The following is a 59385-nucleotide window of genomic DNA, read 5'->3' as shown; positions in this document are numbered from 1 at the left end:
AAGCATTGGTGGAGTCGTGGAGAATATTGAAAATAGTGAAATTCTATTGAATGAGACTCCTTACAGTTGGAGATGAATAAATTCAGGTGTTACCAGCACGAGGAAATCTGGTATGTTTAATGCTACTAGCATGGACATACAACGGATTACACTTTGTTCATATTCATTGATACTGGTATTTTAATTAGAACTTTGCTCTTTGGTTAGTTAAGCAATAACTGACAAATGACACATCGAATCTGCTTTCTCTCCCATCGATCATCACATCCAACATTTCATTTCATTCCATCAAACTGCTTACAATTTTATAATATTTCACTGTTAACAATAATAAACAAATAGTTGAAAAGTAATGAACTTTTTACCTTTTAAAAGTCAACCCAAAATCAGGGTATGTTTAATTTTATTTTTTCTCTGCAAAATATCAAGGGTGGGCTTTGGCGCAGTAGTGAGGTACTGAGGTCACATGTTCAAATCCTGAAAAGGGTCTTTTTACTTATTTACCTTTGAAACCATTATTACGTGGAAGCTTCATGCACTACACACATCTACCCTTTTTTAAAAGCTTCAGTATTTTGTAAGTACTTTAAGAGATGTTAATTTCATGCTTTGTATTCTAGTCACAAGAAAGTAGAACAACTATAATGGGTGGAGCACACCTACAAAGGAATCTAGGTCCCTGTTTGATATATCTATCATAGAATTTGTTCCCCCATGTTCTATGGTGTAAACTTATTAGGCAGTAAGTTATTTAACTGATATGACTCAAACCCATTAGCCACTCCTTAGAGATTGAGAGCTCGTCTGTGTTTTATTGCCAAACTTCGTCACCTTACCACAAAAAGTGTATTGAAAATCACGTTTTTGCCTCAAAAAGATGCATTCCTATGTTTGACCGCAAATACAAACAGACCTTATTGAGTGGCAGAGAGCCTCATTCATGAGAATTTTATGGCGTAAGTACTGCATTGAATTTTTCCACCTTTGTTCAATGTGGAACGTATCGGTAACTTAGATTTTCAACTAGCGATACAGATATTAATGATCTTATTTTCTGGTCTATGGTAAGCATTAACAAATTAAATGCTTAGCTGAGGTTAAAAATCCTAATCTGGTAACATTTCATTACGTGATTATTATTGTTTAGCTGTAAAAGAAAACAGCTCATTCTGATTTTGGCACTCTCCTTGAAATAGAAGACTATACGAAAGCTAACAACCCAATGCTATCAAACACAGCTTCCAAAATCATCTCTCGTTTGCAAGCTGGTGAAGAAAAGACTACACAAGCCCTCAAACTCTGATGGAGATGTAAGGATATTCATGTCTGTACTACACGGACTGTGGGAATAGTTTCTTTATAAAGTTCTCTTTTACCATAGTTAAATGGTTTTCATATACATTTCAAGTGGGGTGGGATTTGGGTAACTTGATACTTTAAGTTGTCTCGTTCCATTCAACCAAAATTAATATAGTTGTAATACCAACTTCAAAAAATGGTAGTGTTAATTAGCGATTCCTTTAACATGTACAGGAACAGTTTTCTAAAGAACAACTAGCTGAATATCATAAATATGGGAATAAATCAAATGATGATAAACCATAACACAGCTTTTCTGTGAGCAAACATACTAGTATATTTGTTGTTGCAGTTGATCACACTTGATTTGAATTTATTACAGGAATCACGATTTATCTGCGCTGACACCCTTGGGTTAGACCTAAGGTTTGTTCAGGAACTCGAGTCCAAATTATGCTGAAATTTTCAATTAAGAATGGGGTACATGATTTTATTTTTTTTATAATACAAAGGATAATTTCTTTATATTTCACAACTTGTAACATGTTTTTTCATGGCAAGCACAGTACCTCTAATCTCTAAACACCAATAATGTTTAGCCAGATAAACTGCTGCTCGTAGATTTGCAGCTTGGTGCTTTTAATTTTTCTATTGGTATGTATGATGTAAGGAGTGAATCCTCTCATGTTAATTTTCACATGTGAAAATTGTTTTTATTTGTCTGCTTAAAATATACAAAACTTTTAATATGGTCCCACCCATTTAATTTTTATGAAGAACGATAGATGCAAAACTTTCACATGATCTGGTCATGTGAAAATTCAACAGCAGAGGATCCATTCCCACATGAACATGATTTATGAAGGATTGATAAGATGATCCAAAGAGAAACTGCCTTCTGCATTACAAAAAAAAAAAAAAAACAAGGTGGTCTAATTACAAAACCTGCTGAAAGTTCCACTTCTAGAGTGATTTGTGACATGTCCGATGCACTGGGAAGAATACGCTCATAAGGCAATTTTGCCTATCATAGTCAAAATTTTACCATGTATACGGCATAAAGTGATACTTCTAATTGAATCATACTATATATTTGATACTGCCAACAAGATGGCTTATAACTCCCAAAGTAAGTCTCTAGGCACTCTGAAATCAGAAAAGAGCTGCAGTGCCATAGTTGACACGATTCATGAACATGTGCCCAATTTCTCCCTTGGTAAAAATACAATTTCCATGTTTTAAGTATATTCATCTTAGAATTATACTATTGCATAGAAGCATCTAGAAACAGTATTATCTAGTTACATAAACTACTTAGAACCACTGCAAGATGAGATTTACGAACTTCATAAATCTTATTGAACTATATAGCATAAACTAAACTCAATACAGTGTACCTAGCTCCTTGTGTAAGTTTCATAAACCAATTGTGCTGCAAGCATATCTACAACAGCAGAACCAACAGACTTGAACACAGTTATCTGCTCAGAACTGATTCTCCCAACTTTTTCACCTCTCACAAGCTCCACCAAACTCCCTCCAATCTCATCTTTCTTGATGACCCCTCTCTCAAAAGCCCCCACCAGCTCCCCTGCTTCAACAAGCGCAGTCTCATTGTCCACAAAAACCTTTCCCCTCCTTATGGCCTCATCATCACACTCCATCATTGAATTCTTGAAGGAACCCACCAAATCCAAATGAGCCCCACCCTTCAACCTCTCCCCCTTCACAAGGGGTGTCTCGGAATTCGTGGCGCAACTCACAATGTCCCCAAATCCGACAACCTCGTCCAAACACCCACAACCCTCAAACCTCACTCCACCAAATTCCCCACTTTGGCTAAGTTTGTTGGCCAAAGTTGTCGCCTTTTCCACTGTTCTGTTCCAGATGATGACCTTTCTCAAACTGGGTATGGCTGAAAGATGGGCTTTGATCAGGTGCGGTGCCAAGGAACCAGCACCAACCATAACAAGAACCTCGCTGTCATGTCTCGCTAAGTATTTAGAAGCCAAGCCTGAGACGCACGAGGTTCTGTAAAGGGTGAGTTCGGTGGAGTCCATGGAAGCTAGGGTTTGACCGGTGGTTGAACTGAAGAGGACATAGCTTCCCTGCACGCCGGGTAAGTTGAGAGAAGAGTTTTGAGGGAAATGGGTGACGAGTTTGACGCCGATGTAAGGGAGAGAAGAGGAAGAGGACCAAGAGGGCATGAGGAGGAGGGAGGAGGAAGGAGAGAGAGAGTGGTGTTGGCGAATTGGGGTTTGGAGAATGGTTGAGGCTTTGGGGAGAGTAGATTGGAAGTGGTTCATCAGAGTGTGATGGGTGAGGATGGTGCATAAGGTCTCTGTGGATATGAAGACTGGAGAAGAAGAAGATGCAATGGTGCTAATGGTTTCGTCTTTGTTGGCGGTGGTAGTAGCCATTGATGTTGCTGTTGCGATAGAATTGTGAAGGGTGAGTTCGAGGTTAGGGAGAAGGCGCAAGGGTTGGTGTGACCGATTTTGGAGGTTTTGTTCAGCTCAGTAGCATTTCCAATTTGGCAATTTCCATGGAACTTAAAGGTTAATTTTTTATTTTTTTTAAATAGACTTAAAAAGGTCAACTTAAAAAATGGAAATTGAGAAAAAAAATGAATAAAGGTTAAATATTTAAATATGTTTGTAGTGCTTCCAAATTAAGTAATATTTATTTTTAGTCTCTGAATTAAAAATAAATTATTTTCGTTTCTTTAATTAGGTATCTTATAATCTAAAAGTCAATGACCATCTATTATAATAAGATACTGAGATATATCTTAAGGAACTGACATTTTTTCAATATATGTTTTTTCGTATACACAAATTAAGAATCGATCCAATTAAAAAGAAAGCCTCCTTAAAAGTAATTTGTTAGATTATGTAATTTACACCTATTTTGGTACCACTATTATTATATAATTTGAATTTGAACATAATTTAACTTCACAACAATCAATCAAGATTATTTCCACTTAACACTACTTTGGTCTACCATAAAAAAATTACTTTTGCTTTGCTATATCAAGTGGCTAAAAAAAAATTGCTATACCAATAGTATGTGAATTTTTTACATCAAACATGAAATAATTGCATTTATATTGTTCAATACCATTTTTTTTAACAAAATCAAATTGTCTACAAGTCTGTCTAATCCTTCCTGGCTTAGACCAAGTTACTCCTATGTTATTTAGATTTAGTCTAAATTAGACATATACGATTTCATATTACTTTGGAAATAAGGTTGTATTCGAATTTGAAATATAAGCTCAGTGTAAAGTTAGGGTAAAGCAAATTACAAACATAATCCGTCCAAGTGTGCACCGAGAACACCCCTTATTTCTAAATAATACTGCCGTTATGTTATTTTTTTTCCTTTAACGAGTATCTGGTGAAAGAAAGGCTTTGGAAGAAATAGAAAAGAAGTAAAGTGTTTTGCCGAGAAAAAGTGAAATGGAGAATGGAATTAAAGCACTTTATTTTCCAATTCTTTGATGTTCTTTTTCTTTCCGACAAATTTGACGTTCTTTTGTTACTGTGCTTAAACTCATTTTATACCTTTTTTTTTATGATTATCAACAATCATCTACACTGAAGTTCTCAGGTACGCAATGAATTGGAGTTTCTATGTGAATGGCGTGAATTTACAGATTATCCTAACAATTACAATCTAGTTGATTAGTCCAAAGTATTGTTCAAAATAATAGCATTCTTTGTTTTGTAAATTATTTATAATCTCACTTGTAAGTAAATGATATAGGCAGCTTTCGGCCAAATAAAATAAATGAGATCAAAACATTAACACATTCAGCTCTGAAGATTTCAGCAAAAAATTGTTTTCTTCTTCGTTATCTCATTCTTCTGGAGATTTAAGACCCTAGCAACTGTGATAGATTATTAGTACAGGATTCCACTACCCATGACTCCTGCCTTTAATCATTGGAATTTTTCCTTTGATTTTTATTTCTTAATTCCAATGCATTAGACTAACTATTTTTTAACAGTCAAAATGCATCACGTTTCTCAGTATCATACATTTAAGATCTCATTTATTTCAGTGTAAGATCGAAAAACTTATGTTGATGAGACAAACATGATTTGGTATTCCTTAAACAGAGTAAGAAAATTAAAGACAGATATAAGCAAGTGCCTTGAATGTTCCACTATTACTAGTACACAACAAATGCTCCGAAATTCTGCAATTTGATGTGATAAGAGTGAATCTACATTGAATTTCAAAGAAGAAACAAAAAAAAGAAGGAGCATGCATACACAAAAATAGCTATAGAGCAAAGTAATCAAAGGGAAGGAGAGACAAAAGAAAAAAAGTATTAATGTAGGCACAAATTATTGTTAGTATTAGTAGTAATTAAATGCCTACTAAGGCATCAATCTAAGAGGAAATGCTCCAACTGGTGCTGGAAAGGCTCCAGTGATCAGAAATCATACCTGCAGCTGAATTTGAAATAGCACCACCAGCAATTCCACATTTTGCTACCATCCTTACACTTTCTATCAACTCCTTGGTGCGAGCCTCTTGTGCCAAAATGTCCAGCAACTGTTCTGGGCTGATCACAAGCTTCACTTTCCAAAACCTACTGCTACCACCACCACCAATATTGTTGCTGCTATTAACAACACCACTGCTCCTGCTAGAGAAGGCATCAATATTATTGGAGGACCTCTTGAGCAACCCCATTCCCTGGTGGTGGTGGTGATAGTCCAAGGACATTCTATACAAGGCAGGGTTTGAGATTGTAGGAACACTGTGAGATCTAACATGCCCTTGTCTCACAACAACGTTAATATTTTCACCACCACATGGTAGAGTACTGTCTGTGTTCTTGCTGTTGTTGTTGTTGTTGTTGTTGTTGCTGAGTGGTAGCAGATAGTAGGATTGGCCTGGCTCCAACTCATCGAATTGGCTGAGTGGTTTCCAAAAGAGGTCGTGGCTTCTGAACATGGCGTGCCCCGGGAACTCGTTGGTGATGAAACTCACAGTCACTGGAGCACTGAATTCCATGATGCCACCATTTGATGTTATCACTTTGATTGCTGCTGCATCAGGATCTGACATGGCCCCAAAGAAGCAGTTTCCCATGCTGGACCTCAACTCAAATCTATGTAATAATAATTAAAGTAGTACTGGATTGGTGATCTTCTAACCTGTTTTTATGCCTAGTATAGTAGTATGCTTGGAGGGAATTATAGAGCGGGAAACTTGTGGAGGAGAAAAGTAGAGCTTGTTCTATGGTCGGTTGGATTCTCTTGTGAGCTTTCACAAAAGCTAGGCATGAAGAAAATTAAAGGAAAAAAGGGCAGCAGCCTATGCTCCCATTATTATGCAATTTGGATAGGGTTGTGCATAGAGCCTAATTATCATGAAAAAAAAAAAAGTTAGCAGAAGTTTTTAGATGTGCACATTCCTCATACTCATACAGATAAAACTTATAGGTAGTTTCTTAAATATTTTGATATTATACTCCACTTAGAATTAGAGTTTTAAATCTGTAATCAATAATGATCTTGAATACAAGTTTTTATCATGTAAATTATTAAAGTAAAATTTCAATTCTACTTAAAGAACCATAGCAAAATACTTAATGAAATGTATCAAAATCTTGTCCATTCAAATTACAGAGTAGAAAAAAATGATAGTTGATTTAAGAAATTCAATGGTAAGAATCAAATGCTGAAATAAATAAATATAATTGATATGTCCTATTTATTTAGATATGTTCTCTCGAACACTTTTTTATATAAAGAAAGTTTAATTTAATTGGTTAAACAGTGTATGTGAATTGTTACATACCTCCCGATACCTATGTTTAATTTCTACGCATAAGAGAACATTTTCCTTTGACAGAACTATTGTTGCCATTTACTGCATTGTATTATACAGTTTGTGTATATTAGACTTAGACACAGTGATTGCTGGAGCTTCTATTGTTGTACATTTTTACCAGTGTCCCAATACCCCGGCTGTGTAAACGCGGAAATAGGAATATTGGTTTATACCATTTCTACACGGTTTACTTAGTCAAGTTGGTCTAGGTAAATTATATATGGGCCACCTTATGTTACTTTCACAAAGTCTTTTATTAATTAGACACAAAAGAGGAAGAATGATGTTGCAAATCAACTTTTGGTCCCACTAAGCTCGGCCCAAGAGAAAGAAAGTAAAAGTGCTAGTTACTTGGTTTCATTGGCCTTTTTCGTTTTTCTTTTTTCTTTTTGGACATTTGTCGTGTGATATTGAAGGTGTCAAGACAGAGACACAGCTATAAATCCGTTGAGTTGCCTAGATTAGGGAATAAAATTACTAACTCCAACAAAATGTCACCAGAAATTTTATGTACTTTGTCTCGCCCCCCCCCCCCCCCTTTGATCAAGTAGTGCTTTAGATTTTGCTTCAATGTTCAACCTCATATGACATCCATTGTAGTTCAATTTAAAAGTTGCAATGGGGCGTTGGCAAATCTTTGAATTGCATGCCAATTTCTTATTTTACTTGGGAAAAGTTGTGCAGAATGGACTCAAAAGTTGAAAATCAGAAGCATTTCATGTGGGAATGAAATCTCTCTAGATATTCATTGGTGATTAAGTAATATATAAATGAAATTTCCATTGTTGACCTTCTAACAAAGACTTCGTATATATTAGAATGACATTTTTTTTTACACATAAGTTGAATTTCTTAAGGATACTATTAGAAGTTAAATTCCTAGTTATGTACATTGAAAAGACTTTGATATTTATACCTCGGGATTGTATAAGAATGACAAAAATGTTGCTTGAATAAACTCTTAAATAAATACTTACAGAAAAATATAAATTAGAAGATAAAATGAGTTAAGTTTTTGTTATAAGTTAAACTTATGTACTCCAACTTTAATAGCAAATCTTTCATTCACTACAAAAAATGCTTCATCTAACATCAATAATCACACAGTCAATGTAAATTTGTACCTAGTTTCAAGGTAGATACTACAAAAGTTAAAGTAAAATATGTATGGTTGACGCTAAGTTGTGTCCGTTAAAAAATCAATACTACTTTAAATTTAACTTTTAAAAATGTAATTGACGTTACTTATAGTGTCTATGTGGCACTTCTGACTAACATAATTTGTGTTAACTATGGCCAACATTACATATGTCATCACTCAACTCAAATCCTAGATCCCAACTTGAATCTCAACTCGTGTTAATTATTTTCAAATTGTCCCTTTTAAAAGTACAAGACATGCGAGTAATTAAACAACATAATTGTGGTCGAAGAAAATGAAAAAGGAGGAGAAGAATAACCAACCTCTAAGGCAATTCTAATTTTGTTATTATCAGTCAAAATAAATCTTTATAAATACTTGCTAAAAATAACAAGTACAAGAGTTATTTTAATCTCTGTATGTTAATATATTGTGATGGAGAAAACACTTTTCAATGTCTGTCTATCATGATTTTAGATGGTTGTTTAAAATACCTATTAAACTCTTTACACAATCAATAGGGAAAGCCTTGTGATCAATAGTTTATTAAGCAAATAAAAATCATATTATGTGGTTTTGAGCTAAACAAGAACGGGAATCTTTTCAATTGGTGGATTTAAATAAAGCATGCATTAACCCAGACAGATCCAACTAATCAAACCCTTGTCTTCGATTCATTAATTAATGAAGGAGAGTCAACTAGTTCAACGGACGATACGACGATTCATGCATGCATGTGATCTTCTTTTGAATAGTAATATTTGCTGATGAAGGTGCCGGTATTGACCAACTATATATCATACAACTGGCACCTAATTTAACTATGAATCTTCGGAGGAACTGATTCTGCACGCGACTTTGATTGTATGAAAGATAAAAGCTACCACGATAATGTAAAATTAATTAAATTATAAAATGAGTTTGAGATTTTAAATTACATAAAAGGGAGTTTGGATTCCACTTGAAAACCAGTGTGTGTTTTTTTTATTTATTTAAGAAACTTGAAAATGATTGAACCGAGTGGGACTAATATTCAGAGGAAATACTAAGGAGACCATGCACTAGTCTCTATCCTTAAGAAAAGTTGAAGAAATATTTTTTAAGTTAGACAAGAAAAAATGAATAAAATGACACTTTATATATAGGGAATGAAATATTATTTAAATATTTATCTTGAGTAATAGAAGACTTGAAGTCTTTTTTTTTTCTCCTTTATTTTTTCAAACTTTCGTTCATTTTCTCTTTTGTTCTAACACTATATGATCTTAACAAGCTTATGATCTATCTGTTACGGTCATAGACGAAATTAGGAAAGTAATGATTTTTCTATATATGAAAAATGTAAGCTATTAAAGTCTTCGGAACAACAACCATATTTATATTTATCTTAGTTATCTCCGGACAAAATATTTTTTCCTGACAATCTCCTCTCCAAAAAATTAAAATTAATAATGTACATTCAGTGGTTCAAATAAATCAAGATAACAAAATAATAAATAATCAATATAATTCTTACATGAGTAGACATAAATCTAGTAGTAACGATGTAGGAGTAATCAATATTTAAATGATGACATTGATTAATAACACTGTGAGATTAATTAATTTACTTTTAGAATCGATCGGTCAACTTTTTTTATATGGAGAGACAGCTGTTAGAGAAGATCCAAATCATTTAAAATACACAACTTTGTCATGACTAAAATTCATGAGTTTGGTAAAAAAAAAAAAAAAAGAGTTATATCCTTATTTTGATAATTAAAAAAAAAATAGATTTCTCTTTCGTGATATCGTGATGAACTATTTTTATTTTTAGACATTTTTTTCTACATTTTTTTATTGTCTGGTAATATTTTAAAATTTACGTTATTAATTTATTTTGTAAAAAGAAGTATTGCTTTATTTATAAACCTGTACAATGTAGAATTTTACCCCCTTTTTTTTTATCAGCAAATCAAATTTAATTAATTAATAGAAGGTACAATACAAGGGTACCAAAAAACTTATACAATGTAACTGGTAAGCCATATTGAGAAGCCCCACAACAAACCTGTGTTGCATACATTTACCAATATCCAGAAAAAGACTGACGCTCGTTTTTTCAGTTTCAGCATATATACCAACAATTGCACCCAAACAATATCTTTTAAAACCTTTACAGCATTGCAAGTTGCAAGCAAATCATAGAACGAAAAAGAGCAATGTTTAGTTCTGTTTGATAACCAAACCCATGAGGCCATGATTTAAACTTGACCAATTCCAGTACTGTATAGCATTTACATTTTACACCATTAAAAATAATATTGTTCCGGTGGATCCACAAAGACCAGACACAGTAAACCAAACACATCTAAACGCTTCATTTTACCACTGGTCCTTACATCCCTAATTCTTTTACCGCTGTATTTTCACCCCTTAATTACAACCAAAACCAATAGCTTTAGATCGATTAAGCAGTATATGCACCCATAATGCAAAGTTGTTTTTTTACGTTATTATCTGATTACAAATTATTGATTTCAAACTATTATATATAATAGATTTATTAATTTTTACTACAATCATATTAAAAGTTATACTTATCTATTTATTTCTCTTAAAACATTTTTAAATTTTTGTTTATATTATGAAATAAACTCCTTTCTAAATTATTATTTTAAATTAAAAATATTATTTTCTATTAAATCTCATTACTTATATTTATGTAGTTATTTATTTAAATTTATTTTATATATTTCACTTATAATTTTAACTTTTTTTAAAAATTTACAAAAAATACTCACGCTCAGCAGAATGATATCTTCAGAAGGAGGATACAGTTTAAAGACGTTTCTAATATTAAAATTGATTAATAAAGTGAGACTATATATATATAATAACAAAATAAGTGGTAGCTAGGGAGAAAGGAAAGCTGAGATGGATGAAATGCACCAGTACAACTTGGAACAACCATGCAAGCACTTTTCTAGAGTTCTTATTTTGTTTTTGAGTTCCATGATGTTGTAAAATGAACTTAGCAGTTAGCAAATGACACAGGCATCATTAGGATTCTCTTCCACACTAGTGCAACAATAATGATGTTGCCTCATCTGATACTGATTATGTATGTGGTAGGCTTCGTAGATATTCACACTATCAGCCAAGTTATTCTGATTTTGATTCTCTGCTGCCTCCACTTCATTATTCTTTCCCTCATTCTCTTCCTTGGCTGGTCCAACAGAGACTATGCGAGTGTCACACAGCTTCCTCAGCTTCTCCACTGCAACCACAGGGTCGATATCTCCAATTAAGGTCAATTTCTGGTCTTTCATATCCATTGAGACTGATTCAACCCCTGCAATAATCCCCCCACAAATCATTCATTCTTGAATACTATATAAAACAAAATTTCTTGGTTCTAAGAAAGCAAAAAGAGATTGAACTCGAAATTCATACCTGAAAGATTGGATACTACCTTCATGGCTTTTTTCTTAATTTTGCCATCGTGTAGTTCCACATGTAGCACAACTTTCTGTCATAGAGTAAAAAATCTTGTAAGAATTAAAATGACAAAACCAATCTTCACTATAATATTGATGAAGATAAAGATTATAGTTGATTATGAGTGATGCATGGAATTAGAAACAACAAAACTAACGAGTGAGAAGTGGTCATGAGTCATGCAGCAAATATTCTCACATTCATTGACACGAAGGTTGCTAGGAAAGCCAAACAAGAGTCCAAGTGAAGGAGCTCACTGTTTTGAACTAGTTTACTGAATGAAGCTCTGTTTGATGATATTTAAAGAAAATAAAATAAATCAACACAGATAGGCAAGACACACAGAGAAAGAAAGTCAACTAAGTCTAGGATGATCCTCACTGATACTCCCCAACTCCCGATGAATTAGGTTAATTTTAAATTGAATTATAATAAAAATAGGTAAAGAATAAAATATTAATTTACTTACATTTCGTTGAAAACACATTTAAAAAAAAATTAACCTATCTATATTTTATCTATAAAAAGAAATGAAAATGAGGGAGACATGGTTAATTTCATAGGCTACAAAAGTTTGGTGTTTGATATGAATTGATCTAATACGCACATTATTCAATAAGTTTTAAGTTTCCATTAAATAACTTTTTCTCAAAATAACTACTGGATTAAAGGTTGTTTTCACATTGATAACATCTACAAAAGTTAATATTAATTCAAAATAATTTAATACAATATTCATATACATTAAAATGATTATAATACATACTTTTCATACAAATGTGATTATTATTATTAAAAAATTTAACACTACTAAAACTAAGATAACATATAGTTGTAATTGAATGGTTTGAATAAATAAAATTCATATTTTATATAAAATTATTAATAGTGTAATAATTGATATAAATACGAGTCTAATTTAATCTCTTTTTTAGTTAAGAATAATTTTATGTAAAAATTTATCGTTAGATTAAACGTTTCTTGTTACATGTATCATATTTACATGATTTTATATTAACTAAAAATTATTTGATATATATTTTATTCTTATATATTAAATTGGTGTAATATTTTTTTAAAATATATACAAATATCAACATTTTATTCTTTTTTATTGTTGTTTAATTTTATAAAAGTTAACACAAATAATGAATATAAATATATAGTTATTATTTAATTATTGGATCAATAAAAATTATATTATATATAAATTTATTGAATAATATAACAGTTTGTATAAGTTGTATAATTTGACCTCTCTCAATCAGAGTAATTAACATAGATAAGAGGACTGGCTAGAAAAGTTAATCTCAATCATACATTTAAATTGTATTGTGGAAATTTATTCTTCTCACCCTCTTCTTACCTCTTACTTAATATGTTTCTTATATTATAAGTTAACAACAAAATAAGAGGTAGAAAGAAAAGGTGAGACTGAAATGCACCAGGCCACCACCACAACACCAACAACCAAGTACTTTTCGATTCTCTTCCAGACTTGGGTAATAATAATGTGGTTGTCTCATCTCATAGACCTCCACAATATCAGCCAAGTTCTGATTTTGATCGTTATTCTTGTTCTCATCTTTGTTCTTTTCCTTGGTGGTCCAATAGAGAGTATGTCAGTGTGACATAGCTCTCTCAGCACCCTTCAAATAATTCTAACTTGGATACTGTATCAAAACAAAGTGTAGATTTGGTGATATAAAAAAATAAAAAATTGTGGGTTCGAATCTTTCAAAAAAAAAATTAACCATTGACAAATAACATTTGTTGATAAAAAATGTAATGCAATGTAAATTTTTGTTTTCCTTTTCCTTTTCTTGATTTCGTGATTTTTTTAAAAGTAAAGAAACAACAAGAGAAAGCGAAAAGAGATTGAAAATGAAATTCATACCTGAAAAACTGGAGACTGCCTTTATGGCTTTTTTCTTAATTTTGTCATCTTTTAGTTCCACCTTTATAGCACAACTTTCTGCCATAAAGCCAAAAATCAGAGAACTGTTAGGACCCCTATAATATGAATAAGTACCCCTTCTAAGGATGAAAATAACAAAGCCAAATTTCACTATAAAACTAAGTGATTCATTTATCGGGTAATGACACAAATAAAAACTTGGAGGGGTTACAAATTCTTACATTCATTGACGTGGCAATTAAGGTTGCTAATGAAAGCCAAACAGAGCAGGGGTGATTGTGAAGCAGCTATAGAGAGAGAGAAATAATTGAGTGTAGGATGGTTCTCAATATCACTCCCTCTGTCTACTTTATTAACAAATCTTTGAGAAAAATTTGGTTGGTGATTTTTAGTAGGTGTTTTTTTTTGTATTGTTCCTTTTTTTTTAAGACTTTTTCTATTTGTTATGTATTAATTATTTTTTGATTTAAATGTAATTTTAATTTTTTATTTTTTAAAAATTTATAATTTTAGTCTTTTTATTTTAAAATAGAAATGTTTAGTCCTTCATTTATGTAAAATATGTGATTTTAGTCACTAGGTCAAATTGAAAGTATTGATGATTAAAAGATTAATATTGATTATGACATAGATTAAATAAATAATTTCATGTCACGTCACTAAATTTGGATTATATCACGTTAATTTCACACCAATTAATGCTTTTCGAAATTAATGGAAATATCAAAATTGTAGATTTCACAAAATTGGAGGATTAAAAAAAATAAGGAGTTCAAAATTACATTTAAGTCTTATTTTTTAATAATATTTTCTCTTTAAATATTAATTTTATTTGGAGAAAAAAATTAAGAAAAGAGAAAAATAAAAGATGATTTTGAAAGAATAATATAAATTATTGATAATTTATTGTGATTAACTAAATTAATTTTTTAAATAGTGTGAAATCTTTTTATATAGAGAGACAAAGATAGTACTTAATTATGGTCCTACTTTTTATATAAAAAAACCATCTCAATAATTTTTTATTATAAAAAAATAAAGGGAGGCCTTTTCCTTGAATCCATCATTTCTCTCACATGAAAGTCAATTAAGGGATGTATTAGATTAGGATTTAAAAAAAATTCTTGTGGTAATTAGGATTTTTAAATGATATAAATAAGTTTTGTGGTATTTAATTATGACTTTTAGAATTTTTCAAGAAATGCAACAAAAGCTGGTGATATTCAATTTTGATTTTTTATAACTTAAAAAAATATTTTTGTATTAAATATTAGGCATGAAAACAATTACCTTTAGCCTTTGTATCGTTATAAATAGGAGTGTTTAAAAATAATTACCTTTAGCCTTTGTATCGTTATAAATAGGAGTGTTTAAAATTCAACTAAACTATTTTAAATTATCAAACCAATTTTTTTTAAATATTGAACAAATAATAATAGGAATTTTTTTTTAAAAAGAATTATATCTTTTTATTTGGGTTTGATTTAATTTTCAGTATTTTATTGTTAAAATTAAATCAAATTGGACATTTTAATATATTTATATTATTTTTCTTATTATACTACCATATATAATCTAGCTCTTCTCCACACTGCCGTCCAGACTGATGGTTTTGTTATGCGTGTAGTTGAAATTATTTTTTCGAATGCATTTTAAATCATATTCAAAACAACATTGATTTTTTAAAAAAAAATAAAAAAAAAAAAAAATATATATATATATATATATATATATATATATATATATATATATATACACGTTTGGTTTCACAAATTAATAGATTCTAATTTTAAAATTGATTGTGAAATTAAAATAATTTAAGATAATTTTGATGTTGGGTCAAAATTTTATTTTGAATTTACTATTAAGTTGTTTTTGAAATAAGAAAATCCAAACATTGCGTGTGGGTATTCAATTGGAAATAGTATCAATGGTATCATCATCATGTGTTGTTATTTATTATTCTATCACTTATGATTATGTAAATTAATTTTTAAGGTTTGATTAAAATTCAATTGGAAGAACTCCTAAATATTTAACAAGTTTATATAGATGAGTTGATATCGACAGTAACTCATTATTTTAATGAGTAATTTTTTCGAAAGAAACAAAAATTATTTAAATAATTATTTTAAACTTTACTTATCAGATTTTATATCTTACTTATTAGATTTTATTGTCTTTAACAACGAAATATGATGAATTTGTCATAATACATGTGACTCGTGCATAACATCATAAAAAATAGATACAAGTTTTTAGCTAATACTTAGTATCAATAATAAGTTTTAAAAAGTATTTAAAAAATAAATTTTAGATATTTAATTTGTACCCTTTCAAGACAAGGAACCAAGACATATATGTTTGGAATAGATTTTATTTTGAGAAAATTGAAAAAATACTATCTTGTTAAAAAGTTTTATACATTTACCCTTTCTTAAAGGCATTTTTTATAGGCCATTTTACAAGGTTAAAACTATTATATATTTGAACCCTGAAAGTATGGGTAAAAATGGTATCTTAATCCAAAATAAAACGGAATGATTGTTACACAAAATCATGTGGTGTTATCGTCACTCCTATTAAGCTTGGGAGCAAACATCCAACAAGAATGTATCATGTGTCCTACTAAATTATAAATTACAACGTGACCAGGAAATCAAAGGCATGACTGTAATCAGTACATGATATTTAATATTAAATAGAGTTTAATCAACAATCTCGTTCTATAATTACTTAAATCGATTAATCACCCAAGTTAATTCACATGCATTTTTAATAACACTAAAAACTAGGTACATAGAATACCAATATTTTTGTTCATTTGAATGTGTCCATCCTGTGAGATGACTATTGGAGGAAATCTTAAGCAATTTCTCTGTCAAGATATTGATGTGTTATTATTAATTTATTGGCAAGTGTATTAATTCGTCTAAATAGTATTTTAAAATAATAAGATCGAGTATTAAGTCCACAAAAACTTTGACTGTACTCAAAGTTTGTATACGTCTAATTTTAAACAATTAATGAATTAAATTCAATATTGGTCGAATAATAATACAAAATGTAAAATTCAACATAAATAAAGATAATTAAGTAGAGCATATTAAAGAGATAGAACATAAACACTCAGGGGTGAGTTATAGGTTGAAGTAGAATTATAGAGTGTGTTGGGACTTAACCTACCGAACTTACTCTTGATGCAACATTAAAGATTTTTTACTATTTAATGTTATTTCGATTATTACCTTCATTCACTAACCTACCCTAACCATGATCCTTTATGCCAAAGAGCCTAAATTACCTAATTTCACTTTTAATCCCTTAAGAGCTACATCAAATAATTTGTTTTAAGAATAAAAATGCATAAATAAGGCTAAATAATACCATTCTATCCTTAGACATGAATTACCTAAATACTCTTTTCAAGTTCTTAGAAGATAAACATTTTCCAATGCATAAATCATAAAACACTACATGAGCATAAGTGATCAAACCATAAACATGATATTAAACACAAAAAAGATACAATAATATCAAAAGAACATTAAATAGATAGTTAGAATTATTATATCAAGAATATTTGGTTGTTGAGCTCCCACCAATGAGTGATTTAGCCTCTCATTGTCATGAGAGACTTACTAATAAAAAAAAAAAAACAAGATGTGTGGAAGAGAATGAAGGAAAAGGGTCCCCAAGTGAATGAGTTCTTCTTCTTCTTTTGTGCCCTAGCTCCTTATTTGGTCCCAAAAAAAGTGCCTTTTAGTTTCTTCCATTTTTTTCCTTTAAAATGTTGCACAATCATGTTTTTCGACATTGACTATGCGTTAAGCCGTCAGATGCGAGCTAAGTCGTTAGATTCTAGCTAAGCCACTAGATGCAGGCTAAGCCTCAAGATGCGGGCTAAGCCGCCAGATGTGCGCTAAACCGTCAATGACGCACTAAGCCTAACCTCCAAGTTGGCTCCTCGTGCTAACCAGTTGTTGATGTACTGAGCGCGTTGCTCCAGTTCTTCAACCCTCTTTCAAGCCTTTTGTTATGTAATTTTATAAAAAAAATACTACAAAAAACACTGTGAATTAACGAACTTTAGCATCTACTGAATAAAATTTTAGAAGAAACTAAATTCCTAATGTTTTAACACAAAAAAGTAATAAAAGAGAAAAAAAAATTAGATAATTGCTATATAATTTAAATATTCAAATTATGTATGCATAACAATTATTAGCTATTAGGATATATCTCTCATCCAACTCCCTATATCTTTTCTTCCTTTACCAATAACCTCACAAACCTGACGAGAACTGAAAGAGACCAAACCTCAACTCTTGTGAGTTTGGGCTTGATCAAAAGTATCTTAAGGAATAAAATCAAATCTAGAATCAAACTTACCAATAAGGAAATGAGAATATAAAAGATGATATTTTTTATCATTCTAGAAAATATTTGTCCTCATGAATAATATCTTCGTCCAATTGAAGCATGTTCTAAGAATGATGAGCTACTTGCTATTTCTTTCATTCAAACACATGTCTAAACTTTCAACCAAACTTTGAGTCATGCTCTAAGGTTAGTTACTTGAACCATTTTGGCCAAGTAATAGTGCTAGAATGACCTAAATAATTAATCATGTAGACTCAACTCAACGGAGTGAATAAAACAAAAGTGAGTCATCCCTTTATATAGCCTTTTTTTCAAGTGAAGTGTTATACAGGGAATGAAAGACTATAAACACTAAAAATAATAATGCCCAGTAAGAGAAACGAACAAGTAGTAGCAGTAAACAAAAAATAGGAAACACATGCAGAAAGAAGATTGCAATTCTCAAGGTCACAAAGGCTTTTAAGCTAATGTACTTTGGCTTAAAAGCCTTTTACATTTGTCCAATTGTGTTATTGGTTCGCATACGTATAAATTAGTTGAATCATGTAAAACTCACTTAATGCCTTGGACCTTGATGAAATGATTTATTAGATTGAGTTTGATAACACTATATTGGACCAACTGACGAAACCCAGATTCGTAATCAGATGAGGAAGAAGAAACCTTCAAAATTGGCACATACCGGCCCTACCAACAAGAGGAAGAGATGAAGTGCATATATTTTGAGAGAAACTGCGACATTACATATGCATATAGGTTGAAATCATTTTGACTAGGGGTGGAGGGAGGGTTGATCAGGTAGGACAATTTTTTTTCAAATTTATATGTGTTATTACAAAAACGGTTTTGTTGCCTTTTTAAAATATATCAAAAAAATTACTTTATTCATTACTTTTTCTTGAAAGAAGACTGAGGCGTATCCGAGACCATTTGTTTAGCTCCGAAGAGAATCGCAACCAGAGTCTACACATGCACTTTAGACAAAAGTAACTTTTCTTAATTTATTAATGCGTTCGCAAAAAATGTATCTTCTATGCTTTTTAATTTGGACAAATCACACTGAGAATAATGCTTGATGTTTAATGAAATTTTACCCGATATTCTTTGACATATCGATCTCCCTCAATTTATATAGCCGTGTAAGAGATTACACAATTAATGAATCTACTATGCTCAGACTGCTAGATATTTAATGTAGTTAGGTTACATCCAATATATCTCTAGATGAGATACGTTCCACCACACCACAAGAAATGAGAAATTTCCTTAACATGTTCTAAATGCTTTTTGTCGTTTGACACCTGTCAATGGCATACCCATAGTTGGTGATGAGCAATTTAATTTCTACATAGACAGGAATATCACTTGATAAAGTGCATTTAGCACAACACAGGGAATTGCAATAACAACATATGAAGAGAGACAAAAGAGCACAGTTAGTTGGCTAGACAACTGAGAAAGAAACAAAATGGAAAAAGGAAAGAATGGCAAAGGGGAAATTGGGTCCTCACAACGTGAGATGGACATGGGCCCATCACATTTTTGAGTGGGCCCATCACAAAATATCTTGCATGATAGATATCATGTGGCCTAGCTTTGGGTGTCAATGAAGACCTTACAACGACGAAGGCCTTGTGGGCCAAAGACTTTGTGGCCTAACCCACCCTTTCGTCGCCACGTTACAAACCCACTTAATTGCCACTTTCCCTGTCGTTTTTTGTACAACAAATCAAAGGACTAACCGACTCTGCGTGCTTTAGCCTCCTTCTTGGAGCATTTATCAACTGCCCCCTGGACCATGGAACTCCAATGTTACTTTCCTAAACTCCTCCAACCAAAACAATACAATAAAGAAAAAAAAATACATACACAAATGTTTTTATTTAAATTGAACTCTTATTTTAATACCCATTTATTTTTATAGAAATAATAGATACTTTTCACGCAAAAAATCTTGCTTAAATATGATTTATATAAGATTAATATGAATGATAATTTTTTTTTCTGAACATTTAATGTAAATCACATATCTTAGACACAATTTAAAACTATTAGTTAAATTAAAAAAATGTCTATATTTAAATCGTACACCTATTTTAATACTCTGAACGCGATGATATATTTTTTTTTCTTCTTATTTTAATTTCTCAATTAATTTTGTTTGTTTTAATTAAACATATCGCAAAGCCGACAAACAGGAAATAAAATTGTTTATTTTGGTCAAATTAAAATTTATGTGCGATAGTACTTTCTTCGGATATTTTGCCTTTGCACCTAACAATGGGTGTGATTAGGCAACATTATAAATATCGTGAAGAAGATTTCGTTTCACAATCTGATATTTTTCTTTTATAACTGTTCTTATATTTTTTGCCTTTTCAAAATCAATAGTGTGTGTTCTAATGATCACGTAGTCGATTTTAAAATCAGGGTCTTGTCGAGAACTAAATACAAAATAGAATAATTATTTGTTTTGTATTTATGCTGCTTTTAAAGTCATGTGGTGCATGATGCTGATTAACTTCCATCGAATGAACAGTGCTCTCTGATAATTCTTCCTTACCCCCGAGCACACACAACATGAACACTGTGTCACACAGGAAATGAGACATGACACATCTTGTAAAGAAAAAGAAATTATCATTATCCCAAGTGTGCTTTTGGATTAGGAGATATTTTGCTCAATAAACACTGTCACAATCTTCCACATGAATCAATGTTCTCTAATTCTATCATAAATGACCTAACTCTAATTTGTCTTTAATTAGGCTTGCCGAGTTACAAAGAAATCCAAATATTAGACGACACTTGGGCTTCATTAAAAATTACGTAAATAGGAAATAATAGAAATATTTATCTCAAAGATTAAACTTCACTTGATAAGGACGCAAGTGTAGAACTAGAAGTGAGCCATAGTCATAGAAATCAAATGCATTATTAGAACACTTTAAAAATATCCAAATTATATCCTAAGGCCTCTTTCAATTTCATTCTACAGAAATTGGAAAAACACATAACAAAAGAATCCGAAGCTTAATTACAACGCGAACCTTAAAAACGCGAAATTCAGAAAAAGGGCTTTTGGAATTTTAATTTGTAAGATGATGAGGTGGCAAAAGGGGATTGGTGGTTGCAAAGTACGAAGTGAAAAGCAGAATGTATTGGGTAACAACCTCTTATAAATACTTTGTGGTTCAGTATCAGTTCTAACTAACAGCCGCATCTCTCTCTTTCTAAACATAACACCAACCTTAAAGCTTGAAACTTTCACTAAGCAGAGAAGCATGGTGTCAAAAAATCCGAACCCCTCTGAGGCTTTTTACTTGGACCCCTCCGGCATGTCGCTCCCCGGAATCCTTCCCTTCGCCGCCGCAGCCACCGCCACCGCAGATTCCTTTGAGGACCCTGCTAAGAAGACTCGCAAGCCTTACACTATTACCAAGTCTAGGGAGAGTTGGACCGAACCTGAGCACGACAAGTTCCTCGAAGCTCTTCAGTTGTATGTGAATATTACTACCTTTTTAATTTGTTTTGTACTAGAATGTAGTGTGTGGATTTTTAAGCTCAATTGAGACATGGGTTTTAGTTGTAAACCGTATTGAAGGTTTTAAATTGCGGATGCTGTTTTTGTGGCGTTTATTGATATTATGAGAAATTGTAGATAAATGTGGTTGTCACAATTGCGGTCTTGGACACCCTAATAAACTTAACATTGTGGCTGAGATTGCGGTCGTAGACCGTTTTTTTTAAAACCTTGGCCGTATGTTCATGTGTGTGTGTTGTGTTTTGTGGTGGTTTCAGGTTGCAGCTTATGAAGGATTGTTATAATAGTTATATGTCAAGGTCTAAGATTTAGGTATTTTACTATTTTAGATGGGTTTAGTGTTGTGGGCAGGGTAGGAGAAGTAGTAGTATTTGGAAATGAATTGACTTGGAATAATTTTCAATTTGTTGAGTCACGAGTAACACATTACACTATGGTTGTATTGCTGGATTGGATTCTACTTTTTCTATGACTGGTTTGACTATTCTGTATTGCATTGCATGAGACTCATTGTAGGGGAGAGAATCAGAAGGAGATTGGGCAGTTTTTTATTCTTTTTGAAGTATTTTCGTTAGATGCTGAAAGTGACAGGTTGATTTCTTCATGGTACCAACGCATCACTTTATACATAAGCCTTGTCTGTATACGAGTCACTTTGATAGAGATGGATTTTGATATGTTAATTAGCAAGGATCTTGTGCATTGCACGGGTAATTTTCTAGTTTAGCTAAAATATTGAAGGTAAAATCAAAGTCAGAAAAGATGTAAAATTATAAAATAATAATATGCAGGATTAATTAAAGTAGGATTTATAACGTATAGATTCAAAGAGAAAATTTAAAATTATGAAGATAATATGCATAATTTCTTCTAAAGGTTTTGAACTTAAAATTCAAAAAAAGAAGTTAAGAACAAAATCTTTAAGGGAGAATAGACAAAAAAAAAAAAAAGAATCCTGGGGAATATGGAATGTCACTTGTCCAGGGGAGAGAATGGAAATAATGCTCAGTAGCTTTATACTAAAGTTGCACTTATTTCTTAGTTCAACTGGTAAACTCTGTTCCATTTACATTGTAATTCTCTGAACACTTACATTACTAACAGGGTTTAGTGGGTTTAATTAGTAGAAAATAGCTTCCCTTCTGACCACCAGTACCTTCCCTACCACCCAAATACAGACACCGGGACAATTGGACTAATCAATCACCTTGGGATTGTAATAGCAATAGCATGGTAGATATATGATTTATTCATGATATATTGCAGAATGACCAGAGCTCAAGTTACTGTAAATGCCTCTTACAGTAATAATTTATTGATATTACTACATAAATTTACATCATTAGAAACAAAAGATAGATGTTAAATCTTGGGAGAGGTTAAGAAATCCTCCTAAATAGAAAATAATGAGAAGAAAACAGTGAGCAGTAGCTGGGAATATGCAACAGAGCTGTGGCTGATCTCTTTGTGTTTCGATAATAAATAATAAGTTTCCCTTGAAACATCATAAGAAAGGAACCAAAGAGAAGCCATAAAGGCATAAACACAAACCTATCAAACAACAAATTTAAAGGGAAAGTGACACCCTTGAAAATACTGTCATTCCTCTCCAACCAAGTATACCTGAAATGTACTAAGTCGTTTAAATTGTAAATTTTGATAATAACTTAAGAATATATAATTTCCTATTCCTTAACAAAATTTACTATGTTGAATTTAAGCTATTTGTTTGTTTTTCCCTTTTATGGCCTTGGTGCCATCCTTTTGCATTATCTCATATTGTTTTTTTTTTTTGTTCCTTCATTCTGTATCAGATTTGACCGTGACTGGAAAAAGATTGAAGCATTTGTTGGATCAAAGACAGTCATCCAGGTAATTTCAAATGCAACCTGTGACTGGATATTTACATTATCTGTTGTTTCTGGGTTGTAAGCCATAAATGTTCTGGATTGAATTAGGCATGTTATAGTTTTTGAAGTGTGTTTGATTATGTTACATTAAGGATTTTGGCCCTTGCCAAATAAAGAATTGGTTATTGGACATGAAATGCCAAAAAAAAAAAGAAGATTTTATCCTTTCTCTCCTTGCCTTTATTACTTTAGGAGTGGTTTGTTGAACCAATGGTCCATAAAACTTTCCTTTTCTTTGGTGAGAAAAAAATATGTAACTTAATAATCATACCACCCAGCTGTTCATTGGAAGGAAGTTCCAATTTCGAATAATTCAAGCTATTATTTATGAGTTCCATGTGCATGCTATATAAGGATCAGCTGAGACTTTTTAGTATGTGCATGCTATATAAAGAAATCACTTGTGCGGAAACTTTTAAGCATGTGCAAGCTATTATTTATGAGTTCCATGTGCTTGTTATATAAAGAAATCACTTGTGCTGAAAATTTCTGTTGAGTTTTCTGCTTTCTAAAATGTGGACAAAGCACATGCTCATCATGCTTCTTCACTTGTGCTGAAAATTTCTGTTGAGTTTTCTGCTTTCTAAAATGTGGACAAAGCACATGCTCATCATGCTTCCTGTTGAAATTCAATTTAGTTGAGAAGAATGGAGATGACATGGATTAAAATTTGTGAACACTTGGTCATAAAAACTTTTATATCATGTCAAGGAACCAACTGCCCTATAAGTTTAATTTGTTAGGTGTAGGTTTGAGAATGGTTTTATTGTCTTAACAAGAATAATGCAATTTCTCTACTGGGATACCATCATTAGACTAACTTGAAAGGCAGAAAACCTTTTATGTTGTTAACAGGAAGGGGAAAAAAGTCAAGGGAAATATGTAAGAATATCTCTTGAATATTCATTGGTTGAGTGTTTGCAGCTTAAATGGATTAAAGATCTGAGTATATATGGAAGCTATATGAATTGTTGAGATTTCTACTATTTTTCCAATAGCTTCAGTGCTTAATGGATATCTCAAATACCTATAAGAAGGACTGAAAAATTACTACTGATTTTGTAGATACGTAGCCATGCTCAGAAATACTTTCTAAAAGTTCAGAAGAGTGGGACAAATGAACATCTTCCTCCACCCAGACCAAAAAGAAAAGCTGCTCATCCATATCCTCAGAAAGCTTCAAAAACTGGTTATAGTCTTCACTATATTTTTTTTTTTTGCTACACAATTTAGTGCATTTGTCTCTAATAATTGTTGGTGAGATTTGGCAGCTCCAGTACTCTCACAAGTATCAGGATCCTTTCAATCTTCATCAGCTTTGCTTGAACCTGGATACATATTAAAGCATGACTCTTCAGCAATGCCTAAAACTCCCATTATTAACACTGCAGTGTCTTCCTGGTCAAACAACTCTCTGCAGAAAACCACCAGCGTATTGCATGGTACTAAAGGCTGAAACTTCTGTGCTTCAAATTTAGATTATTTAATTGTGGAAATAGTTGTGGATGTTATTTGCATAATTTTCTGAAGATACTAATTAATTTATTGTGTATACCATATCTTGTGTTTTAGGGCAAAAACAAAAAGTGAATAATTGTTGCAGTAGCAGTAGAAGTCCTAGAGCGCAGTTGGTTGGTGAATCTAATGGTCAAAGGAATAACAGCCATCCATTGAGAGGCAAGGGTTTAATGATTTTATTTATAATTTTAATGTTGTCTTCTTCAATTATTGCATCACATTCAATGTGTGCATGGCAAGGTTATGGAGTGTTGTATAAACATAATCTGTGTGCATAGCATATGTTGTATATTTCAGTGTGTAAATTGTTGCTTTGTTTCAGTTTAAATGCGAAAAAAAAAACTGTGTGGGGTCCAGAGTAATTTGGACTCTGTTTCCCATCAGCTTGGGACATGAATCTATAATTTAGTCGTACTCTTCAAATAGTGCTAAATGATTTTCTGATTCTAATATTTACTAATGTACAACCTTTTGATTTATTATATTTGATGTTTATCTTCAATTTAATGCTTATCTTCCTGTTTTTTATTGCAGTTCTTCCGGATTTTGCCGAAGTATACAGCTTCATTGGCAGTGTATTTGATCCAAATGTAACTGGACATGTACAGAAACTAAAAAGGATGGACCCTATAGATGTTGAGACGGTACGTACATGTTAGTATGTTTTCTTTTTTTGTCAATGACTCTTTCCTATTCTTCCTTTTGACAGTCTAGTCGTTTTTTCATTTTCTTCTAGCTATTAATTGCTACTCCTTAAGTGGAATTAAGACATCAAGGCTTTATTTCTGGCACTGAAGCCTTTGTGTTAATTTGTGTCAACTAGTGCATCAATATAAGTGAACTTGAGCATAAGAGTTCTAATACATTTATTCTCTCTCTGACCTTGGCTATATTCAGGTGCTATTGTTGATGAGAAACCTGTCTATCAATTTAGCAAGCCCAGATTTTGAGGACCATGTAAGTATTCTTGTCAACGATCTTTGTATTACTATTATTATGAACATATATAATTATGAATGCACCTTATTTACTACTTGAGCTTTGCCCCTCTTTTTAAGGCAACATCAAAGTTTGAGTATTTTTTTTCAATACCTTGTCTGAGGATTCTTAGCTTGAGATGGTTCCTATATGTTCCCCATCTAATCAAAACTGTCCATCTCACATCATGCTCCTATAATGAATGCATGGATTGGAATATTCACCTCAGTAGAAACTTGAATGACTCAAGCTGACATCAAGTTGGATTATTAAGAACGAAAAATGAACTTTATTTATGTATGCATGTTGTGTAATTCATGCAGAGAAGGCTGCTTGCATCATATGAGGTGGAACCTGAGGTCGATAAATATAAATGCAGATTGAACCATGCTTGATGTGCAGTTGAAGTGTGCTACTTAGATAGGCGGAGGCCGAAAATGGCTTTGTTTTTCGGCTACTGAATGCAGTCTGGAAAAATTTTGCATGATGATAAAATGCCTTGGCATGGCAACTGGCTGAAGTAAAAATGCTGCTGCTCATCATCTTGGCTAAGCAACACTTTTAATTCTCTTAATTCAATTTGGTTATGTATATAGTAAAAGAAATTAATGTGGAAATGTATAGGGTACATAGTTTTGCATAGGTATGCACAGTACTAGATATCTGTGCTCTAGATTTAGCCAAACGTCTAATATCTGGAAAGCGAGGCAGCTCCCTATTAAACACTTTCTAACATTGTACAGCATAAAAATTTTGAGCGCTTTGTTTACTAAGAGACTCAACTGAGATTTGTTCAGCTCATATGCCTAGCATTATTGCGTTGGAGAGTTATGTTTTAACTTCTGATGCACCAAAGCAGTGTCACACAGGGATTTGACCATCTGTATAAAGACACTTGACTTCCTGGTTGAGTTCCTTGTGATTCCTTTTAAGGTGCAGGTCAATTTGGTGAAAGAATTAACTAGACACTCAACTGAATATTAAAAATGATCAGAGCTTCACTTCGTCACGCAAAGGAATACACAATAATAAAAGGAATGGTGGCGTAAAAGTGCTAGCTAGTAAAAGCTGAGACAACCAAATTGATATTCACATGAAGAAACGCTGTTAGTTACTCTTACAAGCATCGCGCTAACGTTCGAAGAGATCATGTATTGTACCTGTTATAGCCTGCTGTTTACAAATGCATTATGAAATTTTCATTTTCCATGTACATCGTCTACTAACTATATTTGATTCTGACTGTAACTAGGAGAGGTCTATTTACACAGCTTCACAACTATTTCACTACAAAGTATGAAAAATCTGGGTAGCCAATTGTCATCTATTTTCCATCGTTCATACTACTACTATTCCATCTCTGCCTCAGCTAGTCCTGGTTGTGGTCAAAAGTCTGCTACCAGAAACCTTGCACATAAGGGTGCCAGTGACTTACTCGCAATTTCTCTTCAATGAAATTATCAACTAGAGCTGGATTGATGCTGCTATCACCCTGAAAATCTAACAATGGATAGAATATTATCAGTAACTATTACACCATTTAAATTCCAGTTCTATATTGACTTGTATGTGCAAGTGATTTCTTACCGGGACTTGGTTTTACAAAATCCCCATAGTTCCTTGGTTCCTGATATGCAAAGAGACGAGTCTGCATTGGATTTAGCTTGTGTGCAAGAAGCCATCTGGAGTGCAGGCAGATGCGGTGTTACTCCACTTTGTAATGAGCAGAGATTAAGTTTGCCTGGATTTATAATCTGCTGGAGCATTGATTGACTAACTTCATGATCAAACCTTTTCAGCTCGTCATGATAAAGAGGGAAAGGTTGAGAAAATGTGTTGGATGGGAAAGGGTGGGAAAAAAAAGAATATATGGCTGAATCGATGGAGTTTCTTTGAAATTTATTATGGTCTTGTGGATCCCTCTCTGGATTCAACTGATTGGAGCAGAACTTTAGGGGAGTTTGCTGTGCATGCATAGAGTGGGAAAAGCGCCCCAATCCAGCTCCGTGGTGCACTATTAGATTATCCACATGTGGTGTAGAAATTTCATCATTGAGTATAAATTCCACTAGCTTCTCAACCATTTCACGAGGTGAGCTTGGGCTAAACACATCAGCTTCAATTAGATTGCTTTCAGCGCTGCTAGACACGGAACTATCAAACATGACCAAATTTTCCGCATCAGGCATCAAGAATAGTTCGTCAAGTGTAATTAAACTGTCCTCGTCAGGCAAACAAAGTTCAAAGCTCGAATTTGATTCTCCATCAAAGCTGCAGCTGAAAGATTTTGATTCCAACTCCCGGTGAATTTGGAAATCAGCAGGGCAGGGTGGATTTTGCTTCATCCTAACTGAAATGCCTTTACAATATACAGTAGATGATTCACAGTCATCAATCATTGAAACAAACTGTTTTGCCTTTTCCACACTAGTAGGAGAGATATATGCCTCTGAGGGATCACTTGTTGAAATTCTTCCTGGAGAATCATAGACACTAACAGGTGTATTGCTTAATTGCAACTCCATGAAACCTTGTTCATGTGCCACTTCACAATGATTCTTCTTGTGATTTCCACAATTCTCTTTGCTTAAGAAGCTTGGTGGCATGCTTTTCTTTAGGGATTCCATAACATGGGCAAACCTGCTATAAAGAATGCACCGATGTTAAGAAAGTTGAACAAAGAAGCCTTGTCAAACCTGCTATAAACTGGGTGGACAAACCAGGTTGGGGAGTTGACCAAAGTGAGAAATGATATCTGGATTTGATCAGAGTACATGGTCTCAATCAAGTATGGCCTAGTGAGAGTCAATTGACCCTGATGGAACTTGTTCCACCAATAAGCTCCTTGCCCATCAATTAGACCATTGTTACCTAATGATCAAATTCAAACGGGTCAAATTAAAAGAAAAAAATGACTTGGCCACATTTAAATGAACTTAACAACCTTTTATAATGGTCTATTACTCAGGCTAATTAAATAGTTACCGGTAATTACACATCTGTCCGGTGAGTTCCAAAATCTGTCAAAACTGCACTATGCTTTCGGCAATTTATAGCATAGTACACCCCATTGGCTATCTTCACATTTACTGATACCAGTATCAGAACTAAGGAGATCACACCAATGACCTGCACACAACAATTAGTCAATCGTCACCAAAAGACATGTTTTCTTGTTTAATAACCAGTTGCAAGCGGTATTAATATTTGTCAGTTTTTTTTTTTATACTAATTTTACCTTCTTCTTTTTGTCTGTGGGTTCAATGGTTTACTTAAACCGGTCAAATGGTCGATTTAATGGATCCTTTAGGTTTCAGGTATCATAATTATGCGAATTTTAAATATCAAGTTAATAATATATTCTAATATTAAAGCTAATATTCATAAATATATTTATAAATTAACATTAATACAGAGACGTTATAAATTTAAACTAATTTATATTTATGTTCTTGAATTTTGTTAAAAATCAAACAAGTCTTTTTTAATAACAAATTTCTTTTTAAATAATTAGTTGCAAAACGGTTTTTTAACTAATTTTACTTAATTTTTTTTTGGAATAAATAGCCAAATTCACCTCGTAAAGTATGAACAATTAGTGTTGTTGTTTAAACTTGTGAGATAATTTTTTTAGGACCAATATAATATTGAATTACAAAGTTTAAGTATCATTTTATCAATTAAATTATCTTTAAAACTAATTTATCATTTTTTTTACATTTAGGAACAAAAAATTTGAATTTATCTTTGAGAAACTAATTTATCCGCGCTTCACACTTTAAATTTAATTTTTTTTAGCACTTGTTATGTATGTGGGTTCGATGGTTTATTTAAACTGCTCACCTGGTCGATTCAATGGATCCTTTAGGTTCCATGTATCATAATTATGTGAATTTTTAATATTAAGTTAATAATATATTCTAATGATATTAAATATAATTAATATTCATAAATTAATATTAATACGGAGACATTATAAATTTAAACTAATTTATATTAATACGGAGACATTATAAATTTAAACTAATTTATATTAATGATATCCAATAAATACATTTAATATTATATTTTTTTATAAGCAAAACCAAGCTTATTTATCAATCCAATTGCGCACAATAACTAATACTAAATTTTATTAATATTATATTAACATGTAATAAATATATAATAAATTTTTATTTATTAATATTATCAGTATTCAATGTTATCCAATTTACTACCTACCCTACATTCTGCTACCTTCACATTTATAGTCATCTCAATATCAAAACTAATGAAATGATACCAATGACCTGAACAAAACAATATATTTTAGTAGTTTAAAAAGCATAAAGTTAAGTACAAAGACATGAAACACTAAAAAAATTATAATAATAAAAATATTTTTACATTTACAAATAAAAATTCGATTTTTATTAGGTTTAAATATATTTTAAATACTTATAAATATGTTTTTTTTTTTTTGCGTTGGATTTTCTAATGAATTTTCATGTCTTTTAGTTATCATGAATATTATTAACAATTTTTTTATCTTAAATCTTAAAGTTTTTTTTTTTTATCTATAATCACTTTGTTGTGATATCTATTTAACTATGTCATGCATGGAAATCATTTTGAAGCATCATGTAACGCACGTAGAATAATTAAATGCATGCATGTCACTTTTTTTTTTTGTTGATTTGCACGTTACATTATTATTACTAACTAATACTAAAAAAAATTAAGAAAAAATTAAAATTTAGGATGACTGAAAAAATAAAAATAAATTATATTTACAAATATTAAAAGCATGTTTCCTATTTTTAGTGTTTCTTGTACAAATAAAACATATTAAAAATAAGTAACAATTGTGTAATTAAAAAGTATAAATAGAAAATAAAAACACAAAATAAATGTCTCGTTCAACACTCTATTCTATTCTATTGTTCCGCTGCAAGTATCATCATCATCATTTTTAGCGCTAGTAAAAGAAAGCGACAAAGAAAAGGGATAAAACTACAAACGCGGGAAACCTACGTCTAGCATGTCTGCAACAAGACAACCATGCAAACCAACAAAAAGAGAACGAAACGAACTCAAGTCTCCAATTTTCTTTAATTCCAAAAATCAAACGAACTCAAGACAACCAGAGTTAGGCCCAAACGTTGCCGCACAAAAATCATCCTCACTCATAGTGTGAACTAAACGAACTCAAGTCTTCAATTTTCTTTAATTCCAAAAATCTCTGATATTCTTTAATTCCAATTTTCTTGGTCACTTACACTACGATATCTTTTCAAAAAATTATCTATATTATAACTACTCAAAATTAAACACCCTTAAGTGATGTGTTACTGAAAAATAGATACATCTTATTTTTATAAGTAGTATTACTTAATTCTTTTAAGTCATTTTCAATTATACCGTCCTATATCTATATAGCCTTTAGATCCCTATCATTCTTGTGTGATTTGGTCCGGATGTTACATGTTTATGAGTTTTCACCTGGTTTGTCCTCAAATTATACTGTACTAGGAGAGAAATTTGTTCTAATATCATTTGTAATGTCTTCGATTTTTTACTTTTCGGTGGATTTTGTCCGTAGAGTCTTATACTTGTACAACTTTTGAACCCTTTTCATTCTAGTGTGATTCGATCAGGGTGTTACATACCCACTAACGTCCACCTGGTTCATCCTTGAACCACATCGTACTGAACGAAAGGTCTATTATGATATTATTTGTAACATTCATGATTATCGACTTCTCGGCGGCTCTCACGCTACACTTCACACGGTGACACACTTCATCCAACATCCTTGTTGGTTAGAACCCTCCACTGGTAGTTCTTTCCGAGATCTCAAAAATTTGTTTTGTTTGCTTCTAGGATTATTTTCCTTAAGGTCATTCATCTTATAACTACTCAAAGTGAAATACACTTAATTATGAATTTTTTAAGTGATAGGTTACCAAAAAATAGATGCATATTGTTTTTATAGATAATATCATTTAATTTTTTTAAGTCATTCTTAATTATACAATCTCATACCTACACAATTTTTGGATCCATCTCATTCTGATTTGATTTGATTGAAGTATTACACTCTTAAACTCCATTCTTGATAAGGGTCACAGCATGGAGAGAGTTTGAGATGCCAAGAATATCATTCATATTCATCTTTAAGCCTTCATGAATATCTACCAACTCAGCTTTTCTTTTCCACTCCCAGGAATATTTTGGAGCTTTGGTAGACAAGACAATCAATTACTTCCTTTCGTTCATTTACTCAAAAGAACCGCATGCATGGAAACAATTTTGCTGCTACTATATATATAAATATATTTTTAGAAAATAAATAGGAAATTATAGAAAATAAAGGGAGATTATATTACCATTACATAACTTTTCCATAAGATATAATATCTGCTTAAGAAATAATATCCCTTAAACAAAAATAACGTCCTTAATGAATATACTCAACTCTTCATATTATTTCTAACATAAGTAATAATCTTCAAAATTGAAATACACTCATGTTGTTAGAAGACATTTTTAAGGGAACAAGTCTTCAACTGAACATTTTCAATGGGAAGTTTGTCATTTGGAAAAGGACAACCCAATTTCCCTTTCTCTGGCAGCAATTGACAAGAGTTAGGACTGACATTGCTCGTAACTCCAGCAACATCAGTGCAATTCCATTGAAGCTTCTTACGTTGTTCACTCACTTGGATACTCACATTAGAAATGCATATTCCTGTGAAAGGGGCATTAGAAATTCCTTCAAGTTTTGCAGAATATGTGACGTTCGTTGCAACAACATCTCTGTAATTTATTCCAGTAATATTAGGAAGTGCTTTGGGATCAAAGCCAGCATCAGGGTGTGATCCATAAGAACCAGTCATCCAAAATACATATTTCATGGTGCTGAGAGACATTCCTTTGACAAATATGTCTTTCACATATCACATATGCACCTCTACCAACTGCTGTTTTGATTCTAACAGTTGATTGAGTGCTGATGGCAATAATATCTTCAACTCTAACATCTTGGATTCCACCAGACATTTCACTCCCTAAAGCAATCACGGCACTATCAGGGGATATACAAGTGAGCCTTCTAATGACTAAGTGTTGAGTTGGCTTTCCAAATTTAATTCCGTACTCATCCCAACCACTTTTTACTGCCACACAATCATCACCAGAAACAATGTAGCAGTCTTCAATCCTAGTGTTTGTACATGAATCTATGAACAAGAAAAAAAGTGGGAATAATTAGACAGTGGTTGTCAAATATATTGTTAGTCCTAGTAATTGAAAACTTTTTAACATGAATGGCATCATTTTCACTACTTAAATTGGAAATCTGCAATCAAACTGGAAACCATAACAAAAAAAGGAGAAAGCTTACAATTTTTTTTACATAAGTTTGCTATCAAGTGCCAATAACAGCAAGTATACAATAGAAAAGAACAAATACTTTACCTGGGTCAATTCCATCTGTGTTGGGAGAGTCCACTGGTGCAAGAATGGTAAGCCCTTTTATTGTTATGTTACTGAAGATATAAAGCTTCATCAGAATAATGAAACATATATACTATGTACATCACGAAAAAAGAATGCATCAAGGTTAAGAAATTTAACAATGAAGCTTAACCAACCTGCTATAAATTGGATGGACAAACCAGGATGGGGAGTTGACCAAAGTGAGATTTGATATTTGGATTTGATCAGAGAACATGATCTCAATCATGTATGGCCTGGTGAGATTCGATTGTTTCTTGTCGAACTTGTCCCACCAATAAGATTCAATTTTTTTATTCAAAATTTAATCTTACTATTTAAATTTATTTTAGTGATCCTACCCTTTAAATGAATATTTTGTGGTTTAAAATTATCAGTTTTAAGTGATCATAAGGTACAGTTTCTTAATATTGTTAGTACAATTTAGATGTCAAATCAAATTGAATAAGATGAAATTGAATTCCAAAATATTAAAGAATGAAATCAAAGTTAAAAAATAAATTAGAAGATGAATAAACTATTTAACTTCAAATTATATTTGAAGGATAGACTAAACAAACCGATCAGCACGAACTAAATGCATTTGTGGTGAACATTGGCATTGGGTGTGCTTTCATGGCTGAGATTATGGCAACAATTATCGCTATTGGAGAAGCTATCTCTGAAAATTTGTCTTAGGTTTGGCTTGAAATAGATTCTAGGCTCCTTATTCATGCACACTTTGAGCTTTATGGAGTGCCTTGGTATATTTATAATCGTTGGTTGAGTTTTATGAAGTCTACTCATATTTTCAACTTTTAAATTTCTCACATTTATACCAATGGTAATACTTGTGCGGACAAATTTGTTTCTTTTACTGCACAAATTTAGGTTATACTTTGGTGGGACTCTCCACCTTCTTTCCTTTCCAAGGAACTCCTTAGGTACATAAATGGATTATAATCGTGTAGATTCAAATAACTTTGTTTCCTTGAGTATGATTTGGTCCTCTAAAGTGTTTTGGTATTTTTTTTTCATCAATGTTATTTCAGGGTGTGTGATTTAGGTGTTGTTGGGGTTGTGTTGAGATGCTAACATAGTTGAGATGTCAACCCTACGGTTTAGCCTTTGCACAACGCTTCCATTTTGCCAAAAAAAAAAATGTAGTAGGTCAAATCCAAAGAACATGGCACGTGTTCAGCATGTGAGTGTCGCACATGTTAAGGAGAAGGGGCCTAGTGGTCGAAGTTGAACTAATCCATGTGAGAGAAGCACTAATTAATAAGAAAGAAAAAAAGGGAGCCATCACCATGGAAGTAGTAGTAGTTGCTAGTAAGGCACGACACCCTGTTATTTTGTTGTTATCTTTTCAAATTGCAATGAGGAAGAGAACAATATGATTTGTAATTACCATGATAACGTTTTAATTGTATTTGTTAGACCCAAAAATATTTTTTTTGTTACATGCATTTTGACTATTTACCTGTTACATAATTAAAAGTAAAATTATTCAAATTGAAATTAAATACTGTAATTAATAATTTATTGTCAAACATCATAATTAGAATTAAGAACCTTGCATTCACAGACCTCTCAATTGATTCTTGTTTGAATAGCCAAAAATGGCGTTGTTAGAACTTGTGAATGTAATTGATTCACTGGGTTACGATCTCCGCAATCCCGCGAGGGTCCCTCTCCCTCTCATTCTGCAATCCTACTTCATTGTACTTCGCTCCAACTTCTACCCGTTGTCATTCTCCAAATTACCCAAATGCCACAATCTTCATTTAAAAATTTATATAAAATTAAGCTATTTTTTTGTTTTTTTAAGGTAACATCATGTCAAGAATACCAAGCCAAGGAATCCTCAAGAAGTCCTAATAAGTCATTTTGGCATCAACTAGGTTGACCAAAGAGGCACACCCTTATTTATTGAATATGATTTGACCTAAGGTTACAGACTCAAATTACAGACTCAAATGTCTTACTTTTGACAGTCACTCACTATACTTGATTGGTCTACTTGAATGTATAATCCACAATTCCTAAGTGTTGAGCCTAAAAAACATGAGTATTTGTTATGCTTAGTTGATTGTTCTGATCAAACCCTTTATAGCCCCTCAACTATTAAACATGAAAACCACAAATGTTTTATAGTTAAAAAAATCCTCAATGGATGAGTTATTGTTATGCTTAGCCAATCTACTTGACTAGATGATTCACAATTTTGCAAGTGATGAGTTTTAAAGAGGAGTATTGTATAGTGGAACAATCTTCAATTGATCTTAATAAATTTTTTCATGTGATAAAAGATGATCAAGAGAGATTAATCTTATTTATAAAATTTGATTGAGGTCAAAATCAAAGGATCAATTGTCTTACTTTAAACAACCTATTTACTATGCTCTCCCGTTTATTATTGTATCATTTTGGATTTAATATAATTTACATTTTTTTCAAAAAAAGATGGATGGTCCATGACCCCTCAAACACTAGACTTGAATGACATGAATCTTATTTTTATTGGTCAAACATTTAGTTGAAATCATACTTAAATTTTTAATTAAAATATTTCTAAAAGTTATTCTTATTCTTGTTGAACCATAATATTTCTACAATAAATCTTACCTTTTATTTATATTTTTTGAATAAAATATATCATAAATAAAATCTTAAAATGGCTTTAAATGTAATTAAAGACAAGTGTTGGGTGTGAGATGTAAGAAGTTTCCCACAGCTGTAGATGTTCCACGAGGTTATTTGTATTGAAGTGAACCGACCACCAGCACCCCCTCATTGTTGCACAATACACAAAGTTGTGGTCTAAATGCAACCTTACCCCTCTCTTTGAATTAGCTTCACTTCACAGTCGCACCAACCTCTCTCCCTTACTCGCACGCGAACGATCACATACAACACAAACAGTACTCTGCCTCTTGGTGCAAATCGAACCTAGAAACCTCAATCCCTTACCCTTCCATGGCGGCAGGACTCTCCACCGCCGCAAACTTAAAGCCCTACAATCTCCTCCAACCCCCAATCCCTATATCTAAACCAACCCCACCACTCTTCTTCAACCCCTTAAGATGTTTCCGTCGCAGTACAATCCTTCGAGTTCGACCCAGAAGAAGAAGAATGAGTGGCTTCACCGTTTGCGTCCTCACGGAGGATCCCAAACAGATAAAAAAGGATGAACAAGAAGAACAAGTGAATCCTCAAGTTGTGTCGGCACGAGTGGCAGAGAAATTGGCGAGAAAGAAGTCCCAGAGGTTCACCTATCTCGTTGCGGCTGTCATGTCTAGCTTTGGCATCACCTCTATGGCAGTCTTCGCAGTTTATTATAGATTCTCTTGGCAAATGGAGGTATATTAATTATAATTAATTCACACTTATTATAGTCTAAGTTTGCGCTATTTTTTGCATCTGAATATTGGGTTTGTGTTGGCATAGGGTGGAGATGTTCCTTGGTCTGAAATGCTAGGCACATTTTCCCTCTCCGTCGGTGCTGCTGTAAGTCCTATATCTTTATTATGAAATTGGGTTTATTATTCAATTCTGGGTGTTGAATTCAATTGGGCATGTCTAATTTTCAGGTGGCTATGGAACTTTGGGCAAGATGGGCTCATAGAGCTCTTTGGCATGCTTCCTTGTGGCACATGCACGAGGTCTGCATCCAATTTTTCATATTTTTTTTGTGATTTGATTCGATCAATTATTTTAGACAATTCACCAAGAAAATTGAATAATTAAGAGTTATTTTTATTATTTATCTTATTCAATAATAATAATAAAAAAAAAAACATGAGCTTGAGTTGTTGCTTTGCAGTCACACCATCGACCAAGAGAGGGACCGTTCGAGCTTAACGACGTTTTTGCGATAATTAACGCTGTCCCTGCGATCGTTCTTCTCTCATACGGTTTTTTCCACAAGGGTCTGGTCCCTGGCCTCTGTTTTGGTGCAGTGAGTCAGTGTATCTTTGATAATCTAATTTTTAATTAATCCCTTAATTAGGATCCATTAATTAATTGTAGTGATTTGACGGTAATACCCTCCAAAAACTGTGAATAATGGCATCCTCATAATCTTTGAGCAGGGCCTTGGAATCACGGTGTTTGGGATGGCCTACATGTTTGTCCACGATGGATTGGTTCATAAGAGATTCCCTGTGGGTCCCATTGCCAACGTGCCCTACTTTAGAAGAGTTGCTGCTGCTCACCAAGTAATTATATTTTTCATTTTCATATGTTTAGCAAAGCAAATTAGAGAAGGAAGGTGTTATGCTTTTGTGTGTTTGTTTCTGTTTCTTGTGGAATAGGATCTGAATTATGATCTCATGACCTTGAATTTTTGTGGTCTGTATTCAGCTCCACCATTCGGACAAATTCAACGGGGTGCCATATGGCTTGTTTTTGGGACCAAAGGTCAGCCACGTTCCTATTTCAGTTATCTAGTATTTTATTTAAATAGGTTTCATAGACCCCACAGAAGAAGACTTCTAGATCTTTTAATTTTGTATTTTATTTTCAGTTTCATTGTTTTTTATGGTTTCATTAAATTTTTTAATAAATCTCTATTACTAAAAAGGTTTTAAATTAACTTTATTCATTATAAGAACTTTGCTTGAAAACTTTCACAAACTATGGCGCGATTTGTTTGGCAAATAACACAATTAATGAGATCAATATACTTTATCTGACTTTTTTTTCAAAAAAAAAAAAACATTACGCAGTCAGAGACTAGGTAGTTTTAGATCTGACCCAATGATAAGGTACGTAAAGTTCTTATTTCATATCCCTAAAATAATATTTTTTATCTATTAATAGTATTTTTAAAAATTAAAAATTTAATAATTACTTTATAAGTAATATTAACTTATTACGAGGAACTAAATGTTTTTTTTTAAAATCTCGTATGCTTTTATGAGATTGGAAGTTCACATGTTCTTGTATTAATTTTTTTTTAAAAAAAAAACTGAAAGTATACTGCAAATTTTTGGTACAAACACTGCAAATTTAAATTCCATTTAATTTCGTGAGATTGGAAGTTTACATCTTTTTTTCCCCATAGGTATTTACTTCACTATAAGTTAATTTGCATATTTCTTCCAGTGCTAATACCCTTTGTGTGATAAAATATGTTACAGGAAGTTGAAGAAGTGGGAGGGCTGGAAGAGCTAGAGAAAGAGATAAGTAGGAGAATGAGGTCCGGTTCATGACCATGCCACTGGTATTAGCTAGACTTGTTTGAAAGAATTGAGGGTAGAGAAAGGGAAACAATTCAATTAATGAATGAAATGATTTGAATCTTTTTTTTTTCTTTCATACAGCTATTCATATTATAATAGCAGAGCATATAACAGAAAAATAGGGTTAAACGTTTATAGATGTATAAACAGATCAAACATGTGTCAATGGAAATGTTCTAATTGCAGCATAATACAGCTGGATATTTAAAGCCATTTAAAAGCCTATTTGTAATTGCAAATCTGTGATTCTTTCCTTAATTAGAATATAACAGCTGCAGCATAGGAATTTAAGGTAGTTTTGCTAATTTCCAGGGCTGAAAATCAGCTTGTATTTATTTGTAATAAGCAATATTCATAGGGGAATACACAGAGGGGAAAAACAGTTTTTACCCTACACTTTTTATTAGTTTGACATGGTATCAAAGCTGGGTCATGATCCCAGTCTAGCCTAGCCTATATGTCTTTGTCCTTTTGCAATTCTTATCCTAGTTTGGTGTCCTAGTTCAGATCAAGTTCTTTCTTGGTTGTTCTTCAGCTCATTCCTAGTTTGAAATTGGTTCTACATGACCAATTTTTTTTATTAGCCTCATGTCTTCTTAAAAGTATGACGTCTTTATGGTCCACCTTAATGGCAAGAATTACTCATCCTGAGCATTTCAACTCAAGATATTTGTCACCGGTAAGGATCTGTGGGGTCATATTGATGGAAGCAACCCCACTCCTAACGAAGCCACCCACAAGGAAGAGCATGTCAAGTGGGGTCATATTGTTCTTGCTCTTGCTACCTCTCAATCTTGGCCACTATACCAATTAGATGTCAAAAATGCATTCCTCCATGGTGACCTCAAGGAGGAATTTTACATTAAACTTCCCATTGGTATGATAACTCCCTTATCTAATGATGTTTGCAAACTCAAACGCTCTTTATATGGCTTGAAGCAAACACCTAGAGTATGATTTGAGAAGTTTCGATCCACTCTTTTTGGTTTTTCATTCACTCAAAGCTAGTATGACCATTCTCTTTTTCTACAAAGAACTTCTAAAGGCATAATGATTCTTTTTGTTTATGTGGACGACATTGTTGCATTTCCAATTATGGACAACTCACGTACTGCCTGGGATTAGAAGTTTGTTAACAACCAGTAGACCATTTCTTAAATCAGCACAAGTATATTCAAGATTTGGTCCAATTAGTCGATCTCACCAATTCAAGCACTCTTGATACCCCTTGGAAGTTAATGTTAAATACAGTCATGATGAAGGTTCCCTTCTTGAAGACCTGATTTTATATTGCAGGTTGGTTGGTAGTCTTATCTACCTAACCATAACTCGCTCGGACATATTGTTTGTTGTCCACATAGTGAATAGGTTCATGCAATCCCCTCGGCATCTCCACCTTTCAGTAGTCCATCGCATCATCCAATATCTTCTTGACATTTCCAATTGTGGCTTATTTTTTCCTACTGGTTCTTCACTCCAACTTTGAGCCTATAGTGACGCTGACTGAACTGGATGCCGGGACACAAGAAAATCCACTATTGGTTGGTGTATGTTTCTAGGAGATTCTTTGATTTCTTGGAAATCCAAGAAACAAGACTCTGTCTCTAAGTCATCCACTAAATTGGAGTATTGTGCCATGTTTGTTGCCTGCTCTGAGATAATTTGGTTGTGTGGCATTCTTGCAGAACTTGGTTTTACGCAAACTCAACCAACTCCATTACATGTTGGCAACACAATTTATCATGAACACACAAAGCACGTAGAAGTTGATTGTCACTCTATCCATGAGACCTATGACTGCAGAGTTATCACTCTACCTCATGTCTCCACTTCTATCCAACTTGTTGACATCTTCACCAAATTATTAACTCGTCAATGCCACCATTTTTTAGTTGGCAAATTGATACTTTTAGATTCAGCAAGATCAATTTGAGTGGGGATGTCAATCAAAATAGAAATGTTCTAATTGCAGTATAATACAACGGGATATTTAAAGCCATTTAAAAGCCTATTTGTAATTGCAATTATGTGATTATTTCCTTAATTAGAATATATCAGCTGCAGTATAGGGATTTACGGTAGTTTTGCTAGGTTAAAAATCAGCTTGTATTTATTTGTAATAAGCAATATTTATTGGGGAATACACAGGAAAATAAATAATTTTTATCCTACACTTTTCTTAGTTTGACAGCATGGTCCGTGCCTTCAGTTATTCATTTATTCGATCTCTTTTATTTTATAAAGAGAAAATGAACATGGTCTGTCGTCTGCGCCTTCATTTTTTATTTAATTTTTTACTCATCACTTGTATTTCAAAAAAAAAAGAGAAGAAGAAAAACATATATCTTGCCCCACCCCCAAATTGTGCCACTGTTGCGTGATAACTTCCACGGGGTATGAAGCTACGTATTGCAAATTTGCAATCTAACCAGTAACCAATTATGGAGGAATCATAGAATAGCGCCACCATTTACATGCTCTTTGGACTTCATCTTGAGCAGAGTTTGTGACTATATAAGTAATTTTCTTTGAGAGGAAATAAGACATTCTTTTTTCTTCTTGAAGTCCGCGAGTGTTAGTTTTAGTTTGACAACGAATATAGAAATTTGGCTAAATTTCCTTCTCATAACAAAAATATTACACTTTATTTTGTTGAGATATTGTTTAAAATATATGCATTTTTTATTTTTTATTTTGAATTTTTTTTATATATGATCGAAAGTTAATTGAAAGCTTAAAAATTAGCTAAAAGCTAATAAATTAATTTCTTATATTTAGAGTGTTTGATAAAATTAATTGTTGAAAATGATTATAAATGTAAAATAATATAAAATGACATATTTATATAATTTTTATTTTATAAATAAAAAATTACATTTTTAGATGTTATAATTCTAGGTCTTTCCATTAATTTGAAATTCTTATCATTTTTTGTTATAAAATTCTTATGTTTTTTTATTTAAATGATCAAATATATTTGTTAAAATTTTAAAATAAATAGTGTAAATTAAAACAAATAGTGTGATGTAAAAGGAAGAGTCTTATTAAAGTATTAAGGGTAAAAATGGAAATAATATATATATATATATATATATATATATATATATATATATATATATATATATATATATATATATATATATATATATATATATATATATATATATATATATATATATATATATATGTGGAAAGTAACAATTTTTAAGTTGAGAATAGAGAAATTTCTCATGGCATTATCTATTTTAAAGTATTAAGACTTGAGGACTGAGGAGGTAGCTTTGTTGCCCACTCCTTTTACACTCGCGTGCTTTTTTCATGTTTAATAATTTGAAAAGAAAAAAATTGAAATAAAATTAAGCTTGCAATTATAAAATTTAAAATATCATTAAAATTAAGTTCTAAGTACTCATTTATGATATAATTATAATTATAATGCACAAAGACTTGTTTTTTTTATTAATTCATGATTAAAAAAAGTACCCTAACCTAAAATCTAGTGCAGACAATAAACTCCATGAAGACCATGACAACCCTAGTGGTTTTTATCCTCTAAATTAACAAACACGTATAACAAATTAAATATCAGTGTAGTGTAGCCTGTCAATTCAGTCCAGGGTAAAGGCCAACTTCATGGTTTCGTAGGGATTATACTTTCCATATTGATCGTGCTTTTTGCTTGCACATACCATATTAGTTTGTCTGTTATCTTTCGGTTTGGTTCTATCATAATCTTTGATTCGTGTTAGTCTTATATGCTCGTTTCTGGCTTTACCAATTAGTTTAGCTCAAATCGCAACCTTAGTGGTTCGTGCACTTTTCCTATGTGGGGTTTAGTGATGTTTCCATTTTAGTTTAAGTTTATATGTGTGTCAAATTTGCGAAGCATGTCAAAAGGCTCTGTCCATCGATTTATTTAAAGAAACAACAATTGAGCCTAAGGGCATGTAATTTAAGTCTTCTTGGTGCAAAAGTGCAAATAATATCTAATATGGATAAATCTCATGATTTGTTTTCTTTAACATCAAAATCCATTTCGATCTCATAATTCTTATATTTTGGACTTACTATATTTATTTTCCGCCTTTATTAGACTCTTACTCAAATCTCTCCTAACTACACACGTACCCCTACACCCTAACGGTGTTTAATTATTTCAGTTAAGCCCAAACTGTGACCATATTTCTGTAGTGCATGCAAGACCTTACGTCCAGGTTTTTTTGCTCCCAGCTAGTTTGAAGGAATTTGTATAGCATTGATGTAAAGGGCAACGATCACCAATTGACGCAAAAGATGCACGATCCTCCGGCTAGGATGAGTCCCACAGTATACCATGATGGGCCACGTGTCCGTTGGAAGCCGAACAAACACGAGCTATCACCGTAGGAAAAGAAAAGTCAAATTTTTTCTAGAGTACCCTTTTCTCATCATCCGACACGTGTCCCACCACCATTCGTTCATGTTTCCATTCCCCTCTCATCGTCTCGTCTCATGTTTTTGTTATCTCTCCCCATTCGGTTTTCACCTTTTCTTTTCCCACACAACTACGTTTTCATTCTAGATCCAACCACTTCCATTGCCACCAATTCCTGCTTCTTGTTTATTTTGCTCCCATACCAACACTGTGTGTTAGATACTCAGATCTCCTCCCCCCTCTTTTCTCTATGCCATTCCCCCAGGTTTGATTCATTTAAAGTTTGCATTTTTTGTTGTTGTTGTTGATGGGTTCCTTTTCTTTTAATTTTCCCTTAATGGGTATTTGGATCTGGTTTTTAATTACGCGTTGGTGCGATTGATTTTCAAGGAATTTGATGTTTTTAATTCTGGGTCGAGCAGATCTTATGGTTTTGGAATGTGGGGTTGCTTGGTTTTTACTTCAATTGATATGTGTTTGGTGTTCCTAACATTTTGGGTGGATCTGGTCAGTGTTATAATTATATTTTTTTTCGTTTTTTGTTCTCTCTGATTGCAAATAGAATTTGAGCGGGTAAGAAAACGTGGTCTTCTGCTCTATTCCTTAAAAATCATTAAATCAACTCACCGAAGATGAATAATTTGCTTGAAATTTGGTGGTTATTCTGTTCAGACGATGATTCATCGTGTTTATACATTATAAAAGTCGTTGAAGGACTTTAATTTCAAGCTACTTTTGTTATGCACTTTTGACTTGGTTATTAGGTGGGTGGGTATTGGTGGATGAATGGATTAATTTAGGATGAATCGGTTAATACTTAGTACTGGTTATTACTGTCTCAGTTGTCAACGTGGTTAAAGCAGTCTTGATGCGATGTGGACATCAGTCATGTGGTTTTCATATGGATCAAGTCTTAATTTGACTCGTTAAGTTGTTATCATGATCATATGGCTTTTTGTGTTTCCCAGCCAATAACGGAAAAGTGTGTCGTTGTTTCTGAATAATTTATTAGTTACTAGGTCTGATACAAACGGAAAAGTGTGTCGTTGTTTCTGAATAATTTATTAGTTACTAGGTCTGATACAAATTACAGTGTTCAAAACAAATATGTTTAATGTGTCTTTCTGCATTAAACTTTCACCCCTCCCTGCATTTTTGAGTCCTCAACCTGTCCTTAACAAATTTTGGCTAGACACTTGATTTGAGAACAGCTTGATGTACTGTTTCTGCATTTAATTAACATTTTTCAATCATGCTAGTGTTTTCTTTTCTTTCTATCTTTTCTAATCAATGAATATTTTATGCATTATTATTTAAAATGATAGAAATGCACCACTTCTATTGTTTTTTAATCAAACCTGTTTAATGTTCCAAAAAATTGGAAATTAGTTGTTACAATTTTGATATAAACATTTGAATCTCTCTATATCTTCTGCTCATGCTATTATGTTTGTGTATTTATCTTTATGTGAATGAATATGTCTCCTCATCTTCGTGATGATTTAGCTGTGTTTTTGTTTATATTGCAGCTAGGAAGGGTGTACTGGAATCAGAGTGTAGCTGTGGGGTACGGATTTATTACTAGTTTTGTAGAGAATGGGCAAGTGCAAGGGTTGTGGGAAGTTAGGAAGAATGGGAACAACAAATGGGTCTATGAGTGCTTATGAATTTTCGTTGATGTTGTCTCCTGTTGTTTCTTTTTGGGATTGTATATTCCGTAAAATGAGGTACTCCTACAGACCTGAGTGGGTGTAGTGGTTAGAATGCGACTTTAGTACTAGTCTTGATACTTCAACTAAATAGAGTATATTAGCATAACAATTTAGGGAAATGGGAGAAATTATAAACAAAAAAATATATACAGCTTTAAAGAAATTCTCTTGAAGGGATAGGAGTTCACAAAAGTTAATTTTTAAAGTATTTATATAGATAGTGAGTTCTATGGATAACATGGCGTGTAATAAAGGGCAACATGTGAGAAAGGCAAAGAAGAAGCAGGTGAAAGACAAGTTGGATAGACTGAAACAGGCTGAAAAGAAAAAGAGGCGCTTGGAAAAAGCTCTAGCTACTTCTGCTGCCATCATTTCCGAACTGGAGAAAAAGAAGCAGAAAAAGAAAGAAGAGCAACAAAGACTCAATGAAGAGGGTGCCGCAATTGCTGAAGCAGTGGCTCTGCATGTTCTACTTGGCGAAGACTCAGATGATTCTTGTAATGTTGTTCTAAATGACAGTGGATGCAAGACCTGGAATTATAATCACAAGCTTGGTCTCTTCATGGGTGAACGAACAGCTTGTTTTCCTCATCTAGATGGTGGCACGTGGTCTGTCTCTGCGGAAAGTGGCAAATGGTCCTTCACATCTGGCCCTCTTGAGAAGAATGTCTATGAACCCCTATATGAAGAAGCACGATGGGGTCCTACTGGATTCTCTGTTGATCTTATAGCAGCACAAGCAGCTAGATCACTCCATATTGCAAAAGATGCAGATGAAGCAAGGATTATCTTCTAATGGAATGCTGAATGAAGTCTTGTTTGTGTCTTTTCTGGTCACTGATGAAGTTTTAATCTTCTGTTATCTTACTGGAGGTTGTCTTCTGTATATTATTATATAATATGTGCTTGTCAGCTACGTTCTGCTTCAGTTGTGACTGAAGAACTTGTTGCTGTGTCACCATATTTTCTTCTGATTTTCATTAACTGCATGCAATACTGCTAATTTTCTATGGAGTGACTTTTCATACTCTGAGTGTAATGGAGATTTATACTTTTTTTGTGTTGGTTACAAATAATATAAATGCTCGAGTGGAACTCAATGACTCATAATTTATATATACTTGCATTAATTGTGGCCTCTTGGATTACGTCTCACAATTAGTTCTCTTTCCATCTTGTACAGTATAGTTCTTTTGGTAGGATTAGTAGTTTAAAAAATGAATAAGCAACAGCTCTATGTGTTGAATTCTCACTTTAGTTGTATTTATGCATATTAAGGCAACGCAGTTGGGCTATTTAACAATTAAGAAAGTGTTTGGATTAAAGTTCCCAAATCTAAGTTTGGGTCAAATTGTTCCCAAATCTTTTGATTCTAAAAAACTAAAACTAAGTTTGCATGTAAAATTTTAATCTCGTTTTTTAGGGATAACTAAATGTGTTTTTAAATTGATTTTATTCTTAAATATATTTTTGGATCTTTTAAAATAACAAACATATTTTATTTTATTAACTGAATTAGATTATCTTAGACATTCAATACATATTCAATTTCACTTTTGATGTTTTGCATTTAATAACTAGACTACAAAGCAAAGATAGTTACTGGTGAACAATGTCAACGAGGTGCGACCACTTTCAATTTTAATAAAATATAAATACCAGTATGCCAATCACTAATGAGAAGCTTTATTGATAATAATGTTCATGAGCAAAAAGGAAACATGGTGCAACACTACAGCATCTTATCTTAGGAAGGCACAATTAAGAATGTACTATAGTGCCAAGTTGGAGAACCAATATCAAGAATCATGATGATAGATGGTAGTGTTATTTAGCATATGCCTTACAGTTGACAAGACTAATTTCTTTTTTGAGGATGGAGTTCGTGGCTATTGGCTTCACGCCATTGACTTTTGAAGTTTTAGTGCTTGGCAAAAGAACCCCATATCTCATGGCTTACATCATAACATGCATCATATATACACTCTTGGTCTTGGATCCTGTTTGCTGCAGTTTGTCCATATTCTTTTCTCATTTAACTTAGATTTTTGTTCTAATAAATAATGTTTTAATTTTACATCAGTGTTTTCTTTGTGCATTATGGATATTTTTAATAAATAAAATTTATAAATTAAAATAAAGTGATCATTAGATATTTTATTACTCTCGTATATGAATTTGATAGCAAATATTTTTCATTCCTAATTTTTAATGTTAAAAATATTTGCTTTTACATTTTTTCTTCTATTCTCATATCATTATCATGAGAATAAAGATTATCCTTTTTATTTGTAAGAAAAAAGACCAAAAAAATAAGAGGTTTGAAATTATGGGATCATAAAAAAAATATAAGGACCAAGTAAAAATCGATAAGTTTATAAGAATTAAAATGTGTTTAAATATTTAATTAAAAGTATGGATATTTTAAAAAATTATTTGGAGTTTTCATATTCGTATCAATGAATTATAATATGATAAAAAAAATTTATAAATTTGGACTTTTAAAAATAGAGCAAATTATACTCAACTCTCTAAGTTTTTGACTTATTATACTCTGTACCCTCCGTTAAAATGCATTTTTTTTTGGCAACCTAAACTATCACCATTAATTGACGGTGTTAATATTTAGTGCAAAGTGAATAAACCTTCCACTTAACTTGACGGTATCCCCCTCCACCACCACCCTCCGCCGTCAAATACGACACATCGATCGCTAGTTGTGCCGCTCGTGTTTTCCTGCTCCTCACTCCGTCGGAGACTTGCACGGTTAAACTGTGCATTTTGTGGCGCTGCCTCCGCAAATTTCGTTTTAGTGCGGCAAGAATGTGATTTCCTATGAGATGATCTACTAAGGTCTCTTTTCTTATATGTAATTTATTTTATCAATTTATACTCTTTTCATCTAAATTGCAGAATGGAAAGCAGGGAAGGCAAATCAATTTCTGATTTGGAGGAAGAATTTTTTCACAAATTCAGAGATTTCATGACAGGGTAATTTCTAATCTTACTACTTTTTAGCTTTTTGTATTTTTCTATCTTCCAAAAATCATTGGTATACATGTGGTACTGTGGTAGTTAAATTTGTTTAACTTATGTTTGCTTTACTGACGCTGACCTGTCAAAATTGAAAATTTTCATCTGAGATTGTTCTTGTTAGGTTGAGAACTACTTCATATGGAGTAATATTTTCGTTTTGATGAATACTACCTTACCAGAATCATAGTTTTATGTGGATCTGGAAGGAGCTTCAAATCTATGTCTAGATGTGTAATGAAATAATTGAAACAACAATTTTATGACGGTACAAACATTGTAAACATCAGTAGAAGTTCTCAGAGGATTTTGTTGTACTTTTTTTAGTAAGACAAATGATCACGAGGGTTTGATTTTAAGACATCCTATATACCATGTAAACCCTAAGCGGTAGTTCACTCCTAATTGCTTCAAGATAATTGATTCTGCATATGAAATAACTATAGATGATCCTCACTCTTAGGAGTTGGAGGTGATGATTACTGATTGAATGGAATGGCATGGTAGGAAAAAATATTTAAAAAGTTAAATAGTTAGGAAATGGATAGAATGCATTATGAAAATTTCTTGGTATATTCTTAGGACTTAAGAGACAGGGCTAGACACACACACTCACACTCATACATACATACAAGGAGTCAAGGACACAATTATATTCTGTACTCTTTTTATCACATAATATATATGTATAAATTTATATTTCTCAACAGCTACCCTATGACAGGATTACAAAGATTGATGAGTTGGGAATTGCTGGAAGCAAGCTGCTGTCTGGCTTTCAACAAGCACTTGGTAGTGTTTAAGAATTTTGTTTAACACATGTTAGCTTAAAATAATGATATTGCTAACTAATCACCGATGTTATAACTTTTTACTTTTATTGTGCAGAGTTTATTAGGAGGCCTCCTATAGACATGAATTCTAAATTAGTTCACAAGATAATTGTAGCTAATGAAACTGAGAGAGTTAAGGCCTATATTAATTCTGGATGTAGGAAGCTAAATGAAAGTATCCAGAGTGTAACAAACTGTAAGTACCATTTATTTTTTTGGTGGTTAAAAGTTTAAGGAGAGGGTAGGTTGTCTCATTCCAATGTTAGGGCATGCCTCAAGATCCAACCAGGGCTTAGTGACACATAAGTACAGATTTTTTTAACCCTTTTTTTATTGTGTATGATGTATTAAGGATGATGTTGTTCAGTCCATTTTGATATTTTAAAAGTAAGCCTATGAGCTTCTGCAAGACTGTTAGCAATGAATCTTCTTTATTCAACAGGAATATGATGGAGTGATTTCGTTTTTGTGCAATGTTAAGTTAATATTGAATTCTGCAATGCTATTTTTATTTCATAATTTTTCACAAAACTATGCTCTTGCAGTTTTACTAAAGTTACTCGCTTTTATTCATGAATTTTGTTCTCATTAAATTACTGTGCTTGATTTTCATTCTTGTGATAAATAGGAATTAGCAAAGCATTTTCTTCATGGTCAGTTTAGTTGGGTTGACATTTCTTGCTGTTAGGATCTAATTGTAAGGTATGGGACTTAAGTCCCCCATTGGAAGTATGGGATTCTAGCCTAGGGTTTACAAGGTTTTCAACTCTCCAACTACAGCAGCTAGCTTGTGGTGTGGTTCTCCCAAGATTCTTATCAATTGATATTAGAGCCTTTCACCGTGTCTCTTGGTTGCATTGTATTTTTGCCTAGGATTAGCAAATGACTAATGCACAGCCAGCTTGTGTGGGTGTTGAGGCTGTAGGTTTGGTGGGATGTTGGGATCCAATTACAAGGTATGAGACTTGAGTCTCACATTGGAAGTATGGGATTCTAGTGTGGGGTTTATAAGGCCTTCGGTTCTCCAGCTAAATTATCTAGCTTTTGTGATGTGGTTCTTCCAAGGTTCTTATCAATTGCTTGCCATCTTGTTTCTTTTCATCTATCATTCCTCCTTTTTTCATTCATTTTCTGCTTCCCTCTAATTCTTCTATGCCTTTTTTTTTATTCAAAAGTGAGTTTGCCATGACATGTCTTACTGTTGACAAATTTTGATTAATGTCACAAATAAATCATATTTGATGTCTTTTGTTCCATAAAATATCTGTGCTTGAAACAACATTATACAATTTTTTGTTATCAATTCTCAATTTAAATTCTACTCATTTAATTTTATTGCTATTTTTCTGACGACTATGTAACTGTTTCGATATGGCAAAATCTGCATATGGAAGTGCGCTCATGCACACATGGACTCTGTAACCATATAAGCAAAGGTATGGCCTCTTTTTTTTTTTTGATTGATCCCTGACTGCTGTGCTATGATAAGCCTATATATATCATATCGTAGAGTTGAATATACATTTCTCTTTTCAATATTGAAAGAGAAACTTGTTACTTATTTGACCACTTGGACCGTTGCCTTTATTCATAATTGTCTTCAGCGCTGACTATTTCAGTATGTCTAACATTTGACATTTGTGCTTGGAATAAACAGAGTGGCCACTTAATGAAGATGTATTCCAATTTGGAGGAATCTTCTTTGCATTTGTCAATATTGGTTTCTAATCTGCATTACTTAAGCAGTAACGGACTTCCTTCCGGCGCTCCTTTGTGAAAATGTTTTAGTAGTTGATACTAAAGTTGTGTTTAACGAAGTGGCTATCATTAATGTAAAGTCAATGTTGACTTTGTGTGTGAATATATTTTCTTGGGATGTAAATCTAATGTCATAATTGCCATGGTGATCTTGTCTTCTTTGTTTAAGTATATACTTTTTAACCTTTTTTTAATTTTTTTTTCTTATTTTTACTATCTTAAGAGAAGTTTTGAAAACAAGTATTTATTTCCAAAAATTAATCTTTCCTAAACATGCACTTAGTTTCACAATTAACTTGTCTTGCAGCTAAGGAAATACTTAATGAACTTGAAGGTCTATTGGGGGATGTAACAAATGCTATTCAGACTACAGATGGAAATTTATTAGCACTCTCTGATCTGGATTTTGATGTTGAATTGAATGAGCCGGTAACCTATAATGATTTGGTAATATTATTAATTTTTTTGGAAGAATTTCTAATGCAATTGCTATCCTTTCCCTACATATATTCCTTTGATTGAGTTTCTTCCCCTGCTTCCCCCCTTCCCCCAAGAAAAAGAAACCCCAATCACTCTCACGTTATGATCTTTGTTATATCCTCATATAACTTGTTATATCATATCCTTTATGATTTTGTCCTCGTATATCTCTGGACCCTGCTATTTAATACATCTTATTGGAATTGAAATGCTGATTGGGAGTTAAGTCAAGCTTGTTATAATTATCTTTACAAATAATACCTGTTACATAGAGCTTGTTATCCCCTCCTCTAGCCTGGACCCTTAACTCCCGCAAAGAAAGTGAACAGCTACACATAATAATTGTGGGATGAGACTCATGTAATGCAAGGTCATTAACCTCTTTCTCTTCTTGGTTGGGAAGTTGTACATCTCCACTAAATTCAAGAATCATTTACATCATATAAATGTAATAATTGAATTCTTGCTCACTAGAACAGTAATGACACCTTTACTCAGGAGGAAAAGGATGCTTTGTCTCGTTCTCAAAGTCCTGATGTCACAACTACCAAAAAAAAGAAAAGTATCGATGTTCCACATTTAGCTATGGTAATGGCTTTCATATACAGCATGGTCAAGCAAGACTATTTGATGCAGGTAATTAATGAATGATTTCTTTGTGACATTACAATCAGTAAAATGAAGAATCCTTAAAATCTTTGCCTTTTGTTGCAGGAAAAGATTGTTTCTGCTTTGGATGTCAAGATGCCATCAGAAGAACTAGAAAGCTACTGCCAAATGTGGTCTTTACGCCCCTTCATAAATGATGAGATCGTGCATCAAGCTTGGGAACATATTCACTGAACCGTATTTTGTTATTATAAAGAATCAGTTACCATTAGGCTGGATAAAATTATAATGCTATAGAAGCACCATTGCTTTCCTAGAATTTCACTTTATTTTGACATTGGTCCTCCTCCCCCTTCCCCATTTTTGCTAACAAAAAATAAATAATTTGATTTGATGTTAATTTAACGTTCAGCCTTTTACAACTCTCTCAAAACTTCAATTTTCATAATGTTTATTGTGTTGTAAATAAGAAGATTATGAGTTCAACTCCTATTAATCAAAATTATAATTTAACCTTTTTAATTCATACGTTTTTTTTTTCCTAATTTTGTCATTGTTTTAAACTTTTCAAAAAAAATTTATTAGTTATTTTATCATTTAATCTCATTCTTTGAAATATCTGAGTTTAAAAAGGAGCCTGAACAGTAAATAGTTCTTCTGTTCAAAATACCAATAATGTAGAGTGACGATGGTTTAGGATAATTAATTGTCATGATTATTATAATTCTTTTCATTCTTAATCTCTTGGGAATATTCTCATCTTTTTAGAATTTCGTTTTAGGAGGGACTACTTGGTTCTTGTTCTATTTAAGTGAACATTCATTCCAATAATTCAATAATAACCTCAATATATTTTCTTATTGAAAGGGAGCACAACTTGGGGATATAATAAGCTAATGAATGAATAGTCTATAATGAACTAAAGATGCGAAGTGTCAAAGTTATTTGTTGCAGTTAGCTAAAAGAGCCAATGGATTAACGATTACTCTATTCGTGTTTAATTAATTAAGACAGCGTACATGCATGCATGATATTGTTAATTAGGTGTTTAATTACCCGGAAGTTTTGGCACACAAAGCCTTGCACAGAATTCATGACAGAAGTGGTTGCAGTTTTTGGACAAGGGGTCATAGGAATATCCAGGCCATTCTCTACTAAGTTGAGTTAAGATTTCTATTACCTGGAAAAAGTTGAAGTTAGTTTCCCCTAGAACAAGGGATTTACGATATTTATACATCGTGTTCTTTCCCGCAGGGCATCTAAAAACTCCAGTATCTCCTCCCTCACAGAATCCAAATGACCATTCATCATCTCCATAAACCTGCTGTCAAAGAATGAACCACAAATACTTTTCATGCATGCACTTAAAAAATTAATGCAGGCCCACCTAACCTGTTACATAAACCATTTTATGTATATCTTATTCATATTTATAGCACGGTTAATAATACTATACTACTTGGTTTATACACTCACATTTTTAAAAAAAATTACCGATCAATCCGATCAATAAGAAACAAACTCATCTCATCCCTATACTTCCTATATAACAACTTTAATCACCATCATACAGATTCTTGCACATGTCCCGCAGTCTAATAAACTGAAATACAATATTTTCTAACTTTTTTCTTTACTAATAAAACACATACACAATTATAAAATAAAGAATATTTATATCAAATATATAGGCATAATTTATTAACATAATCATTCATTTGAAGTCAAACACAATAAATAAAGTATTAAACTAAATGATTATTTTTATATATTTATTATTTTGAATATATATGAAAACATTAATAAATGTCAATGCGGTGTGCAACATTTTCATTTTATTTATTAGTCAAAAACTTATGAAATGGAGAGAATCCATTCCAAAGACCTCCCTGGACAACAAGGGCCAAAAGAAACAGTGCTAAAACTCAAGAATCCCACAAAACCAGAAAAACGAATTCTAATAACAATCATCATAATAATACCTTGACGAGTGCTAAAGAAGCAATCCAGGGTCAAAATTGTGAAAAAAAATAAGAGAAGGAAATTGAAGAAAGGAGAAATGACCTGAACCGTGCTGTGGAATATACCACCGAGACCAATAGTACCATATAATAAGCATCTTTTTATTGTTTATTTACTATAAAATTATAAAGTAATTAAATAATATTTTAGTAAAAAAAATAAATGTAAGAGACTGTTTTTATAAAACTCTCTTCAAGTATCTCTTACATGAATTTTTTTTATCAAAATATTATTAATTACTTTATAATTTTATAGTCAATAAACAATAAATATTATAAATTAATAAGATATATTTTCTCTGGCTTGCTTGCGTAGATTATAGAAGATGTCTAGTGCATATTAGAATGAGATTATAAGTATTATTGAGCGCGTGAATCAATTAACATAAAATGATTCTAACTTAATTAAAAGCCTTATTCGATTCTTGCTAAATATGCATGTATCTAATCATCCGAGATTCTCACGGTCATGCTTAGTATCGGTTAATAATGAAAAGTTTATATATAAAGCCGTGAGACTGAACAAAATAATATAGTAGTAGCGAGCACAGTGAAGCACATCACCACAGAAAATGTGGATAGCAGCTTCACGGCAATGGTATTATGAAGTATCATGTAACATGTAATGCATTTGGAATGGTATTATGAAGTATTCTGCTTTTAGTACTTTCATTCATGGTACATTTTTCTAATCAGGGGATTGAGCAAGCTCTGTTTGGGTGGTTTCTATTTGATTGAAAAGGTCGACTAGTGAGCTCATCATGATGTCTTCAATACACAATTTCTTCATTTGAACTTGAATTTGTACAGTGCCCAATGAGATGAATATGAGGGGGAAACAAGTTGATAAACTACCAGTAGCATCAATCTCAACTTCATTTCATAAAAATATGCACATATTCATCAAATTCATTTCAATTTTATTTTGTAATTGTTATTTCTCATGATTTATAACAAGTAACAAGTTGAAAAAATGCAAGAGATACAACCCATTAATTAAATGTGAACCAAGGTCCAATCCTCAATCGAACTTGAGCTTTTGAAAAGAACAAACTTGGCTTTATTGATTATCCTCCAGAGAATTAACAAGCGCATTTTAACAAAAAAATGAAAATATCTGTTAGTAAGAGCTCATCTAAAGCATCAAGTTCATACACAATGAACAACTGTTCAGCAAGACCTGTGTGTTGAAAAATCATATGGCAGAGAAGGCCATATAATTTCAACCAAATCTTCTACAACATCCATTTTGTCTCACGAAAGTTCTAAAGAAAATCATTACATATCTTTATTCAATGTTACATTCTACCAGAACACTAAGGAATGGAATTGAAATTAGATCTTTGAACTGAAATTCCAATTACATCATACAAACGGAGGACAAACCTATATAGCTCATGACAAATTTGACTGATTTAGCTCTAGAATAATAAGTACAGAATTGCTGTATAAAATAAATGAATAAATTATACTACAAAAATTGTAAGCCTCTCCAATATCAGACAAGAAGATATTCAAACATTTGTAAGAAGCTACCAATGAACTAGTACTATAAGGAGCCTTCCGTAGGTAAATCTTGCGAGTTATGGTTTTCATGCAATTTTCTTCAAAAGAAAACTTGATAGGAAAAAAAAAGCATGAAAGCTTTGGTACTGCTTTAATACCTCTTGCTTATATTTGCGGTATACACCTATCTCTATCTGCCTTCATTGTTCATTAACTGGGAAAACACTTGGCTAGTACTTACATCTGAAGAACAGTTATAATAATCCCTCTCTGTCCTTCTGTTGGTAGAAGGATTTCCAGGAATAACAGCATTTGTCACACTCACAGATTCCCTAGCACTGCTATTGGCATGTGGCTCACTTTCTTGGAGCTGAAGTGCATATTCCAAATTCCACAACACATCACCCATGGCTGGCCTGTCAACACCGTATTCGGCCAAACATTTCTCTGCAGTTTCACAAAATTTCTTTAAGGAGCTTTGTTGAATCTGTCCAACAAGATGAGGGTCAACAATTTGCTCCAGCATACCCTTTTGCAGCCATTCAAGTGCCCATTCTGCCAAATTCACCTGTTCTCTTGCAAGTTGTGGATCAACAGCAGGTCTTCCACAAAGAACCTCAAAAAGCACAACCCCAAATGAGTAAACATCTGACTTATCTGTAAGCTGCTGCCTCCGGTAATACTCGGGATCAAGATAACCAAAGCTACCTTTCACATTAGTACTCACATGTGTTTCATTGATGCATGGCCCTGACCTTGAAAGACCAAAGTCAGCAACCTTGGCCACATAGTTTTCATCAAGCAATATGTTGGTTGACTTAATGTCACGGTGGATGATTCCTTGAGCAAAACCGGTGTGAAGATAGTGAAGGCCTCTAGCCGCACCAATGCATATTTCAAGACGCTGCTTCCAAGAGAGAGGTGTTTGTAGTGATGAACCATATAAATGCTTCTTCAGTGGACCCTTTTCAACATACTCATAGACAAGTATCATTTCTGAATTCTCTTCACAGAAACCAACTAGTGAAACGAGGTGGCGATGGCGAATTTTGGACAGAACTGTTATCTCAGTCTGGAACTCAGGAAGGCCTTGTCTGGACCCTGGCATGCCTCTCTTGACAGCAACCTTCACATTGTCTCTCAGTTCTCCCTTGTAGACCATACCAAATCCACCAGACCCTATAATCAGATTTCTATCAAAGTTGTTTGTTGCTGATTGTATTTCAGCAAAAGGGATCTTCATGCCAAGAAGTCCATGAGAACCAGGCTCAGAGCTTCTACTAAGGGAGCTCCCTCCAAACATACTCAAAGGTGTCCATCCAACACTTTCTACTGTCCTTTGTTTCGGTTTCTTGTTCCTGCATTTGGTACCAAGTAGAAAAGCAGTTACAACTAAAAACAAGACAACAATTCCTCCAGCAATTGAACCCACCAACACCCACAGATTCTTCCTCCTATGCACAACATTAGTACCGACATCATTGACCATCTTCATTATCTCTGCACCATTCAATATGGCATTCATCCTTATGGAACTGCTCAGCTCAGAAGGACCAACACTCACTTGAACAAAACCTGTGTCATCTGAATTTGTAACAAAATCCACATAGACAGGTGATGCAAGTGTGTGGATTGCAAGGGCTGACAAATCAAGATCCTTGTATGCAATGTACCCATTGATGTACACATCAAAGTAGAGCAAGTTGAGAGCAGGACTAACAATATCACAAAAATGCAACCTAACCAAGTGTGGAACACCACCAGGAGACACAGGGAAGTTCCAGGTTATGTTGAACCTTGAAGCCAAACTTGAGTTTTCCCTATTCATCTGCTGAGCTGTCATGTAAACATTTTCAGGTGCAATCTCTCTAGTTGCACCTCCCTTCTGGTAATTTGGTGTGTGAGTGCTCACTGCAGGCTTTGCAGCACCCTTAAACACCAGATAATCCTCATCAGGAATCCAAGTCCTCCAAAGGGTGTCATTGAAGGGAGTTATTTTCAAACCCCCAACATTGATCCTATGAACAGTTTCCAAAACCTGAGATGAAAGGCTTCTGTACTCCTCCACCCCAGAAGGACCAACCAACCTGGCTCCAAAATCTATAACAAAATCCACAGGGGCAGTAAACACCTCCAAGGCATTGACAAAGGCAAAACCTGAGTCACCAACAGGCCTAAACAAAATCTCAAGCACGTTTGACACAATCTTCAAAATAAACTCTTTGAGCAACACATCATTAGGTGGTTGGAAATTGCTCAACACCGAAACCCCGTTAACAGAGACGTTAAATTTTGCTGATTTAAGATCAAAACTTTGAGCCTTGAAGGGGGAGAAATGAAAACGTACCAAGTGGGTGCCGTTTTTCTTCATGTTGAACCTGTACCTCCCAGTGCTTCTGAAAAGTCTGGCTGTGTGGTATAAAGTAGGCAAATTTTGAGGTGGCTTTTGGTATGTGAGTGAAATGGAATCACCTGAAGATAGAAAAGTGGAGCCTGAGTCAGTGGAATCTCCCACGAAGACACGGTTGAAGAGGGAAGCATTGCTGTGTGATCCACAACTAAGAAGAAAGTTATCTGTGGTAGAGAATGAAACTGAGAAAGGTATGAAAAGAAGAAGGATAAAGGGTATCAGGTTTTGGGTGTTCATTGAAGAGAGAGAGGTTTGGTTCCTTGAAGAGTGTGACGTGAGTATCAGGCTCTGAGGAAAACTCATGCCATGAGTACAAGTTAGAGGATACAAAAGGGGAGTGTGAACAGAACTGCAACAAGAGGACAATAGAGACTGAGAGACAGTGACTTAAGTCCCATTGAAGATTTGAGAAGGAAGATGTAATATAGTACATGAATTTGGTCGATCAAGTCAAAGGATTGCACCTACTTTCGCATTTGCTTTTGATGGTTATTTGTTTATAAAATCCAAATATTTTTGGACGTTTCACACAAATCTGCATTAGTTTTCTCTGTTCAACTTCATATAACGGTAGAAAACAAGGACTAGATTTTAACGAATTAAAATGCTAGTCGCATGCAAATCTAAATCCGGATACAGGTTTTTTATAATGCACATGCTAATGCTAGTTGGTAGTTTATTAATTAGATAGATTTGAACTCATAATATTTTTTCTTTTTTTTTTAATTATTAAGTTAATGTTATAATTCATAATATTATAATATAGGTTATTTCATCTTAATTTTTCATCTTGAATTCGAATTTTAATACCTAATTACTTTAAATAGTAAAAGAATTTTGCCATTCATTAAATAGTTTGGTTAAGATGTGAAGGATAAAATCACTTTGTATAAAAAAATTCTTACATTAACATTAGGTGAAAAACTTTGGTGAGATAAACAAGGGACTATTGGATCAAAAAATTAATAAATATTTGTAGTAACTTAATAACATGGGGGAGATATTTTTTAAATAAAAAAAAACTGCATGCAAAGATCATTTCTCTATAAGTTACATGCTAAAAAATCTAAGAAAAAAAGACAAAAATATATGTAACACTGTCTTAAATCGTTTTTCTAGCATGCATCTTAGACTTATATCAAACTCAATTTCTGATAAATAAATATTTAACATATTTATTAATATTATGTTTAAGAAATAATTATTTAATGATTCAAATTTGTCAAGGACCCCGGATAGAATTTGGTTTCCTTTCCTCAAATGGGTCTTTCTCCGAGTATCCTCTTAATTCGTTATGAAATTTTGTACTAAAACACTGCATAAATAATTTTTTGTGAACATCTAGGATTCACATACCGCGAAAAGATTACATGTCACACTCACACATTTGACAAGTTTCCTCAGGAGAGGTAAGATTGTGTATGTACCTTTCCGATTCAAATCTCCAATTGGCAACCACATAAAGTTTACACGCGTCTCTAGAGCCTTATCGTATGATATGATATAGTGGGATACAATTAAATTGTTAATGTCTTCCAGTTCAAAAAGGCATATGCATGGTGCATGCCAGCTTTACAAGGTAGTGCCCGATTAATTTATTCTTTGCACCGCTCTAATATGATGCTCAGCACTTTCTGGAATTTATAATCTTCATGTCACACATCACATGCCATGGGTCAATACCACTAGATTTTTTTCCTTACACTTGTATTAGTATATTTTTTTTTAGCAATTGAGGTCACACATGGCATTTGCTTAGTGCCTCAAAGCCTCTATCTCTAAGGTCTTCTTCAATATGTCGGCATAGAGGCAAATATGGTTGCTTGAAGCCATAGCTCAGCATTGCACAAAATGACA

At 32.8% G+C, this 59385-nt stretch overlaps 9 protein-coding genes and 1 pseudogene across 13 annotated transcripts; 4 read left to right on the top strand and 6 right to left on the bottom strand.

The window, feature by feature from the left end:
• Positions 1 to 2451: 2451 nt before the first annotated feature.
• LOC100804363 (ornithine cyclodeaminase/mu-crystallin family protein) lies at positions 2452 to 3823 on the bottom strand. The gene has a single exon (NM_001317419.2). The coding sequence runs from the start codon at positions 3717 to 3719 to the stop codon at positions 2697 to 2699; it is 1023 nt and encodes a 340-aa protein (NP_001304348.2). The 5' UTR covers positions 3720 to 3823; the 3' UTR covers positions 2452 to 2696.
• Positions 3824 to 5522: 1699 nt separating this feature from the next.
• On the bottom strand, positions 5523 to 6658 carry LOC100804894 (uncharacterized). Its single transcript, XM_003556081.5, has one exon. The coding sequence runs from the start codon at positions 6409 to 6411 to the stop codon at positions 5704 to 5706; it is 708 nt and encodes a 235-aa protein (XP_003556129.1). The 5' UTR covers positions 6412 to 6658; the 3' UTR covers positions 5523 to 5703.
• A 4455-nt stretch (positions 6659 to 11113) lies between these two features.
• LOC100803831 (heavy metal-associated isoprenylated plant protein 39) lies at positions 11114 to 12059 on the bottom strand. Of its 2 annotated transcripts, none has more exons than XM_003556079.4 (3): positions 11975 to 12059; positions 11732 to 11807; positions 11114 to 11630 (listed from the first exon to the last, which is right to left on the bottom strand). In XM_003556079.4, exons 1-3 carry the CDS (start codon positions 11978 to 11980, stop codon positions 11317 to 11319), a joined length of 396 nt encoding a protein of 131 aa, XP_003556127.1. In that variant the 5' UTR covers positions 11981 to 12059; the 3' UTR covers positions 11114 to 11316. The 2 variants fall into 2 exon arrangements, with proteins under 2 accessions (XP_003556127.1, XP_014628101.1); XM_014772615.2 differs by having other exon boundaries at positions 11121 to 11630; positions 11934 to 12049.
• Positions 12060 to 21281: 9222 nt separating this feature from the next.
• On the top strand, positions 21282 to 26854 carry LOC778166 (protein REVEILLE 6). Its single transcript, XM_003556078.5, is given in 9 exon segments — positions 21282 to 21576; positions 23436 to 23493; positions 24597 to 24720; positions 24803 to 24973; positions 25104 to 25208; positions 25584 to 25693; positions 25947 to 26006; positions 26351 to 26397; positions 26399 to 26854. Coding segments are annotated over 9 exon segments (903 nt in total). The 5' UTR covers positions 21282 to 21361; the 3' UTR covers positions 26412 to 26854.
• A 409-nt stretch (positions 26855 to 27263) lies between these two features.
• On the bottom strand, positions 27264 to 29312 carry LOC102664713 (uncharacterized). 2 transcript variants are annotated; one of them, XM_006606085.4, is made up of 3 exons: positions 29013 to 29312; positions 27615 to 28898; positions 27264 to 27527 (listed from the first exon to the last, which is right to left on the bottom strand). In XM_006606085.4, exons 2-3 carry the CDS (start codon positions 28652 to 28654, stop codon positions 27515 to 27517), a joined length of 1053 nt encoding a protein of 350 aa, XP_006606148.1. In that variant the 5' UTR covers positions 28655 to 28898; positions 29013 to 29312; the 3' UTR covers positions 27264 to 27514. The 2 variants fall into 2 exon arrangements, with proteins under 2 accessions (XP_006606148.1, XP_040869286.1); XM_041013352.1 differs by having other exon boundaries at positions 27264 to 27519.
• A 3233-nt stretch (positions 29313 to 32545) lies between these two features.
• On the bottom strand, positions 32546 to 33807 carry LOC100791644 (probable polygalacturonase; annotated as a pseudogene).
• A 2497-nt stretch (positions 33808 to 36304) lies between these two features.
• On the top strand, positions 36305 to 38964 carry BCH4 (beta-carotene hydroxylase 4). Its single transcript, NM_001254504.2, has 7 exons — positions 36305 to 36869; positions 36957 to 37016; positions 37100 to 37171; positions 37333 to 37467; positions 37601 to 37726; positions 37872 to 37928; positions 38651 to 38964. Exons 1-7 carry the CDS (start codon positions 36486 to 36488, stop codon positions 38720 to 38722), a joined length of 906 nt encoding a protein of 301 aa, NP_001241433.1. The 5' UTR covers positions 36305 to 36485; the 3' UTR covers positions 38723 to 38964.
• A 3695-nt stretch (positions 38965 to 42659) lies between these two features.
• On the top strand, positions 42660 to 45806 carry LOC100802248 (uncharacterized). Its single transcript, XM_014772946.3, has 2 exons — positions 42660 to 43431; positions 44696 to 45806. The coding sequence occupies exon 2, from the start codon at positions 45108 to 45110 to the stop codon at positions 45672 to 45674; it is 567 nt and encodes a 188-aa protein (XP_014628432.1). The 5' UTR covers positions 42660 to 43431; positions 44696 to 45107; the 3' UTR covers positions 45675 to 45806.
• Positions 45807 to 47402: 1596 nt separating this feature from the next.
• On the top strand, positions 47403 to 51910 carry LOC100801714 (uncharacterized). 3 transcript variants are annotated; one of them, XM_006606080.3, is made up of 8 exons: positions 47403 to 47703; positions 47792 to 47869; positions 48636 to 48703; positions 48800 to 48940; positions 50139 to 50180; positions 50810 to 50949; positions 51481 to 51618; positions 51697 to 51910. In XM_006606080.3, exons 2-8 carry the CDS (start codon positions 47793 to 47795, stop codon positions 51823 to 51825), a joined length of 735 nt encoding a protein of 244 aa, XP_006606143.1. In that variant the 5' UTR covers positions 47403 to 47703; position 47792; the 3' UTR covers positions 51826 to 51910. The 3 variants fall into 3 exon arrangements, with proteins under 3 accessions (XP_006606143.1, XP_003556123.1, XP_006606144.1); XM_003556075.5 differs by having other exon boundaries at positions 47445 to 47703; positions 50810 to 50931; XM_006606081.3 differs by lacking the exon at positions 48800 to 48940 and having other exon boundaries at positions 47449 to 47703.
• Positions 51911 to 54880: 2970 nt separating this feature from the next.
• Positions 54881 to 58140, bottom strand: LOC100801169 (probable receptor-like protein kinase At5g24010). Its single transcript, XM_006606079.4, has one exon. The coding sequence runs from the start codon at positions 57829 to 57831 to the stop codon at positions 55309 to 55311; it is 2523 nt and encodes an 840-aa protein (XP_006606142.1). The 5' UTR covers positions 57832 to 58140; the 3' UTR covers positions 54881 to 55308.
• Positions 58141 to 59385: the final 1245 nt, after the last annotated feature.

Source organism: Glycine max, chromosome 20, assembly GCF_000004515.6.
Source record: "Glycine max cultivar Williams 82 chromosome 20, Glycine_max_v4.0, whole genome shotgun sequence".
Classification (NCBI taxonomy): Eukaryota; Viridiplantae; Streptophyta; class Magnoliopsida; order Fabales; family Fabaceae; genus Glycine; species Glycine max.
Note: the sequence above shows the minus strand (reverse complement) of the source record. Positions and strands in the feature narration are given on the sequence as shown.

Bases quoted from the DNA above. Each gene is read 5' to 3' on its own strand.
- LOC100804363 (NM_001317419.2), bottom strand. From the start codon at position 3,719: ATGGCTACTACCACCGCCAACAAAGACGAAACCATTAGCACCATTGCA.
- LOC100804894 (XM_003556081.5), bottom strand. From the start codon at position 6,411: ATGGGAAACTGCTTCTTTGGGGCCATGTCAGATCCTGATGCAGCAGCA.
- LOC100803831 (XM_014772615.2), bottom strand. From the start codon at position 11,957: ATGACTCATGACCACTTCTCACTC. The intron at 11,808-11,933 runs GTTAGTTTTGTT...ACTCTATGACAG, and splicing joins CTCATGACCACTTCTCACTC to AAAGTTGTGCTACATGTGGA. The intron at 11,631-11,731 runs GTATGAATTTCG...GGATTATTGCAG, and splicing joins GGTAGTATCCAATCTTTCAG to GGGTTGAATCAGTCTCAATG.
- LOC102664713 (XM_041013352.1), bottom strand. From the start codon at position 28,654: ATGGAATCCCTAAAGAAAAGCATGCCACCAAGCTTCTTAAGCAAAGAG. The intron at 27,520-27,614 runs GTAAGAAATCAC...TTAGATTTTCAG, and splicing joins TTTTGTAAAACCAAGTCCCG to GGTGATAGCAGCATCAATCC.
- BCH4 (NM_001254504.2), top strand. From the start codon at position 36,486: ATGGCGGCAGGACTCTCCACCGCCGCAAACTTAAAGCCCTACAATCTC. The intron at 37,172-37,332 runs GTCTGCATCCAA...GTTGCTTTGCAG, and splicing joins CCTTGTGGCACATGCACGAG to TCACACCATCGACCAAGAGA. The intron at 37,929-38,650 runs GTCAGCCACGTT...AATATGTTACAG, and splicing joins GCTTGTTTTTGGGACCAAAG to GAAGTTGAAGAAGTGGGAGG.
- LOC100802248 (XM_014772946.3), top strand. From the start codon at position 45,108: ATGGATAACATGGCGTGTAATAAAGGGCAACATGTGAGAAAGGCAAAG.
- LOC100801714 (XM_006606080.3), top strand. From the start codon at position 47,793: ATGGAAAGCAGGGAAGGCAAATCAATTTCTGATTTGGAGGAAGAATTT. The intron at 48,704-48,799 runs GTAGTGTTTAAG...TTTATTGTGCAG, and splicing joins TGGCTTTCAACAAGCACTTG to AGTTTATTAGGAGGCCTCCT. The intron at 48,941-50,138 runs GTAAGTACCATT...TGCATATGGAAG, and splicing joins TATCCAGAGTGTAACAAACT to TGCGCTCATGCACACATGGA.
- LOC100801169 (XM_006606079.4), bottom strand. From the start codon at position 57,831: ATGAGTTTTCCTCAGAGCCTGATACTCACGTCACACTCTTCAAGGAAC.